Source organism: Centrocercus urophasianus, unplaced genomic scaffold (assembly GCF_019232065.1).
Source record: "Centrocercus urophasianus isolate 14NV4802_14NV808 unplaced genomic scaffold, USGS_Curo_1.0 seq_29, whole genome shotgun sequence".
NCBI lineage: Eukaryota > Metazoa > Chordata > Aves > Galliformes > Phasianidae > Centrocercus > Centrocercus urophasianus.
Window position 1 is genome coordinate 7,428,671 of NW_024884855.1, and position 66,573 is coordinate 7,495,243.

Here is a 66,573-nt window from a genome sequence, read left to right on the forward strand (position 1 = left end):
ACAGATAGCAGTAAAATTTGTAACTATTCCTTAGCCAAGAGCAAACAATAAAGGATTGTCTTACTTCAGACAGCTTGAAATACTTTTTATTGAAAACATGATATTTAGGCCAAAACATTTGTGTTAAAAATCTGCTTGTTATTCCTCCCATGAATAGTTTTAAATGATTTGTTTAGATCTTTTTTAAAATCTAAATTAATTTTCTCAAATTACAGATAAAGAATGGCTTATTCCAGTTCAACACGGGACTTTGTTGCCCTTTCAGATCTGCATCCAAACCTTGCTCGTCCTGTAAGTCTCAGTGACACAGTACTTTTGTTCTCAAGTGAAATTGTATATGACTGTATTATATTACTGCAAAATTATGTAATTGACGTGTATTTAGATACTAATAGCATTAGTATAATTGTTAGATATAAAGTACCTTACTTTCTTTGTGTATAAACCAGGAAAATGAAAATTGATGCTGTTGTTGTCCATAGTATGTGGATACCCCAACTATAGATATTGACTGGACAACTGAGTGTCTGAAAGAGTCTGAGGCTTCTTTGTAATGTTTTAAATGGATGCAGAATTAGTAAAGCATGTACAGAGTCAGTATTATGCAGTCACAATACATCTGTAACCTACAATAGTCTTTCACCACAAGCTATGAACACAAGGCCCAGGCCTGAAGTTCTTACTTGTGTGCTCAATCCCTCTGAGCTAACTAATGTAGTCCTTAATTACTCACACAAAACTCTTGTTGAATGGTATGGTGTTTTAACGGGATAAAAATCTCACAATTACATCTCAGATAGGACTGTTTCTGTTTGTTTAGGACAAAAAGCAGGTTTTGCAGTTGTCAGGCTATTAAAGGAGCTAAAAACTTTGCTTGTGGGAGTACAGAAGTGTAGGATGAACCATAAAGTAAACTTGGCAAACAGCAGAGGTTGGTACTTGGTAGTTTCATGCAGATGTTTGAATGTCTGTATGATTTTCTTTTGTTTGTTTGCTCCTGACACAAATGAGAACAATCTTCCTAGGAGCAAGAGCTGAACAAAGGAGTGTGCTGTGTAACTCATTCGTTTTCTCTTTTGGATTACAGATGGTTGAATTATAACTAGAAAGTCTGGGGATCCATTTTTTAAAATTCTTTTCTATCCACAATCACGTTTTAAAACAGGAGGGAGAAGGCTACAGTGCTCCCTCTGCAATGTCTCCCACCCTTTGCTCTGTCTAGCCCACTAGTTATAATGTCTGTTGAGCATTTGATGCTGCAGGAAGCTGATGCCTGGAGAATAAAACAGAGAAGCTGCACTTCCACGTGGATACCAGATACAGCTGCATCTCTCCATGCAGCAAGAAGTAGACGTGCGCTTACAGAACCGTACGTCCAACAGGAGATCTGATGTGTTGTGAAAAGCTGAAAATAAGCTTTCCTATTCCCACAGCTTTTTATTTGGAGGGGGACAATTTAGCCCTTTGTTCCTTTTGAGAAGAGCAATAGTGTTCATTAGACAAATGGAACAGAAATCAGAGAAGAGAGATGAACAAGGGAAGAGAGTTGTGGATGCTCTCGCAGTGGCACTGTGTGCTCTTTTCAACTTATTAGAAACTCCTGTTCTCCAACAAAATTAATTTAGTCTGTCACTCACCAGTACTACCAAATACAGGGATTCACTGACTTGGTTAAAAGCTTTTATCTGTACAAATAAGAACCAATATTGAGTATTGCAATTAGCAAATGTGCAGGAAATAGAGTATTTTTAGTAAGGTAGCTTATCAGTATCTTAAGATAGACTGATCAGTATGTATCTAAATCCTATGATTTTTTACTTTGCAGCTTGTTTTTTAAAAGTAAAATAGATGGAGCTGTAAGAAACTTGCAGTGTTGTAATGCTGTGGTGTCACGATTTGGTCGAGCAGCCTCAAGCACTGCCCTGCCAAAAAAGGCAGCATGCCCTACTCCTTAGTGCCAGGCATGTTCCACTCCTCCTCTTTTGGCAAAAGCAATGCTTGTACAGTTGCACAATAAATTGATCAGGGAAATGATCTCTGAAAGTTTTTATGCCCTCTTGCACCCTCCTTTCCCTCAATAGTTTTCAGCCAGATCACTTCCTTTTGTTAGCTTGCTTGGCAGGCTTTGTACTAGCAAGAGAACGATGAATGTATTTATACACAGTGGAGACCTCTTTTGGAAACTGCAGATTTACATGAGCATAGTTTGTGTGAAAAGTCATCCTAAATATCAGTTCTTCACTCCAGCAGTGTGATGGAGTGTGCACTGTAGTCAGATTTAACTGATTTTTTTATTTTTATTTTTTTAAGAAGCAAAGACAAAAATAGAAAAGTAAAATTCTAATCTAAATCACTGTGTCTTGTAGATAGATAGAAAATATTCATTACAGAAAGGCTGGATGAATTAGGATGTTACACAGTTAATGGCTGCATCCTTCTAATGAGTTTGTGTCCATCAGGATGGGATAACACAGTGACCTTGCTCCATCTAGTGATTCAAAGTACAGAGGGATCACGAGACTAGATTTTTGAGTGCACATGGGTGTTGTATGTTTGTAGTCAGTCAGATTGCAGTGTTTTATGAATAGATGCAAAATTCAGTGCCTTGTTGCTTATTAAATTGCTGAACTGCCCCATGCCAATTGACTGCTGTGGTTCCACTGCTGGGATGAGGAAGTTGTGGAGTACAGCAGGTAAGTTCACGTGCGTGCTGTGAAAGAGATGTGGTGCACTTAATGGTTTCATTCCTTTCATTCAATTCATCCCTTTTGGAGTTTATGGCAATTAGGGTAATCTGCTGAGAAATAAATGTAGTGCTAGTTTATGAAATTTAGAAGTGGAAGATAGCTCTGTAGCCTCAGGGCCTTTTGTCTTTCCACCTCTCTCTTTTTGCTGTATTATGATGACATTCTCCTCTTCTGGTCTTCGCTACCAGACAAAGTTCCCAGAAGCACTTCTGTGCTCTTTTCTCACAGATAGTATATATTATTGTATATTATTCCACAATATTCTACATCAACATACTATAAAATGTGGTATTTCTTAATCATTACTAAAAAAAGTCTGAAACTACAGCTTGTCATGCTTTTCTGGGCCACTCACTGTGTTTTTACCTGCGTTCAACACAGTAAGTTGTTCACAGCACAGAACATCTTGCTGTGTGAGTGTTCCTAGCAGTTTTGTTCTGCAGTTGAGACTGGGCTGCTTTATCATAATAAACAAAAGTTTAGCAAAGCAGACTAAGATGAGTTTTGTTTTCATAATCAAAAAACGTTTATTGCCTAAGGTCTCACTGTGGTCATTTGAAAGGCACAAAGCACTGTAGAAATGTATGTTGTTAAGATGAGGATGGCATAAATGGCCATCCCTGTGGGTGTGCAAGTGTGCATCTCTGTGGTGACAGCAGGGAGAACAGTGGGTGCTTAACTGTGAAATAAACTCTGTCCAGCCTTTTCGTAGTGGATTTAAGGAGATATGAGGCCTCTGCACAAAACAACAATATTACTGCCTACCTGAGGAGATGATACCACAAACAGGCAGAATTATGAATGTTTTCGGGTGAACTTTTGTCCACTCGTTGATTTACAAACAGAAACAGATGTAGTTCTTTTAATATCTTTAATCACGTTTTTTAAAGTAACATTGTATGTTTATGTTTTAGTCCTTTGTTCATGGGGTACTGTGGAATAAATAGATTAAAGTGATTACCAGTCAGAAATATGCTTGTTATCATCAGCAGAGTACAAGTCCATGAAATCTAATTCATCATATACATCTGTGTTTAATACTCTTATTCTATAATCTTTTTATTTTTTAGAATGTAATCGGTGTGGTTATTGGAAAAACAGATGTCAGAAGCTTTCCAGACAGAAAAAGTAGAGTCTTTTAAAACCTTTTTTACTTCATTTTGTTATGTGGTATACTTGGCATGTCTGACTGAAATCGATATTTAAATGATAAACAGACCTCTGAGTCTAAAGTGTATAGAATAGAAATGCCCTCCCAAAATTGTGGGGGTGGGAAGCAAGAGGAAAGAGAGCAGTATTAGTTTGGCTAAACGGTATCAATTAGAATCCATACTGAAAAACTCCAGCGTGGAAGTATTTCAGGGTCTGAAGAAGACAGCATCAAACTGAACACACTGCTACCACACATACTGCTGGTGCTGATTATGGTTTGTTCCTCTCCATTCTCTCAGAGAAATGCTGAGGGCCTTTCTTAAGGAGTGAAACAAGTAATTTACGGTCTGAGCAATGCCAAATCAATATTATTGTATATTCATAAAGAAAAAAAATGGGAATAATACACCGATAATACACAGTTAATTGGATAATGAAACAATGTACCTACAGCTTGGGGACAGACTCTGCTAGGAAGCATCTGGCTGCAGCTATTCCAGCTCTGTGCCACTGTGCTGAGCCAGCCTGCTGTCTGTCGCTTGGCTCTCACACGTGGGCACAGCCCTCTGCAGGCTGCCTGCCCACCAGAACAAGTTTGTTAGTACATACACTTACAGTCTTGCCCGATAATGTGTGTCAACACCTAGGATGACTGCTTTGGATCTAGCGACCTACAGTTCTTTGGTTGCTCTTGCATTAGATTGTTAAGCTTCTGTGGTGCTGTTAAGTGATACTCGGATGTGGGCACTCAGGTACCACTGTAGGGACGGCAGCCTATTGCAATCCTCCATGTGTTTACCGACAAGTCTGCTGACCTCTAGTGGTATTCCCCACATTGCTGATAGTGGTTCTCCGACAGAATCTAGCAAAACCCTGTAGCAATAGTTCTTATACATATATTCTAGAATCGAGTCTAGTTGAAACCAAGGTGTGCCAGTGAATGCTAACAGTAGTGTTTGTTTTCGCAGACATTGGGTCTGAAAGATACACATTCAGTTTCACTATTCGTGATTCACCATCTCATTTTGTTAATGTCAATTCTTGGGGCAGAGAAGAATATATCCGATCGCTTTCAGAAAGCTTCAGAGTTGGTGACTGTGGTAAGTTGGAGTTTATTCTCAACATGTTTCTGTTTGAATGTGTTTTTGTTTTTTTCCCCAGTAAACCAGTGTTATGTATTTGTGGTTTTACTATATTTTCCTCAGAGGAGATGGAAAGCAGTTTAATTGGAAACAAATTGTTCAGTTACATTCAGTATGAAGAGGAGTGAAATAAGATCTCCAAGTTTTAAATTCAAAACCCGTAAATGTGTCAACAAAAAGACCAAATACAAACCCACTGAATGCAGCCACCCACATCTCACCTATGGTTAAATGGATCTAAATTCTTACATTACATGATTATAAATTATGAAAAATAATCTCTGCAAAGTAGTTCAGTGTTTTTCTTTGCCTTCATTACTCATAGGTATTAATAGGATTGTTCATTAAAAAAAAAAACAACAAACAAACACAAGAAAAACCTTCAATTTATTTACAGTCTGTGCTTTTATATCATTAATAAAACGACTGCTGGCCACAATGCAGTGTTTGGATAAAAGCTATGACTATGAAGACTGTGCACACAGCAAGTTTTAGTCATTTTGTTTCCATTAAATGCCTTGAGGACTCCTGTGGGACTCTGGCTATAATGCAAGCTGTATGGCCAGATAACGTTTTCAGAATGGAAGCATTTAACAGAAGCTGCTGCACACGCATGTTCTTTTCCATATCCTACCTGGGAAACAATTCTATTCTTAAAGTTCCTTCTCTTCTCATGCATTCGCATTCAGTGTTTTAACTTAACTCACTGCTGTTTGATTGCAGTTACAATTGAAAATCCTTTAGTCCAGTCAAAGGAAGGAGAAAAGGAAGAAAAATTCAACCCCGTAACTCCGAGGTAAATGTACAGTGCAGACTGGTAGCTCTTTCCAGAAGGACCAGTTCCTTTCAGTGCCAGCTCACTGCAGCAGCTGGCTATTGGTAGAAGCAGCAGTCAAATAATCTCAAATTAAAACATATTTTTCATTACATTTTAATTTTTATTACAGCTTTGCTGTGAAATAATAAAAATAGTAAAGATATTACTAAAGTCATAGGTGAATTTCTTTTGAAAACCTGCTACCAAATCCAGTCTGACTGCAGTAGTCTCACTGTGTCACAATGCCAATTACCTGCATTACAGCCATTTCAGAACTTATTTCATTTTTCTTTATTGATAAGAACTGAAAGATTTAAAAATACATATTTTACACTGCTCTCTGGATTTCCAGTTCTATAAGCATTCAGTACACAATCATAAATCTTATATCATAAACTCTTCTGCAGGAGGAAAGGTCTACATTTATAGTTAAAAATTACTGAAATGTTGAAATATGTATCCACCTTTAAGGCAAATGATTTTTCCCCATGAATTGAATCAACATTCTAGACTGTTAATGAATTGGTCAAGTGAAATGTTAATTGATGTTTGTTTTGTGTGCATGTGTGTTGCCTACTATGTAGTTGCTACAAATTACTGATCAGTGAAAATCATTCAGTTGTCAAAACCTCTTCATGCTACGAAATGGACACCAAGCTACTTTCTCTGCTGCACCTGCCTGTCAAGGACCCCCAGGATTATTATTCACTGGGTGATATCACTGCAAATGGACAGAGCCTTGATGGAAGAATTCTTAATGTGCTTGCAGCTGTAATGTCAGTAAGTCAAGGCGCCATCAGACTGGTGCTTTTCTTCTTAGCAGGGGTAACTGCACTGCCTTCATGTGAGTACTGATTTTTGGACTCAGGCAGTGGGATCACTGCTGTTTAGGTTGGCAGTGATTTCAACTGATCTGAGCTACTTGAAGTTTCCATCTGCAACACAAGGGAGGAAATGAAGGGAATGGAAATGTTCTAAATAGTCTTTTTGAAATCATGCATGTGAAAGCAGTAGATAACTTGCAAATATATAAACTGCTGATTTTTATGAAGTAAAATGTGTCTCTTTATCTTGAAATTAGTTTTAAATTAAAATTACTACTGTTAGTATACATAATTTTATAACAACCTATACCTATAGGTGGATAGGTTTTATTTAGTTGTGTATAGTTCCTCCCTCCCCCCACTTTTAAAGTCATCTGTTAAGTTTTAAGTTATCACCTTATACTCCTAAACAGAGAGTGCTACTTCTTACATATTGCTCCTCTGTCTTTTTAAAGGTTGGTGAGCCAAAGTATTTTATAACTTCAGACAAAAGGAAAGGTCAGAGGTGTGAAGTAAAGCTCTACGATGAAACAGAGATGTCCTTTCCAATAATATGGTAAAATATGTTTTAATTTACTAAAATACATTCATGCAGGAGCAGGAAAAGAATTAAATGCATGCTGCTAATGATACTGTCTTAAATGCTTTGTTATTTGTGTGGTAATGAGGCAGCAATAGACACTAAATAGAGACTTTAAAAAGTCTCCATAGAGTAACCCTACATGTCTAGTTGTATGACTTACAGACTGCTAGCTAACAGATGGCAAAATGAAGCTTAGTTCCAAATTGCTGTATTTTTTTTAATTCAGAATTTTGCACTTGTCCAGGACGTGGCATTTAAAGGTTCATTCACTGCTACCACAAACTAGTGAGGGGAAAAAAAAAAAAAAAAAGGAATATCCTTCATTTCTAAAGCCAAACAGAATTTAGAAGTGCAGAGGAGATAGGTGTGGTTTTTAGGAGTCCTTGAGCAGTGAATGACATGATAGTGAAGAGATTTCAGAGGACATTGGTGAAGAGTCGGCTGAGCAATGCCAGGTGAAAAGTAAAGAGCTGAAATCTTTCTGTAATTAATTAAAAACAGAACAAAGCTGTGCTTTGCCAGTACTCTTGCCATCCAAACTTAAGAGGAACTGCATGACATTTTATCAAGGGACCTAAACATTAAATCATCATTGTTGAGGGCTACTACTGACCTCATTCTAGTCTTATTCACAATTTACAAGGATTCCAGTGTTGGAAAGCTGGCTGAACATCTGCCCTAGTGATGTCAGCAAACAACTTGTTCCCAGAGCAGAAGCTCAGATGACAGGCAGCTACTTTCTCTCAGATTTGCTTTAGTTAGAAATTACTTGATGCTCAGCTTTGAAATAATGCAGTATTTTTCCAGGTGTGATGTTTATTTTGAACAGTCTAACAGCCCTTTATTTTATCTTATTTGGCATGGGATTAAACAGGGACTGTATTGGGCCATACTTAAAGCATCCTGGCTGGCTGTGAACTGAATGCATGTGGATAAACAGTATTTCATTTTGTTTGCATGTGCATGTAATGAGGGAATTGTTCTCTTTGAGCAATTTAGTTATAACTGTATTATTTAGTAGTTTTGTACTTAAAAGCTGGTGCTTTTTCAGAAACGTTCTGACACATTAACTTCTTTTGGTTTAGTTGGGATAATGAATCTATCCAGCTTGCACAGAGTTGGATCCCACGAGAAACAGGTATAATTTTCTGTTTTTCCCTGGTGTTTTTTTTTCTTCTGTAATTCCTAATGCAATCTGTATTCAAAAGTAACAGACTTTTTATTTTATGCCCAGTAATATTTGCATCAGATGTGAGAGTAAATTTTGACAAATTCAGGAACTGTATGACTGCAACTGTGATATCAAAGACCATTATTACAACTAATCCAGGTGAGAGCTGCTGACATATCATTTTAATATTAGTAATCACTACAGATAAGAAAGCATGAGTGAATTTGTTGGAGGTCTGATTTCTACCAGTTTGCCTCAGAAAGTTTCCTGCTTCTTGTCTGTCATGTAGTGACCAAGCTTTTGGCTTCCACAATACTATTATGTGTCTGTCTGTCTGTCTATCTAATCTAAGCAGCCTTCATACATTCCACTGTATGAATGAAGCACACATTCTACTGCTAAATAGTTAAAAGAAAACAAGAGAAATGCATTTCTTGGCCAATTCCAAGAGGCATGCTGTTGGTTCTGCCTGAACTAAAAAAGATGTACAATTTTTGATCTATCTGTATATTACATATATTTATTACTTAAAAATGAATGTTTTTTTTTTCTTTTTTTTCTTTCTTTTTTTTTTTCCCCAAGAAACTGCAGAAGCAAATATTCTCTTCAGCTTCATGAGAGAGAGTGCACAATCAGGAGCTTTGCATGATAAAATGGAGGAGCAGTCGAAAGAGTCCATTAACTGTAAGTGTGGATCCAAACACTGATTTTATGAAACTAGATGAAGTCGTTTCATGGTGCAGCTCAAATTTCAAGTTCATACTCTTTTTAGAAAGTAAGCCATAGCCTGGCTGCATACTTCAAGTCTGGACTGTTAACAGGGCTGTTCCTTAGGTTATCACTTACGTATCTCCATGCTTAGTGACTATGCGAGTGTGAGGCCTGACATGCTCTTTTCTGGCTTAAGTGAGAAAAACTGCAAATTTTGGTCAAAAACTCATTTTGAGGAGATACAAATATTAACTATGAGATTTTCTTGATTTTACTCTTTTTTTTTTTTTCTTTTTTTTTTCCCTCCCACAATGATGGGCCTTCTCCAAAAGGAAGATGTGCACTGCTTTTCTGATGCTTTTGATCATCTCTTCTTAAGGTCCTTTTCATGTTGCTGCTCTTCTGTGTTGTTTCTTCTTAGACTCACATGTCTTTTAAATTTGTAGTGGAGACTATAGTTGATGTTTATACTGTGAAGCAGCTGAAAGAAAAAGCTTTACAGAGTGATGGAAAACCTGAACCAGTGTTTGGCATTATTTATGGTTACATTTCCATGCTGGACATTGATGATAATGTATCTAAAGTTATTCGCAGCAGATGGTAAGCAACTGTTTCTTCTAAATTTGTGTTTTAGAATGTTTTTTTCTTCTTCCCCTGACCCAAATTAGATAGAACGGTATTTAGTCTAGTTCTGGACAAAAAATAAAGCAGCTCTAGCAGTTGGCATCTGAATTTCTGTTGCATAGAATTTACAGCATCAGCAAGGAAGAGGAGCTGGCTTTATGAAGGACTTTCTGGTCCTGGAGGAAGGAAAGAGAAAGAGGTTGTTTTTTTTTTCTCACATGGACTTGAAAGTGTAGATGATGATTTGATCTATTTATTTTTTAAGAGTCTCTTGGGCAATCTCAGCCTAAAGAACAGGCTCAAGCAAGAAGGACTTGCATGCACTAATTACCTTTCTGTGTTTCAGCTCAGTGTGCCGTTTTGTGGTGAATGAAACGTCAAACACGTGCAACTTCTGTGGTGACATCTCTCCAGATTCAAAGTCCACCTTTGTGAGCTTTGACATCCTTGTTGATCTGACAGATCATACAGGCACTCTTTATTCTTGTTACCTCTCTGACTGCATAGCTGAGGAAACCTTAGGCTGCACTGTAAGTAGAAATAAATGAGGTTGTTCTTATCTTGCTCCACAGCTCAGATGAAATGAATCTTACAAATACCTCTAACTGTTCTTTATATGTGCATGTTCTTCATATACATGTCAGTAAAAATGTAGAAGTCATTGGCTGCTGATAAGAAACTTGTTACATGTAAGAGTGATGAATACCCTACTCAGAATATTACTTTAATTGATCAACACTTCCCAGAGAAGATGGTTGCAATCCCCTGCAACTCACTGTGATTTATCTGTTCTGTACATGTATCAAAGACTGTGTTAAAATTGAAAAGTACAGCTTAAAAATGCATTAAATCCTCTTTTCATCATCATTTTATTGCGGAGATGTTACAGCTATGTGCTCAAGTGTGCTGTGATGTCATGTTATTAACAGGTCCAGGAGTTCCTCACTCTACCAGAAGACAAGAGGACTGCATTGAAATGGCAACTTCTTCTAGAACGGAGCAAGATTTATTTTAAAGTTAGTATCTAATGGAAAACAGCTACTGTTGTAAATTATTTTAGGTAGTATGTTTAATACTGAAAAATTCCATGTCAATTCTGCTGAATTTTTCAAAATAAGCAGCAGTTTTTGTACATATTTGGAATATTCCAATATGCCTTACCCTATATTGGATTCCTTTTTTTCATAGAACTGCCTATTTTAGGATAACCCTAAGCTGATTCCCTGTTTTAAAACTTCCTCTTCTTAGCAAAACTGTTCTTACTCTTGAATCCACTTCACCCTCTGCTTCTGCTTTCAGGAAAGCATTTTGCTTTGGTACTAAGAGATACTTAACATAATATCTGTTCATTGATATACCAGTAAAAACAAAGTCCTTTATTCATTTTTGCAGATTACCTTGTCACCCAATTGGAGAACTGGTCTGAAAGCAAATATACTCTCGTGCAAACTAGCGAATCCTATAGAAGCAAGTCAGAGCCTGCTGGGAAAGAAGCTGCAGCACGTGGCTTGGTAACAGCTGGGAAAAGGCCATCTATTCACTATGTTTTTAGAGGTAGAAGGTTGTTGTCGCCGTATTTTGCTAAGGAATATGCATTACTACTTGTTGTAATTGGGCTTCTGTGGTGTTTTTAAGATGATTGCACTTGGAAAAGTGTAGTGGGTCCACAGCCTAAAAGTTAGTTCTACTGAATTCAACCCTTTAGAAGGGAGGTGGAAGCCTTGTTCACTGTTTGGGAACTATGGGAAAGTTTTGAAAAATCAGAAATAACAATTGGTACCAGACAGATCTCTTGAACTTTATTTTTTGACTGCTGTGCTACTTCTGTGTTATTGAAGTAAATAAAGGCCCACTTTCAAATACTGATGCGTTTGTGGTATATGTTGGTGAGTCCAAACACAAAGCTTTTGGTAACTGCAGAGGCATGCAAGGGAAATAGCAAAGACTTTTGCAAGTCTCTTTTCTCCAGGGCAGACCAAGTTTTCTTAGAACAAAGTAATCAGCAGGGACGTCTGACAATCAGATACTCAGGCTAAGACTGTAGGTGGCAGGCATGACAAGATTCGTCTCCAGCATAGATGTTCTTGGCTGAACATAAAGAACCCAGGTGTGTACATTTTCCCATTCTCCAGGGGCTGGTTTGTTTGTTAATCTATTTCTATATTAGTCGATTTCCAACAGTTCTCACTTTCAAAGCATACAAGGGGCACTTTGACTTCTAAAAGCCAGGGGCTTGCTCTATTTAGATGTCATGGCTAAACGTTGTGTTTCAGCTGGCCTCAGTTCCTTAGGCCATAGTATTTATAATTATCAAACAGAGACCTTTTACACGTGCTTTTAAGCCACTCACTGAAGCTAAAAGGCAGCAATCTGCAGTGTATATGTTGGCAGGATTAGTGCCTGGTGGAGGTGGTGTTGTGGGGGCATGCACAACTGTTGTGCCTTAGGATATCTTCCAAAGAAATGTGAAAAGCAGCTACATCCTTCTTTAAGCACACTGCCTCGAAGCTCATATACTTGCAAAATATAACCCTAAATCTTGGAAATAAAGCCACTGAAATGAGCCCCTCCCAACATGTGAATCTGTTGTACAACTTTCATAATGGTGGCCTACTGTAAAAATTACAGTTAAAACCACCAAATATCTACAGTTTTAGTCTGTAATGATACAAACATGCAGCATTTTCCAGATTCCTTTCTCACAGGCTTTCTTGTGTCTCATTACAGTTCTTTCCTACTGCAGCTCCCAGTGACGACAAGGAGCCAGTGCTGGCTGCCGCAGCCAGGAGTGAGCACCTCTCACTGCTGCCTGATCACCCATGAGAGCCCCTGCAGCACCCCAAGTTGGAAAGACCCCACGCCGACAGTCACCAGAGCACGTAGCTGCATGCCCTGAGTGGATTCCAGTCCTCAGGTTAAACTTTTATTTTTCCACTTTATAAACTGCATTCTTGCCACTTTATTGCACCTGTGCAAGGAATCCAAGTGTGGGTGGGACACAGAAGCTGGACAGCTGCAGGCCTTATCAAGACCACAGATGACTTTCTGTACATCACCATTTTAATACTTCAGTTCTTATGTTTATTTTGAGACAGGACATTGGCAAAGCTCAAAGCATGAACAGAACAGAAGAGCACACAGCAATAGTCCTGCTGCTGTACTTCCTACTGTTCTTATTTCCCCAGCACAGCTGAATACAAAGTTCCAAGGTACAGTTTAGGTATCAACCAGCTGCCTTAGGCTGGGTTGGACTCTTGGACTAACCTCAGCTTTACAGCCTCTCTGGAGGCCAAAGTGGAAATGGGGTTGTTTTAGCCACAGGTCTTCATGAGCTACAGCACAGCTTTGATAACCAGGAGTCCAGGAGATGCTCAGGCCATGTAAATTTAACACACAGGACAGTGGGTGCAGTGCATCTCTTTGTTCACGCAGTGCTCCCCAAAAGGCTCTTCCTCTGCAGACAGAGGTCCCAGCCCAGCTGCTGCTTAGGACCGACGTGTTTGCTGGGCCACCTTGAACCGCATGGACAGGATGTCACCTATCCCTGCCTCTATCTCATCATCTTCTTCTACAGACCCGACTCCACTGGGAGATCCTGTCAGAATCAAATCTCCTTCCTCCAGGGTGATGATTTCACTGATGTAGCTGATCAGGTGCGGGATAGAGAAGATCATAGAGGAGGTCTCTCCCTCCTGCCTCAACTGTCCATTCACCTTGAGCCAGATCTTCAGCTTGTGAGGGTCTGGGATCTTCTCCTTGGGCACAAATTCACTGACCGGGCACGATGTGCTGAAGGCCTTGGCCAAGGTCCAGGGCAAACCCTTCTTTTTGCACTCTTTCTGTGTGTCCCTAGCGGTCATGTCCAGGCACAGGGCATAGCCTGCCACGTGCTCCATAGCAGCCTCCTGGGACACGGCCCGGGTTCTCTTCCCGATCACCACCCCCAGCTCCACTTCGTGGTGCAGGTCGGTGCAGTAGTAGGGCCGCAGGATGGGCGAGCCTTCCCGCAGGTAAGCCGAAGAGGGCTTGAGGAAGAAGAGGGGCTCGGCGGGCAGCGCGTTCCCCAACTCCTTGGCGTGCTCGGCGTAGTTGCGCCCCACGCAGACGATATTCTTGCCCCATTCCCAGAAGCGTGCCAGGGGCCTGGAGGAAGCCATCAGCCCCGCCGCTCTCCTTCTCCGGGTGCCCTTGGGCCGCCCTTGCCGTACCGGAGGCACAAACCCCGCCGAGCTCCGCGCTCCTCCTCCGGACCCGCACTCCTTCCTTCCGTCCTTCCTTCCTTCCTGCTGCCTTTCGCTCCCTCCCCCAGCACAGGCGTGAGCCTCCTTACCCAGCCCCTTTGAGCCGGGTTAGCGAATCGCCTGGGCGGACAGGGGGCGGGCGGCAGCTCAGCACCGCCCCCGCTGCACTCCGGGCCGGGGCCGAGCGGGGCTGCCCGCCTCCCCCCTCCCCGGACCCGGCCGCTGGGCGGGGAGCGAAGGTAACCGGGGCCGGGCGGGGCGCGCCGCTGCCGAGCGCACCATGGTTGGCGGGGGCTGGCGGAGCCTCGGCACCGCCCTGGCTGCGCTGGGAGCCGGGGCCCTGCTCCGAGCCGGTACGTGGGGCGGGCGGAGCGCCTCGCCCGGCGCCCACCTGCTCCTACGGGGACGCGGAGGGGCTGCGGGGATTCGGTGTGGGCGGCCGGGGGGCTGGCGGCGCTCCTCCTAGCAAAGCTGCGCAGTTTGCTGATGGTTTCTCTTCTTTCGCTGCTCAGGGGTGCGCCGTTTTAAGCTGACTCACAGCCCCAAGTAGGTCAGTGTCTGTTTAGCTGCAGCCTCGCGCTGTTGGTGGTGGTGGTGGGGTTGGTTTTTTTGCGCTAGTAAGTGACGTGGGAGGATCCTGGAGGGTTGCTGGGCCGCCCGAGTGCTGCTGGTTGCTCTGGAGGATTGGGGGTTGAGGGATAAGGTGTCGAATTTTAACTGGGTTAGATGGGAAACTGAATTGGTAATGTAAGGGAAAAAAAAAGTGGAAAAAAAAATTCTAGGCTGTGCATTTGCATCTGGGCCTGAATTCTGAAAGTGTCTCTTTGAATCAGAGCTCAGCCTAGCAGTGCCTCTGTATGTAAAACGTGGCCTTAATGAGCCAGAATTCACTGCAGCTGCTGTCAGCCTTGAAGCCCCTCTGCTACCTTGTCCCTGAGTGTGCTGACACGAGGAGCAGGCAGCTCAGAGTTGCTGTAGGCGGATGCACACCCTGCATGAGTTGCACTGAACCTGGCTGGGTGCTGCAGACTGCCTGAGGGGCAGCAAGCAGGAGTTCCATAGGGTGCAGCTCACCTGGTGTCCAAACACATCTACGTGCAGGGTGTATAGAAAGCAAACGTGGTGTTTCTACTTGTGGGGCAGTGCAGAGATATACACCTAGGAATGGGTGTGCAGTCAGTGTGCGTGACTGCCTCATTTGGAACAGGAATTTTCCATTCCTTTTTTTGTAGTAAAACAGTAAAACAAAATACTATGAACAAAATGCACAAGGCAACCATTTTTCTGGAGGAACCTATTGCTTAGCTACCTGCTGCCTCCCTGCCTTCAGCCTCCTGCGTGCGTGCGTTGCTGTGATAGCATTAACATTGCCCATCTGCAATCTCTGCCCCTCCAAGAGTCAGGCTGTGCTGGCAACCCATCCTGAACACAGCTATGCGATCCAAAGGGCACTGCTGGGGACATGGAACAAAACTGACTGGAAATGGAGCCAGTGGACCTTATAGTTTTGGACGGGCATGTGATCTTGACTTGCTGTCTGTGTTAGGTGCAGGGGTTGTGCACTGCTGGGGAGCTGCCATGAGCAGAACTGGGTGTGAGCTGCTCATAAGAGCAGCGCTGGGTGTGCGTGAGAGCTTTGGATCAGACTGAAGGGTGCAGCTCAGCTGCAGATGGGACTTGAGAATAGGTTTCATGTTGCACGGATGCTTTCTCATTCTTCTCTTGAAATCGCATTTTAGAAAACCATTTCCTTCTGTGGTGTAGTTTGTTTGTTTGTTATGCCAGAATTGTGAGTTAAACATGCTGAGAGACTTCAGGATTGTGGCCAAGGTTAGAAATGGTTCATAGGAAGAAGGCATTTGAAGTATGTGAGTAATTCCTTCAACTCGAAGTTAAGTTTCTGCTTTCTTGTGTTTTGATTTTCCTTTTCCAGTTTGCATCTGGTACAGAAACAGGCAACTTGTCCAAAGCAAAAGTGCTTTCAGTTAGGGAGAAGCTGAGGAGCAATTGTTTGGGTTCTTTTCCTACCAAGCAATAGTAAGGGTTTGTTTTTTTTGTCTTTTTTTTTTAATTATTATTTTTAGAAGTACACTTCTCCTCTAAAGGAACGTTTGGCAGGTATGGATGCTTCCTTCAGCACTACGTGCCCACTGTGTCAAACCCCCAGTGCATGCTTATGCTGTTGTGCTTAAGGATTCCTTTCAGCGCTGCATTTCATTTTACCTTCCCACAAAACAAGTGATCTGGTGGATGCAGGAGGGGAGGATGTCCTGGGCAGGATCAGAGGGGCATTGATGCATCTGCTGCACGTGTGGCTCCAAGCTGTGCTCTCAGCTTTGCAGCACTGTGGTTGTGTCCCTGCAGAGCTCTGGGCTCACTGTGTTGGCTGGGTCACCCTGCCAGGCCCCTTTTCTCTTATCAGAGGTGAGCAGAGACTGCTTGGAGAGTGGGACAGGCTGATTAGCAGTGTGGTGACCTCTCCCTGAGCACCAAGTGTTGGAGCCTTAGGGTCAGCAGTGCAAAATGAGACAGGAGCTGAGCCAAACCAGTGCAGGCACCTTCAGTGCTGTGCTGTGGGTGTAAACTGACTTCTGTCATGGACTGCTGCCTCTTCTTCTGTATGGGCATGGACCCAGGGCTGTGTGGTCCCCAGCCATCAAAGGCATCATCCTCTTTGTTCCCTTCTTTCCTTTATGGCAGAGCTTCTTGTGACTGCGTTGTTTCTTTAAGAACTTTGTATCTATGAGGAAAAGTGGGGGGAAAAGGGGAGTCCAAGTTATTTGCATCTGAAATCAGATTTGCTCCTTGGATTCTATTAAACATTTAACCAAAAGCAAATAGGGAAGCACTGCTGTTGCATCAAGGCAGCCCATCATAAGGAAGCTCCCTGCAGTGCACGCCTGCTATCTGGCTGCTGTGCAGAGAGCCCATCTTCTCTCCACAGCACTGTGTAAGCTGTGATTTCCCCAGTTAATGAACCAGATACTTCTGTCCTAGCAATGTTTGTATTTCTCCTCTTAATTCCTTTTGGTTGTGACATTTTGTGCGGTTTTTTTTTTTTGTTTGTTTGTTTGTTTTGTTTTTTGCAAAGTCACTGTCCCAGGCTGACCTTTGTCCAACTGCTCTCTCTCTGTTCTGTTTTCCTGCCCCTTGAAATCTTCTCCCTGATCAAAGTACAGCACTTTGCCTGCATGTCCACACACCTGCTGGCAGTGTCCCATTCCTCTCTGTGAAGCTGCAGAGCACCACGATCCTCCCACGACCCGAATTTTGCTTTTGGTCTCCAGGTCCAGCGCAGGTACGAGCTGTCTTCCTGCACACAGAGCACGAGCAGAGGAAGTCAAAGACGGTCACACAAGCCAACATGAAGGTGGAGATACTTCCAGCGCTCACTGACAACTACATGTACCTCCTCATTGACGAGGAAACGAAGGAGGCTGCAATAGTGGACCCTGTGCAGCCCCAGAAGGTAACGCTGCCTGCTGTCCTGGGAGTGGGTGCACTGCTAGAATACTTCCATGCTGCCACGTACACAAGAGAATTAGTCACAGGGTGACTCAGGCTTGGAGGAAAGTCAGGAAATATTAGCATCTCCTGTGTACTGACAAGGCTTCACAGGTGCCGAACTTCTGAGCTCAAACACCTTCTCCCTGCCTTCAGGAGTTACTGACCTGATTTTGTTTTCCCTTTTAGTTTGTTTGTGTGCAGAAAAGAGGAAATAGGGCTGAGAGTTTAGTCACAGCCCAGCTGGATCAGAGAGCTTGTGTCCTGAGGTGTAATGACTGCAAGATGAGGGATGAGTTCTCTGCATAGTCAGCAGGATGTTTGCATGGAGGTGTGGCTCTTAAACCTCGTAGCAGTTGCATACAGAGCAGCTACCAGGTTGTTTAAGTGTTGTTTAAGGGAGTCCATGTGAGTTGTCATGTTCTTAATGTGCTCTGCGTCTGCAGGTTTTGGATGCAGTCAAAAAGCATGGCGTGAAGCTGACCAGTGTCCTGACCACACACCATCACTGGTAACTATCTGCTGTATTGGCATATCTGTGCAGTGTGTATGGGTCCATGAGTGAACACACAGGGCTGCTTTGAAGTTGCTCATATCAAGGTCTTAGAGCATATCCATGTGCTTGACTGGGCATGCTTAAGCTATGCCAACTGCTGTTTGTCTGCAGCCACTGAATAGCTCTGAGAAAGCATGGTCTGCTCCTTTTTTGTGCCGAAGCTCACCAGAGAGTGAAGTGCAGAGAAATCAGCATGAAGTAGCTGAGTGCACAGCAAAGATGGGAAAGCTTGGGATCAAGCCAGACTTTCTTAAGAGCAATTTTTCCTGTGACCAGGTACATTCTGTAGGCTGCAAGTTCTCTGTGTTAATGCATTTAGGCTTTAAAATGATGACTTATTCCAGCTGGTCAGTGAAATAAGTGTATGTGTGGAGTGCAGAAGGCAGCACACTTGCAGTGAGCTGCTAGGACATGCCTCTAAAGCATAGTCAACAGTTGCGGGAGCATTAGCAGGTTTGCAGATTAACTCTGACAGAGACATAAAGCTTTAGCAGTTTTGCAGTGTTGAACCTGAGTACCTGAACTGCATCTATCCCAATTAGCCTGCTCTCTCAGTGTTGTGGTTAATGGGCAGTCGGCTGTGATACTCTAAATTTGATATTTCCCAACTGGGTGTGAAATTGAGGGGAGCTGCAGAAGAGATGGTGACCAAGGTCCTATGCTGAAATCTCTTGTGAGCTTGCTGCTCTGCAGCCACCAGTACTTACTAACTGGCACTTAAAGAAACTATCTCTACTAGTGCTGATGTAGCATGCCCTCTGAGTACAGTGCTAGATGTCTGCATACTGGGAGACTGATGATCATCTGGACATTACCACTGCAGTTGCAATCAGTTTGTCTTCATCCTTTCCAAAATCCATTTTTCTGACCTTCCAGGGATCATGCTGGAGGAAATGAGAAGCTTGTAAAGCTGGAGACAGGATTGCGTGTGTATGGGGGAGACAGCAGAGTTGGAGCATTGACACAGAAAGTGTCTCACCTTACGTCACTCAAGGTAAAGGGAGTGAGCTTCTGGATTTGGCTGGGGACATCTTCCATTTGTGTCACAGCTTTTTTCTTTTTTCTTTTCAATGTCTCTCAAGGGTGGTTGGTGATTTAACTATATCTTTCCCCCTTTTGTAGCTCTATGTACCATAACCCCTCTGTCTCCTTCTAGCTGGTGGTAGTTTGTTGATGGTAGCATTGGTATTGCTCAGACACCTGTACTGCCAGGGACATGCTGGGTGTCTGTCTCTCCTTGGATAGCTACCTTAAGCAGGGTAGTGAGAGCCACAGCATGAAAGCACAGGGCTTGTGTTCTGCTTACAGCCTGGTTAGCACTGAAGAATTGCAAGCGGTCCTCTCTGAATGAAGGCTGAAATACAGGCTGAAGAGAAAGTGGGCCAGCAGGGCGAGCTGCCTGCATTGCTTTTCCAGAGCTACAGTGGCAGAGCTTGCTGAAATGTCGCTGTTTGTTTGTAGATGAGCTGGCAGGTTGCATAAACTGCTGTGACATGTGCAGGCTGGTGTGAGTGGCACTGCTGGTCCTGCGGTGCATCAGCCTCTCTAGGGCTGGTCAGCAGCAAAGAAGGGAGTGCAGAAAAACATGGGAAGATTTGCAAATTAAGGTTGTCAGGGAATGATCCTTGTGAATGTGTGTAATTCCTCCATTTTTCCTGAGCTTCTTCCACTTCTGCCCCTCAGCTTCATTTTTGTTTGGAGCTTTTTACGCCTGATTAACTTTGTTTAGGATTTTGTGTTGCTGTGGATCTATTTGCTGTTGCTGCCGACCAGACGCTGAGTCACTCTGCATGCAAATGAAGGAATCTGGCAGTTCTCTTTATAACAACACCTGTTAGAGGAAACAGCACCCTTCCAAGTCCCTACCATAAAATTCTTGTGCTGGACTCTCCCAAGGAAAGAGCTGATGTTTACTGGCCAGCTGCGTGAGAATTTGCCTGTAGGACTGCCAGGCCATTGTAATAAGTTGCAATTCTTTTCTAATGGTACAAATGCTACCAGACAATAGCCTAAGCTCTAGTCTTCTGCCTTCTTCTCAGGTGGGATCTCTTAATGTGAAATGCCTCTGTACGCCGTGTCACACTTCTGGACACATCTGTTATTATGTGACTAAGCCAAATAGCTCCGAGCCACCTGCAGTTTTTACAGGTGAGGAGTTGGGAGGTTACATCACTGACAGTCTGTGTTGCAGAGAAATAAGCTCCCCCTCTGCCTGTGTGCTCGTGGCTCTGGATGGGCATTCATTCCTTATTACCAGTGCAGCTAGCCTAACTTCCACAGTGTGGCTGTGAACTGTGTGTGGCCCTGATGCCATGTCACACCTTGCTTGCAGGTGACACGCTGTTCGTGGCTGGCTGTGGGAAATTCTTCGAGGGAACCCCTGAGGAAATGTACAGAGCACTGATTGAGATCTTGGGCAGCTTAGATCCTGAAACGGTACGAAACTTTTGTGCTAGTAAGTTAACCTGTCAGAAGTTACTGCAGGCCTCAAGAAAAATGCCTTCCCAATAATGCTGTTGTTCGATGAGAACATCTCTCATGCGCTGAAGGAACGCATGCTTACTGCCTTTGATGCTGAGTAGCTGGATTCCTTTGAGAATGAAATATGTACTCCAAATACATTTGTGTTTTATGAGGGAAGAGCAGAGAGTGCTTATTGAAACGAAGGCTGGGACAGAGATGGGACACCTGGGTTCTTTCATGAGGCTTACCTATAAGATGGCACATAGCTCCTGGCATTTTGCCTGCATCTGGTGTGTTCTGGCAGGATCGTTCTGTTCCTGCTGTGTATGATAACATTGATGGAACCCAGCAGTCTACCTTCATACCTTGCGGGACTTTTTCTTCCTAGAGAGTTTACTGTGGTCATGAATACACTATCAACAACCTCAAATTTGCTCGACACGTTGAACCCAACAATGTCAGCATCCAGGAAAAGCTTGCTTGGGCCAAGGTGAGTATGTTCATCCTTTCCCTCAACCTGCTGGGTGCTGCTGGAGCCTCTCTGAGGAGGTAGAAAAAAGGGGGCAATGTGGAGAGAAAAGAGAAGCTGAGGAGAGGGAGTTGAGATGAGAGGTGACAGTACAGTTATGTGATCGGGGGAACAATGTGCTGGAGAACAGGGTGGTGTGAGCAACATAGCAAGCACAGTTTGCTTTTTATGGAGATGTGACCCTTCTTGGGAATGTCTGAGGCTGAATTTCTCCCCCTCTAAGAGGATCAGCTTTGTCCCAGGAAAGACTCGGGACCTGTGACCCAGGTTTCTCAGTGCCTTGATCATGCCTGTCCAATGGTGTGGCTGAGGAGCAGATCAGGCAGTTAGATGGAGCACTTTACCCTTTGTAGCTCATACATAGGACACTTCTTGTTCTCCAAAACATTCCTCATCAAGCAGAACTGTTTTCCTTGTTCTAGGCCAAATATGACAGTGGAGAGCCAACCATACCCTCCACCATTGCAGAAGAGTTTACGTACAACCCCTTCATGCGAGTGAGGTATGGACGTGTGGGAATGGCCCTTCTGAGTCTTGTTTGGAGGGGGGGATGTGGGGAAGGTGAGGAGAAAGAGCCATAAGTATGAGTTACTCTCCTGATTCACACATTCTGATGCTCTCAAGACCCTCCTTAAAACTCTTGCATTCTAAAGGAAGTTGGGTAAAACACTTGTCATGGCAGAGGCTTGGTGCTGTGAAACGTGGGGAGTTGTGGTGAGCATCTCTGACCCAGGAGTTAGAACAAACCTTGCTGTGTGATAATATTCCTTCATCACACAGGACTTGGTAGATGGGTGTGGTATGATGCCACTCAAGGTGCAGGAGCTGATAAGCTCACGCCAAAGTCCTGAGTCTTTGGTCTTAAATGAAGCTTATCCCCATGATGCAGGCAAAATGTGGTAGCAGTGACTTCATGGCCAAGATTTTATCTTGCAGGCTTTGCATTTACCATTCTGGGTGTTCTCTCCTGGCAGGGAGAAGACAGTTCAGGAGCACGCTGGGGAGACCGACCCCATCCGCACCATGGGGGCCATCAGGAAAGAGAAGGACAACTTCCGTGTCCCAAAGGACTGAGCACTCTGCCTGTGTCACTTTATGGCCATCTAATAGTAACTTAGACTGTTCAGATGTTTCAGAAATCTGTCGTGGTTCAGACAGTCCTATTTAGGTTTCTAGTTTGTTTTAATTAAGAAAAAAAAAAAAAAAAAGCACTTTGCCCTTGTTGAGATATTCTACAGCATATTTATATTATGATGAAGAATATTTATCCCTCTGCTGGCTCTCAAGCTGTCACACGTGTCACATGCAGCTCATTTTACAGGTGTTGGTACTCGGCTCAGGGCTGGAGTGGGGGTGGCACGGACCTTGAGACCTAGGAACAAATCCCTGCTGTTGCTGTGGGCACCTGATGGGAATGCAGAGTGTGGCACTGGGGCTGTTTGAAGCGACCATTTAAAACAGGAATAAAATGCAGTAACTGCCGACTGAAATTAAAACTTTCCTTCCATGCTGCTGCTTATTCAAAGTGCTGCTTCTGGCTGCGTTAAACCTCTTCCCAGTGGCGTAAAGCTGCGGTAACTTTTCCATGCAGAGATTGCACTGTTGCTTCTGCCCTTTCTCTGTTAGCTGAAGCCTGCTTGCGTGCTCCTGAGGGTGAGCTGCACTTGTAGCTGTACGCAGAAAGGAAGGAGGGATTTGTCTGCTGGGAGGTTCCTGTGGGAGCAGCTGCAGTGTGCTGCTGTGGTTAATGCTTAACCTGCAGTGCTGTACTGAGCTCATTACCACCTGCATTCCACGCTGTGACCCTGGTCTAAAGTGGCAGTGTGTGAGCAGGGTTTGGTGGAGCACCACTTCTTTATTTGTTTAAAAAAAAATAATGATTTTTAAATGTTTTTCAGGAAGAAAAAAAAAAAAAAGGTACCTAAAATGTTACTGACTTCTTAAATTCTGTGCTGCTACAACTAAGCATGACTGTACTGGTGGCTGAGGAAATAAACACAGCTGTGAACAGTGTGGCAGTCTGGAAAAGGTTCATCTCCAGCTTCTGCTCTTATTTCTTTGTACCAGCGATTCAAGTCAGCCAACTTAAAGCAGCTTTCTTCTAAATCCCAGTGTGGCACATTTGGGAACACGTGAGGCTTTCTTCAATTACTGCCTCAGCCCTGGGGGTCCACGGGGAGGAACCGCACCTACTGCACTGCAACCCCTGCGCTGGGGGAGCGGAGAGAAGAAGGGGAGGGAATGGGAGGAAGAAGGAAAAGGAGGGGAGGGAAGAAGGAAAGGAGAAGGAGGAAATAGCCGGCCTGAAGAGGGAAGGATGAAGCGATGGAAGGAGGGAACAAAAGGAAGTAAAGAGGGAATGACAGTGGGAAGAAGGGAGGGAGCGAAAGAACCAGCCCGGGGGGGGGGGGGCCGGAGGAAGCTCCGAGCTCCGCCCCACTGCCCGCACTGCGCCGGGCGGCGCTGCCCGCAGGTGGGGGCGGCGTTCCGCGTGGGTGCGCGGCGGTGGAGCCGCGGGCTGTGCGGAACATGAAGGTGAAGGTGATCTCGGTGCTGGAGGACAACTACATGTACCTGGTGATCGAGGAGAGCACCCGGGATGCGGTCGCGGTGGATGCAGCCGTCCCCAAACGGGTGAGAGGCGCCGGAGCTGCGCGCTATGCCGGCCGGCGGTATCGCTTCTGTTCGCGCGTTCCTCGCTCTCGCTTGGCCGTTTCCTTCCTCTCGGGGCTTTGAGGGCTGGAGGCGGCGGGCTGCGGGAACGGCGGCCGTAAAGTGCCATCGGCCATAAAGTGCCATCGGCCATAAAGAGCCATCGGTCATAAAGTGCCCCCGCCCCGCGGAGCGGCCCCTCCTGCCCCGCCCCGAGCGCTCGGGCGCAGCGCCTTCCTTCGTCCCGGCCGCGCTGAGGTTTTTCTCTCCCTGACCCCGCTGCCCTCTGCGTGCCGTGCGGCGGACCCGGCGCTGCGCTGTCGCCTCCTCCCTTCACGCCCCGCTTTTGTCCCTTTCAGCTGTTGGAGATCGTCCGGAAGGAGGATGTTGTTCTCCGCGCCGTCCTCAGCACGCATCACCACTGGTAAGCGCAGACGCTGGGAGGGCGCGGGCAGTGCCCCGTTGTGGGGGGTACCCGGTGCCCATTGCCCCTCTGCCACCATAGGGACCACGCTCGGGGCAACGAGGAGCTGGTCAGGCTGTGCCCGGGGCTGCGGGTGTACGGTGCGGATGAGCGCATCGGGGCCCTAACGCACCGCGTGGCCCCCGACGAGGAGCTGACGGTGTGTGGAGCACTGGGGAGGGAGGGGCGGGGGGCGGTTCTGAGCCCATCTCGTGTCCAGCACTTATCTCCATCCCTGCAGTTCGGGGCCATCCGTGTGCGGTGCCTCTTCACTCCCTGCCACACTTCGGGCCACATGTGCTACTTCATGTGGGAGGATGGGTCCCCGGATGCACCGGCGCTGTTCTCAGGTAACTCTTGATGGGCACCCACTGATCCCGTGGGGTGAACCCTTTGTACCCCCCGGCTTTGGGACAATGCCTCACCCTATCCCTGCAGGTGACACGCTGTTTGTGGGGGGCTGCGGGCGGTTCCTGGAGGGGACAGCGGAGCAGATGTATGCCAACTTCACCCAGGTGCTGGGGAATCTGCCCAAGGAGACGGTGAGTGCCCTTCCTCCCCCGCCTCCCCCCCTCCTCAAAGCTCAGCCTCAGCTTAGAGAGGCCCCAGAATAATGATGGAGACACGTGGGGCACGGCGGGTTTGGGAGCACTTATAACACTGGGTGCTCTATGCTGCCCTTGCAGAAGGTGTTCTGTGGCCACGAATGCACTGTCCGGAACCTGAAGTTTGCCCTGAAAGTGGAACCAGAGAATGAAGCAGTGAAGAAGAAGCTCGCGTGGGCCAGAGTAAGCAGCTGTGCCCTGTGGGATGGTGAGGGGCTGCCTGATGCCGGCAGGGTTTGAACATCTCTGGTTCCTCACAGCAGCGGGATGATGAGGATCTGCCCACGGTGCCCTCCACGCTGCAGGAGGAGTTCCTCTACAACCCCTTCCTCAGGGTCACGTAAGTAGCATCGGTGCAGGGGGCATGCTTGTGGGTTGGTCCTGAACTGGGTGGGATGGGATGGAGCAGCTCTGTCCCCACGCTGTTGCTTTTGCTCCCAGTCCGCTCCCCATCCTTGCATCCCCCCCCTTCTCCCAGTGGCTTTTCCAATGGGAAACCAAACCCAGATGGAAGGGAGGGTAACCCAGTGTCCTTCCAGTGTCTCTCACTCCTGGGGCTGAGCCCTGTCCCCATCTGTCTCTGTCGCACCCTGGTCCCAGTGCAGCCATTGCCCCTGCAGGGAGGAGGCTGTCCAGAAGTTCACAGGCAGGAAGGAGCCTGTGGAAGTGCTGCGGGCTCTACGGACTGAGAAGGACAACTTCAAGAAGCCCAAGGAGCGGCCCCATCCCCAGGCCATGCTTGCCTTCGACTGGGGGCTCTTCGCCCCTTTCCTGGAGAAGAAGTGAGGCTACACCAGCCCACCACACAGGGGCCCATGGAGCACAGGCACCATCTGGGCTCTGCTGTCCAAAACCCACAGTGCAGCACGGAGCTCTGCACACAGATGGCCCCGCTCAGGTGTCGGCTGGGACAGGGCAGGGACCCAGGAACTGCACCACTCTGTGTCCATTACATTTCTTTTTCCCAAGGTAGAACACAGGAAAACTATTGTATGAAGCATTGACATTGCTGTGCCTCTGGGATGGCAGCATGGGACTCCCACTCCCTGCAGCTTGCAGCCTGCAGCACGTGCAAAATCAGTGCTGTTGTGCAAAACCAATATCATATTTTTTTATTTTTCATTTTTTAATTCTTTTCATTTAAAATCTGAGAACAGCGTGGAGTTTTTTGCTGGGGCGTTGCATCACAAAACGTAGCGATGCCTTTTTCTTTTTAGAGGGCAGACAGGGCGTGCTGGTGGCTCTGTGCTTGGCTGCATTAACCCCATGTGGTGGTGTGGGCAGGATGCTGCTGGGCAGCCCATCCTTCTGCCTTTACCTCAGCTGTGCACAGTGCTGTGATGCACGGAGTGATGTTGCTGAGCTTCGGCCCGGCTTGTGCAGCTGAAATGCAAACAGTGGAGAAAATAGAGGAGATGGGCCCTGAATAATACACTGTATGATGTCTTTTTGACTGTGCTGATACGAAGCCGCTGACACTGGATTAGAAACAACTTCAGAACCTCTCATGCATGGACTGTGAATAGCATCCGTAGCACCGAACCTGGTTTGTGGCATTCCTTCCCTTGCTAGAAACTTGATTGAGGTTTTCTTTTTTGCTTTCTTTTTTTTTTAATGTTACGTTGTTAAAATTTACACTTCCCTCCAGGAGGGGGAGAATCAGCCCTGCTGCACGAGTTGCCTCAGTGCTGTTGTTTCAGAGATGCCCTAAGGGTGCAGCTGCAGGCGATGCCGAGTGTCATTGGGCACCGCCTGGGTGCTTTGCTGTGAGCAGCACTGGGATGCCTGGAGGGATCCTGGCCCAGCACTGGACTTGCTCATGTTGGCAGCAGCTGTGTGCAGCTCAGAGGTGAAATCTAAGCTATTCTTGATGCCATGGTGACAACGAATACCTGGGAGAGCTGCATGGGGTGCTCTGGGTGGAGAGTCCTCTGGCAGCTTCAGTACTGTGCTATTCAGTAACCTGGTCACTGGAGAAGGCAAAATGTGGATCCTTGGTTGTTTAACCTGCAGCTCATTCAGCTGTACTTAATTGTGCACTTCTGTCTACATGTGCATGTTCTCAGTAGAAACAGAACGTGTTTCTTTTGCACTGATGTATAAAGTTTATGGATTCGGCACTTAGTTTGGCATCTCTCTCTTGCTGTAGAGAACAATGTTATGGTTTAGCATAACAGCCTTACAGAACTACGCATGGAAAAGGGCATTGAGCACAACCACTGCTTGCAAAATGAGTGGGGAAAGGATGGGGGAGCAGAGGGAGATTTCTGCCTTATGAACACTGTGAATCTACTGCTTGATCAGCAACACCTGAAGTATGTAAAGCCTTTAATTAAAACCATTACAATTATCTTTTACATTGTTGGCTCATTTTTAATGAAGATTGAAGGAGGATGCAGGGAAGGGCTGCCAGAGAAGCTGTTAAATGAGGCAGGTTAAGGTCTGACAGTTTTGCTTCTTGACAGCCCTAAGCACAAGGTCTGCAGGAACAGTGAGGGTTATCTCTGAAGAGGGCCTGGCCAAGGTTTGAGTCTGGGCTACGTGCAGTAACCAGCTCCATGTCTGTTCTGAAAGAGCAAAGCAAAGTGGCTGCTTTGCATTCAGTTTTCATCCATTTTACTTCCTGCAGTCGTTCTTCCCCACATAGCAGTAACTGGGAAAAGGAGAAATATTAAGTGAGAATGGGATTTTTAAGCTAGTACTCACTTGCAGCTGCAGCGGGCACAAGGTGGTTCCACATCTGCCAGCATCCCTTCACCCTGAATTAAGGTACAGCTGCAAATCTCCCACTGCCACCTTCCTATGCACTCTGCCACTTTGTGAAACCTGACAGTCAGATTCAGCAGACAAAAGCAGTTACACAGAACTCATAAATAGTTCAGGAAATATCCATATGTAGAAATACAGACAGTGAGACAAGCACACATAATCTCACAGTGAATTATTTGCATCCAGGTCACCTGGCAAGGCATTACAGCACACAGCTTTAAACCAGGTGTACTTTTGCTAACCACTTGCATTGTTCTGGTGATCACCTGCAGTAATGCTTACATCCTTCAGTCTTCTGTTAACCTTTACAAATTGACACCTTCCAGAGACACCAAAGACTGGTCAAAAAGAAAACTGGCCAGCCATTCTCATTTGATAGGATGTAAAAATGGTTTTCTCTGATTCCAAGGATATTATTAATCAGTAACTGACTTAGAGCCAGGGTAGATGTAGATGGCTTTTTGTTTTTTTTTAAGCATTCTTTCAATTCACATTTCAGCAGCCCTGGAGCTAATGTTGCTCTCACAACTGCAGGCTGCTGGGGCTCACCACTCTGACAGTGCAAAGATGCTGCAGCTGTGCTTCAAGGGCATCCAGTCAGGGGCAGTGACACAGAAACACAGAGCCCAAGGTCTAATTAGATCATTTGTAACTAAAGGAAAATGTCCAAACTAAGTCCTTCAGTACCTTAAATCCATCAGTTCTGGTAGCAATAGGATTGCAAAGGGAGTGCAGATTTATCCTAAATTACATTAGTGCTTCTTTTAACAAATTTTAATCACTGTTTAGTTTTTATTCGTATCACTTCAGTTGTCATAAAGCTTGAGGAATTAACACTGCCTGTCTGTATGCACATTACCTTCTCCCTGACTGAGAGTGAGAAACTGCAATTCCCCAGTGATGGCACAGAAACGATGGCACAGAGCTGTGGCTGTCTCTTGAGAATCGTAAATAGAATCAACTTAAAAGGCACTAAGAATATGCAGGCTTCACAGTCTGCTTCCAGCATCAGCCTTCACCACTTGATGTTAAATCCAGTGCTTGCTTTTTCCACGGCATGGTATTCTGTATGCAGAGCTTTCCCTGCCTTTTCAGACTCAGTGCCACCCAGCCACTGCTCATACAGGGCAGTTACAGTCCGGTTCTCCTCTGGAATTTCAGTCTTAAGGGACTCATACAGCTTCTCAACTTGCTGAAGCCAGTCCTTGCTAGGTTCACCTTCCACTTTGATCTGGCCGCCTCCATTTAAACAACCTAAGTACAACAAAGTGGGGAAATATCAGAGTTTTACAAATTAGTTATCAGGAAAAACTAAAAAAAAAAAAAAAATTAAATTACCAACTGACTTTCCACCTGTGAATAGAAATGAAAACACCACTGTAATTGTGGTTTATTCCCCAGCAATCTAACACCAGCAGGACAGGTAGCAGCCCCAGAGGGGAGATCATTGGCCTGGTGTGACCAATGCTAATTCAGCCCAGCTGTGACAGAGGGCTCAGGGCATCCTGGGAAATGCCAGTGAAAGAAAGATAAGATGGAGGGAGGGCTGGTTCTTTCTCTTTCCATAAAAAAAGAGCCCAGAATGGCAGCTAGGTGAGAACAGCCCTGCAGCCTCAACTGAAGGTAAGATAAACATCCTTAGGATGTGTTCTGAATTTGTTCTTGTGCTGTAGGTGTGATGTAAGTGTTGGACTGCACAGTGCGTGGAAGCCTTAAACAATGCTTAACTTTTTGGTGCTGAGCAGCCTTCTAGGTTGGAAGTAGCATGGGCCCTCTGGAATAGAGCAGATGTTTGCAGATAGCCAAGAGTGGCAGCTCAGCATTGCTTCAGGCTAGGTTAGAACTCTGCATACACTGTACTCATAGATTCAGAAAGAACCTGAAGGGGAAAAATGGAGATCTTGCAAGAAGCAGATTAGGGATGGCAAGAAAGACCTCCCCCAACTACAAGCAGCATTCTCTGGAAGTGTAACACTTGTGCAGTTTTGGAGGATGAATGTCTTGATGTACTGTAGAGCTTAAAGTCAGGAAGGCTTCTTTAAAAGAACTACCTGTGAAATTTCAACATGGAACTTAACTGTAATTACTTAAATCCTGAAGAATTGCTGGCTTCCAGTTAGGAAAACACGCATGCTGCTTTGAACTCTGATGCTGTGACTATCACGTGCCAAGGTGTTTGAAGGCCTTGCCACAGTAACAAGAACAAGAGAAGCTGTCACTGTTTCTTATATTTTAGTTATAATTTTGTGTGATTCCTACGGGCTGTAACAGGGAAGTCTCTACGCAGTCTCACCTGATGGGCAGGCCATGACTTCCACGTAGTGATAGGGTGACTTCCCCCGCTTCAACTTCTGCACTAAGTTTTGTATGTTTCGAAACCCGTATGCCAGAGCAAACTGGAGCAGAACTGCTCCATCCTTCTCCAGTGTCACCTCTTGGAAGTCCTTGTTTCTGAGGAAGAAGAGAGAAAATGTCTTATCCGAATTAGCTTCTATATAAACTTCAAAGAACCCTGTGTTGAAACAAAGTTCTTTGTGAATCCTTACTCAGGAAAGCTGTCCTCGTTCTTTGCCACCCAAACAAAACAGATGAAGGAACCAGCTTACAAATCCTTTTCAGGCTTTTCCTGTTTGAGCACCCACTGAACTGAGTTTGTTGAACACTTGTGTTGAATAAATCCTTAAAACCTAAGCAAATTAGACTGAACTAAGGTTTCATTGTGACAGGCCACCTCAGCTGGCTTCAGTCAACTCATATGTCAGTGAGTGCACTGAAGGAAGCTCTTAAATTGCAGTGGATCATGAAACTAGGGAGCAAATGACCACTGAAGACTTCCAGACTCCTAACATTAATGGGGATGCCTGTTCTTGATAAAAGTAATTTGACTTTTACTATTTTGTATTGAGACTGTGAGGGACTGTTTTGTACACCAAAGAATTTCAACCATTAATAATGCTTATCAAGGATACAACTCACTACAAATGGTACGTTAAGATCTGGGAAGCTAGCAGGAATTGCAGCTTTTTGGCCTCTGTACCCAAACTTAAGTGATTTTCTATCTTAACCACAACAGTTACAGCACGGCTCCAAAGTCCTGACACGAGATTTTTGTTCTGTGATATCTAGATTAGTAACAAAGCTCTTTTATCAGCCTGATTGCAGGTGAGACAACTGAGATCCCTATGTGCTCTGTCTTCTAAATTGCTCTGAAAGTTGTCTGCAACTTGATACTGGGAAAATCTATCAGGCCAAAAGTGTGTGGGTGGTGAAGGGGCTCAGAGTCTCCAAAGGCCAGGCTGCACGGAGTGCTGGCTGATTTATGGCTCAGCAACTGTGGGAGTGGGAAGCTGATTCCCATGCCTCAAAGGAAAACGTGTAACTAAGCAAAGAAAGTGAAGCCCATCTGAAAGATAGCAGCATAAAAGGAATTGCAATAAGAAAAAAAAACAGTACTTGTTGTAAAAGCTTTAAACTTCATACTTTAAAGGCTTGTACTGAATTGTATCCACTTCAATGCCAAAGAGTTCCTTGGCTGCATACTTGTATATGTGCTCCAAATAGCCACCAGAGCCACCTCCCGAGTGGCCAGTGAGTTCCTCCTCTCTGGCACTATTAAACCTGGGGAAAGGGAGGAAAGAAGTGGTTTTAGTGATTCAATGGAACAGACAGCACGAAGCCCACTGCTCCTTCACACAAAGAGAAGCTTCATTAGCTCAGTGCCAAAATATCTTCAGTACTACTAATAGAAACACGATGTTGCGAGTCTTGTGGGACTTTTGATAGTGGAATTATTCATCCAGGGAATTCAAAAGCAGAACAAGCCAGGCACCAGCTCTCTCTGAGCTTCAGCCCTTTCCCTTTCTCCTGGGAACGGATTATTTATGGTCTCGGGCTCTGCAGGTTTAACCCTATGCTGTCTAATGTTCTTTGGGTCAAACTCTGTGGAAACACCCTCACTGGATCTGACCCTGCTGCCAACTTCATCTTCACACGCCAAAAATATTTGGGAACATTTCAGTTAGAGGGCAATTGCTTGAGAAGTCTCAAATCAACATTTTTTGTTAGTTTACTGTTCAGTGGCTCTACGAACAGCTTAGATTACACTTGGAAATGGAAGGAGGGAAATGATGATGGTATGGACCTGTGTGGCCTATGCCTCCCTTGGAAAACACAATCAGAGAGAAGTCATCAGGAGACATTTCAGCAGTCCTGAAGTCTTTTTTGCAGCACCACCAAAAGCTGAGCTCATTACTGAACCAGGTACTTTTATGTGGTTGCCAGGACAGGAGAGAACACTTCTGGAAGGTTCTGGTGCTGCGATTCCAAGCACAGAGATGAAACCTTATTTGCTGTGGTTTCATGTGGTTAAAGTTAGACAGTGTACAGATGAACAAACCTCGCAATGCCAGGGCATTTGCCCTGTACATGGTTGTCCTCAGCAGGACCCTGCTTCAAGTTCAGCACACTGCTGGTGTTGTACAGCCACGCTCGTGTAATAACAGAACCTACATGTTCAAGTTCTGCACAAATAATTCCATCCCACTGATTTGCCAAAACACAACCAAGTATTCAGAGGTCGAGATAGTGTTTCTTGAAAACAGCTTACCAGATGGAAGCTACAACAATAGCTTTTGTTATGAGAGAATAATAAGATGAGGGATATGCTTCTAAGTGCTCATCAGGCAGTGACACTTGCATTTTTCTACTAACAGCTGCAGAAGGGAAAACACTTGAATGCAGGCCAAATAGCTTCAAGCCAAATGGAAGATGCTGCCTCTTGCAGATAAAATCTCAGCTTTAGAAAAACTGCAGAAGGCAACACGTTAGCCTGTGAGGGCATTCAGAAACTATTTTTAATTTGATCTTGTTTACAGGAACTGAGCTTCATTAATGAAATGTTTCAGTGTGTCTGGCCTCACGTACTGCAACTCTCTTGAAAAGAGGCTGCCAGTAAGCATCAGTGCTGGCCTGAAGCAAGCAGTTATAACAGCAAAAGTCCTGGGATTTCTGGCACTTCATCTCATGCTCGCTGCCAAATGTAATAACCTCTCAATGGGCTTTTCCACGTGCTGGAGGATAAAGCAGAACAACAGCCATTGGGCTGCTTATGTTAGTGCTCCAAGTCCTGAGGAATACGTGCTGTTTATAGGTAGTCAATTTACTGCTTATAAACTGAGTAAGTTAAAGCTAGCAAAAGGTTACAGAGGCGCTTTATCACCACAAGCATGAGGTACTGCCCTCACAATGTACTCCTAAGAAGTCAGCCAGAGATTTTTATCAAGTAATTAGACATTTTGTTCTATCTTATAACTGACACTTCCATAATGTTATTTTCTGAGTCCAAACACTTGAGAATGTTTTTATAATCTCCCTGATTTTCTGCTCGCAGTATAACAATAAAGCAGGTAGAATAAAATGCTTATTTATGTGGGCAACTGCTGAAGTTGACTTTTTGGGACACAGCCATGCAGACCTTTATTACAGTGGAGGATAATTTTTAGATGTGAAAGGAATTTGTGCACAAACCATTTTAGAAAAAGACAATACTGGAGGAATTCATAACCTCAGAATGCATAAATCTGTGCCAGTAGAACACCTTACAGGCATACACCAAGAAGTGTGACCAATGCTGAAAACAATGAAAGCAGAACTATGAAACAGGCCTCGTGTAAGGACACTTCTGCTATGGTTCTGGGAACATACACGTGCTAATCAGGCATCTCCTCAGCAAAGGCTGCCAGCTGCACTCAGGACTGGGAAAAAAATTAAGCCCTATTTAGAAATAAACCACAGTGTCACATCTGCAAAGGGAGACAGCTGTCAGACCACTGTCACGTCCTGTGTGTGTGCTATCTGCTGCATATCTGGGCTACCAAAATCCCTTCTGAAAACTCTGAGCAGTAGACTTGTTGTCAGTAACTGTTAATACTCTATAAAGGTTGCTACGTATGTAGCCTTTCTCTTTTTTATGGTAATAAAGTGCTACAAAGACATTTCCTAGAAAGAGAATGCTTTGGTTTAGTGATCAGTGTGGAGCCACTACTGAATGTCAATTCAGAGGGCTAAAATCTGATTTCAATATTTCTCCAGGCTCTCAGATCTTTGCAGTCATCACTCAACCAGATGTTAGCTTTCAGTTAATGCAACTGAAGTCTCATCTGGTTTGCACATGTTTAAGTTCTCATGTTTTCACAGACTCCTTCAGATGAGTTGTGACCTGAATATTTTGCTTCAATCTTTACAGTAGCTCAGATAATGAAGGAATATAAGCAAACTGAGTACAGCCCTGTAACAGGCTTTGTTACAGCACACTTGTATCACTGATCTACACTCCTCCATGTTTCTAAGTTTGCAGTTAGAATTTATGGGGGTTCCACCTGCTATACTGTAACAGTAAATGGTTGTGGTACAGTTTGTACTTCTCTACATAATCATTTTGCAATCATACTCTTACAGAGCAGTTTTACAGTTCTGATTATTTAGAGTAAGAACTGCTAATCCCTGGACTGCTAGGATCCAGCAAATAGTTACAGGTTCATTGTGTGCTGTAGCTAATGTACTTAATGCACAGCTGTAGTGATTTGAAATTACTGACAAAAAAAAAAGACCATAAAATGCCAACACATGCAGCCTTATGTGTAGTAAAATAGTAGTAGGAAGTGAATTCTGCTGAACTTGATATGGATACTGGATGGAAATGAACATGCTTGAAGGTGCAAATGAGATTTCTTACATGGAATCCAAAGGAGCAGGTTCTACATCTGAGAGAGACACTTTTTCTTGTTCCAACAACTTCAGCACTTCTCCTAAAACAGAACCACAGGTACAAAAAGCTTATTTTGGAGATTAAAAAAATGAAATCCACGGATCAGTATCAAAGCCTGCATATAAACTCTGTACCACGACGTGAGTGGCATTTCTGGAGATAAATTATAGAGCACTATCCATGCATTACATCCATCACTGACAAAGGATCATTAAAACCAGTCTAGAAATGATCTAGGCTGCCTCTGGCTCTGCCTACCTGTGGTGATCACACAATCCACATCGCGGGTCTGGAACTCTTGGTTGAAGAAGTCTGGCCTTGAAGCCTCCAGCTTCTTGTCATAGCAGGGCATCACTGTTACGTGGTATATCTTATTAGGTGTTAAGTGCTGGAAAAAGACAAAGCAGTTGCATTGGTCAATATCAAAACTGTCTTGTGGGAGGTGTTTTCCAAGTATAAATGAGAATGATGAAACTAACAGTGCCATGCTTCTGGAAATACTGTCCTTTATTACTGAACATGAAAAAATACATTTTTTCTCTCATAGAACCCAATTCTAGTCTGTAGAAAATGACAACAGTAAGGTCTCCCATGGTCTTTCCACCCCACTTTTCCTAGTGCAAATGATCCAAAGTCAATCAGTGAAGAAATCCTAACTGTTCAGTTAGATGACACGTTTCTTCCATGCTAACTAAGATGCAGCCCCTGCATCAGCAACTAAGAAACGATCACAAGTTGGACAAAATCCTCATGGCCATCCAGCAAAATAAGCACAAACTGAGGAAATATGTCATTGACTCAAGGCTATTGTTTCACTATCTTGTGCCAAATATTCTTAACAGCTGCCAATTTTTGTAATAAGCATGCATGTGTCAGCATTTGTTTAATGCAACTGTTAAGCCAGTGCTCATTAATGGACAATAAATCATACAAGCATACATGGTGCTTAAGTTTGCTGCTGGACAACTCTGGGCTATAGCACTAGACTTTAAGCACCAAATTTGCACTTGGAAAGATTCCAAAGGTTAAAGAGTGAGAACAGAACTAAGTAAAACTGAAAGAACACAAAGCTGGGAAAGAGCAAGCAGTTTTTAGACAAAGACATGATCTGCACGTACGCGCTGACCCAAGTTTCATTTTGGGATAATTTATTTTAACTTGTTCACAGCCTTGGACAGCAGGAAAAAAACCCACACAGAAACAAGTGAGATATAAGCACAAGAATCATGAAAAATCAGATTCCTTAGACTTTCAGAATAAGATACAGAGATTTCAAGTAATCCATGAAGCGTGAACTTAGTGCTGCTGTCCCAGTTGCAAGTTTCTCCATAGGAATCACAGAAGTGGGAGTGATGGTGCCTTTGCTGGCAATTTGCAAGATAAAACCAAATTATCTTCAATCTTTAATGTAAACAGTACAGGAAAATGTATCAGCTTGCGTTCAATACACCTTACCTGCTGCTCTGCAAAATGGCCCTTTATCAAGGAGCCCATGATCTGCTGTGGAGACTTAGTGGTGCTGATGTAAGGAATGATGAAACTGCCATGGGTTTTCTCTGCATAGCAGATCCAACCTGAAAAGAGAACAGTTAGCAAATAGTTGCAATCAATAAATATAAATATACATAAAAAGGTGTATATATAAATAACAAGCACCCCTTCACTCTGCCCAAAGCCAACCCCAGCCTCGCCACCCATTCATAACCATTTTCAGACTCAGTACAAAAGGCAAAGAGGTGTAACAATTCCATTTATAGAGATCAGTAGGTATTTCTATAGACCATTACCACTATTAACACCAAGATCTCTTTGTAAAGAGTAACATTTTAAGCAAATTAACCCATATGAACTTTTCTGAGTAGCTTTCTGAGTTCTTGTATGGGTGTATTACTAGAATGACATCTTATTAGTCCTGTAACTAATTTTGTACTACTTTTTCCTATTGTATGTATATACAATGTTATATTATATATATCTATATCTATCTATATATATATATTATGTACTACTATTTCGTACCTGGACAGGCAGAAGCTAGCATTGGCAAAGCCTTTTTGTCTTCAGATTGCTTTCGAAAGCGTTTTACAAACTCTTTTTGGCTCTCCAGCAGGCTGAAGTTTCTTGAGAAAGTTGTGTCAAATACGTAGTGCACACCTAAGTGGTACAGCATGCATATTAAAGTTCACAAAGAAGATGCAAGCAGCAAGCTACACGTCCTATTCACAGCTATCAACCTGTGCTTGAGAGTGAACCATTTTCCCCAGCACATCAGCACAGTAAGACAAGAGCAGAAGTCATAGGAGGCATGAGAATAACTTAAAGCTCCTTTCCTCCATTACTCCAAGTTTATGTTGTGACTGAAGTTGCACAAAGTTTGTGTTTAATTCATATCCCCTTGGTGAGCTCATAAAAGCTGTGCCTGATGTACAGCCAGCAGTCCCCTCTGTGATGCTAGGGCACAATGCAGCACTTGCCTTGACTCTTTAAGAACGCAGTCAACTTCTTTGCTGTTTCCAGAACACTCATTTTACATTTTGCAGCTAATGAAGCCCTGGACTGTGGTGAAACAGAAACCACCACCAACTTCTGTTCACTGGGAGCTGCAGTCTTAAAAAAAATAAAAATAATAATAGAAAAGAGCTGTTCAGACAGTATTAATACAGCACATGCAGCAGTGCAGCATGCTAGAACTTCAGCAAATATCTCCCAGTATTACTCCCAAGTTCCTAATGCAGTAACTTACTATGTTAAAAAGCTATTTCCAAACCTATGACAACTTTTTAGAAATTAGAAAAAAATCTACTCTGTACTGAGAATGTATTCAGATTTTATGTGCACAGCTGCAATGCGTGCTTCTGCAGATGCATCACACCTACATTAACATCTATTAATTCTGCAGCCTACCTACCCCTGTCTCATCACCTACCTTGTTAAAAGATAGAGTTTTGTAGAACTCTTCATGGCTCTGTTGAGTGATTAAGACACTTTCTGCTGATGTAATGCAGCCACTGCAAGCTAAACAGTCGTTCAGAGTAATTTTAGCCTTCTCCAGTTTCTGTGCTCCTCCATCCTGGGAAGAAACAGATGAGACACAGTTTTGGTCACAGTACGGAATTGAGCAGGGTAGCAGTTTCTCACCTTTACTGTGTTTAGTAACAAAGATACTGTCCTCTTTGCCCTCCTGGCTTATCAAGAGCAGAAGTATTTTTTTTTAGTAAGACAAGGAGGAAGACAGGCATCTTTCAAAGATTTCTTCAAAGAAAGAAGATTCTACAAAGAAAGAAGAATTCCATTCTTCACGGAATTTCTTGGCGTGCCTAAGCAAATATGCTGAGAAACTTTAGGAAAACTTTAGCAAGAGCAAGAGCAATAACTTGCTTTTTTTCTATTAAGAATAGAACAGTTGCTCTGGCCACAATCATTTCTGCTATCAGGCGGGCTGATGCTGCTTCAGAATACTGGCATTATTCTTTCCCAGGTGCAAATATGGCCCTTCTTGCTACAGACTGCAGCTGCAGTTTTAACCACACAACCATAAACCACAGTTCCTAAGCCTTGAAGCACCAACCTCCAGCATGCACTGAACTCTGCACAGCACAGAGCACGCCAGCTTTGCCACCCCTCCCAGATGCTGCTTATACTATTCAATACTGCAACCATTTCTCCAAAGGAATCTTGAATTTCTCTCCTTCTAAAGAGATTGTGCAACTGGATTACAAATGTGTTACTATTCTCAATTGATGCTGAATGCAATTTTGGTGTGTGCGAAACTTGCAGAGGGAAAACTGTATGGCAAAGTATCAGTGTGTGTGATGCTTTCTAATCTGTGATTCTGTGATCTTTTCTGGGTAAACAGGAAAATCCTAGCTTACAAATTCTGCATGGTGTTTAACAAATTTTAAAGTATAACATAAAAAAAATGAGAGAAAAATTTAAGAGTATTTAATTTAATCTCTTTTTCTGAGTAAGGACTTCACTGTATGAAATCATGCAGTAGGAAAGGACATTGTCTCAAATAATGTAGGATAGCAAAACAAGAATTCTCAGCTTATCTGCTCTTAGAATAAAACCCACTAGTAATCAATGCCAGTGACTCAGAGCATGTAACAAAACTGACTTACAAAACCTAATAATTTAAAAGGTAGACTTTGGAAAAAAAAAGGTTTGTAACAAGTTTTGCTGTTGTCATCAGCATTCTCACATCTTGGTCCTTAAATAGCTGTGTCCTGTTTAAATACATAACAATCCATTAGCAGTGTCCAGATGTTTTACACTAGTAAAGAAAAGTCAGGCATACCTGAGTGATCTGAAAATAGCTCCCATCGGCTTCGATTTTGATCTTAGCTGCTGCTTTCCCAGGCTTTTTTTCCACCTTTACAGGTTTGACACATTCCTAAAAGAGAAATAAAAGGCAGAAGTTGAAGAGATGAGCGGTGAAATGGGGAAGGCAGGTTTAAAATAAACCAGAATTATCAAACCCAAGCAATCATTCTCGAGTGAACGTCCATCACTCCGCTTTAAATTATGCTGGATCTACTGACTGTGCCTATGGCCACCAAGGGAAAACAGAAAGGCAGAATCTTACCCCTTTTTTACAGAATGAACACTTCGTCAGCATCACACCAAAGCCAGAGGTGACTGCGCCCCTTCTGAACAACAGAGCTGTGTTCTAAGGAGCCCTGACAGGAACACAGGCTCTCCTGCAGTGCCATCCCCCCCCCCCCATCTGACAGCTGAGCTCCCGTTCCTCACTGCACATTGCAACGGATGGAGGCGTGGCCATGCAGCATTGCTAATGAAGTTCCGTGTCGTGTCGGAACGACCCTGACAGCCTCGGAAGGGCTGCCTGCAGATTTTTGTACTGTTCTATGACCGACTCCCAAGGGCGCTGCAGCATTTTGTGCCATTTTTATTGTTTGTGCGCCTTACGGCTCCTCATCCTATTTCCACAGCTGCGACTCGCTTTGTCTCCCAGCAGCTCCCTTGCCCTGTCAGTATCTTTGAGCAGATTAAGGCTGGCCACGCGGTTCTCCAGGCGTTGGTTTGCCCCCCGAGCACCCACCTGCGAGGGCCCGATGTAGTCATCCAGGTCCGTCAGCTGCAGCACCCCGCTGAACGGAGACGCCATCGTCGCCGCGCCGCCGTGAGGCGCGGCAGCCGGCGGGTGGGTAGAGAGCTGCGACGCTGTCGTAAAAGCGCGATGCCACACTGCCGTCAAGCGAAGCGCGCTATCGTGAAACGTGCTAAGGAGCGCGCGTGCGTGGAGTCGTGCAGGTTCTGTGGCTCAGGGTTCAGTGTGGGAGCTCAGCTCGGTGCTTCGAAGGACGCAGTTTCGTTTCCATGAGTAGATTCAGTAGTGTAATGATTGCTGAAGGCTGCTGATCCGGCTGTGGTGTTGCTTGAGGAAATCTGGTGGGGTATCCTGAGCCCACAAAGCTCTTGAGTTGGCCGTGCAAATCCTGGCATGTTGCTTCATAGCCTGTATTTCTCCCGTCCTGGAAATCAACGATGCAAGCGAAACGCCTGCAGGTGGCTCCGTGTGCTGCTTTGAACATGACGTCCAGCCAGGCTTATTGATAGTCTCGCTTGGGATAGCCTTTTCATCAGACACACGTGTGACACAAAGGGGTTAAAGCTTCCCTAGCCTGGTTTAGAAAGCACTGCCTGCTAGGGGTGTGACATTACTATGAACTGAAACAAATTCCTTGCTGGTGATAGCAAGGTGCTGTTGTGGGGAGAAAGTGCTTCAAAAGGGTGTTTAAAGCTGGGGCTTAGGGTCAGTCACATAACAAACTGAGGTAGGCTTTCAGTTTGTGAGCGGGATCTCTGACTCTCCTCAGGCAGGCTCTCTCTTTATTCCTCCTCTCTTAGGAGTGCATGTAACATCACCATCTGTAGGTGGCTGTGTATGCACCCGTGCATGTCTACCTATATACAAAGCAGAGAGGGAGGTCAGACTGCGGTGTTACATCACAAGGCGTCAGCCTCACTGTAAGGGGAAGCAACTGAAATCACATAAAGATTTTTAGCAGGTAGCTGACTCATACAGGAGACAATTTTCTTGAAGCTATAGAGTACAGAGCTGCTTTGTACTTGGGAGTAAGGAGTGCCTGACAATTATAGCTATTTTTTGCAGCACTTGAGTGCATAATAGAGATGTCCAAGTGCTGACGGTACTTCAGGGCAGGATGGAGCAGAAGCATTGCTGGATACCCACAGCACCTCATCCTTTCATACCTGGTGCTATAGAAGGCGTGTGCTTTGGGAGGACCTGTTCACAGAAAGAATTGAGAACGTGGCACAGCAGCTGACACAAGTAGCACTGTTCTTGGAGTGCTGGATGCCAAATGCTTTCAATGGTGTGAGTTTCATGGTACAGCCAGAACTAATGGCTGAAGACCCAACGTTGTAACAGCCTGGTTCTTTCTAAGCAGTCTTTCAAGGCTGGGCTGGGCTCCCAGGACCATGTGTGAGCTCTGCTTTTCTGAAGTCAGTTACCTTAAAGCTGGTCATGTTTCTTAAACCTGGCTGCTGATCTGTCAGGAGGACTTCTGTACCCAGCTAAACAGGGCTAGGGCACTGCTAAACACTTCTGCTCCAGTGCTGCCAGTCACGATACCAACATGAACAGAAACCTTGCCAAGAAAGAGGAAGAACAGATTTCACAGTACTTCTTTTTCAGTTTTATTAAGCTCATTATTCAGGAGGTTTGACTGTTAGATGTATGTGGTTTTTGTCTTTGTGCAACTCAAAAATGATTATAGAGAAGGAGGTAGAAAACAAGCAGAATCTCATGTGAAGTTCTGGCAAGGGGTGATGTGATGGTGGAGTTTTACTTCTAGCTGCTAGTAATATTTGGTGCTCTTTGGCCTCTTTATCCCCACTCTTAATCAGCTCCTCTGCCTTTTTGTTTGTCTCTGTGATACTTCTTTTAATAGTGTGCAGTGGGAGTGCTGAGTGTCCAGAGCAGGGTTTACTGTGAAGTTACTGGAGGAGGAGACAAATCAGGACTGGGTTTTTTTCCTGGGGTGGCCAAGGAATGGGCTGTCTGAAGGTAGGCAGGTCTCTGAGACCTCTGGCTTTCTTGTCTTCTCCTTTGCAGTTCAGAAGTAGCCTTGAGTGAAGACCTGTTAGTGCATGGAGGTGAGCATTGATGCTCTTGCATGAACTGTCAGAAACAAGCCTTCAGTGTCAGGTTCTTGTTGACCCCTCTGGAATTTGTAGGTGTGGGCACAGTACCATCTCAAAGCCAGTAATGTTTATTTTCACATGTTCCCTGCTTGTAACCGAATGCTTAAGCAAGCAGAAGTGAGACAAGTTGCGTGTTGAACCAAGTACTGCCTTATTTATAAAAAAACTTTCTCCAGGTGACATTTAACAAGTAGGTACGCAAATCTGCAGTCACAGAGCTGGATGTGACCTGCTTACGCATTCTTTGGAAGATCTGCACCAAGATAAGGGTCAGCCCTGTCGATTTGAAACTACACTTGCACTGTTAGGAGGTCTGAGAGTATTGTTCACTTGCTTTCTGAACCAGTGGCCACTTTTACTGCTACAAGAAATCCACAGAGACCATAAACCGTGTGATGACTAACCTAGGAACAATCTCTCATGTTTTTGGGAACTGAAAATGAAGTCTTAAGGAACCAACATAAATGTCTCTGTTTTTTCCACAGACATGTCCTTTTCATACCCCCCGCCTATATCTCAGCTTGTAACCGTTCAACCTCCTTGGTCTTCGTGGCAAACCACATGTAAAAAGGATGTGAGATGAGGATGCTGGAGGACAGCTTTCAGATCTCCTCTCTGCTGCCCTGATGAGACTCCCCAGTGTGCAAACCTCTCCCTGAACTCCGACCTCATCCAGTGATGGACATATCAACAAGACAGATGATATAGCTTTTCCTGCCCCAATTTACCTTCCCTGAAATGTGTATAACTTTACCTAACCTAATTTACCTTTCTTTTCTGCATGTAGGAAGCAGCAGTTTTAATCAAGAGCAGCTGGAGCGAACGCAGGACTGTTCTGCAATGGAAGCACTAAGCCATAGAGCAGTGATTGGTTTGATGCCAATGAAATCACAGTTCTCAAGTGTGGATATTTATTTAGCAGTGTTTCCTTGTTTGCATTTTTAGTGAGATAAGTAAAGGAGAATTTTCGCAGAGGCTTAATTCAGTTGTGGGGGAGTCTTCCTTTGTGTGCCAAGTCCCAGTAAGTCTGAGATCTGTACAGGGAGGGTAAAATAAGAGCTGGGTGCAAGCAATGACTGTATCATAGCACTGCCTTTATGGTCTTGAAGCTGCTTATATCTTAGATTTCTATTAGTATCTATGTGTGATGGACATGGATAAAAAGAATTTAGTTTTGCTGTTAGAGTTGCATGCCTCCATATCCTCTCTTTGTACCTGGATCGTGTTGTCCCTGCTGGGTCCTGACAGTTTTCTTTTTCATGAGGCAACTAACGTAGGAACAGAAAACGTCAATTATTTGAAAGATACCTCCTCACTTCCAGTTGCCTCTTTGCCCTTCTGTACTATCACAGCAGTTTGATTTTCTTCCCTGGCAGCATGTGTTTGCTTTCAGCCTTCAGTATTTCTTTTTACAACTTTTATGCCATCTGCAACATTTTTATTTTTTTTTTTAACTGCCCCTTTTGGTTTCTCTTCAGCAAACTTTATTTTGTGCTCTATTGTTCCCATTCTTAAACCTCTCTTTGTGGTTCTGGGGCGCACAATAGGGCTGTGTGACCCCTGTGAGTTGTGGTAGCCCATGCAGGCTTGCAGATGAGCTCAGCGCTGGTCTGAGATTAGTGAAAGCCTGACCACATCTTGTACAAACTCATGGTCAAATGTTCTTCTTAGCCCCCCTAGGGTAGTGGTCTCCCATGCAGTTTGCTTGCTCTTGGGCCCATGTTTGGATGGGAAGTTTGTCTGCGATGTGAGCATGTATCTGCTGGCCTGGCTCTGCTTCCCCAGCTCTGTCTACCTAATGGGAGATCTGACTTTTCTGAGACAGCCTGAAGCCCCTGTAGTTCTGCATGAAAGCTACAGGGAAATGCAGCGACTGGGCTGAGCAGGGCGTGTGGCAGAGATGGGATTGGGAGAGATTTACTACCTGCTGCCACACCTGGCTTAACATGGCAGGAACGCATCGACGACCAATTGTACTTCAGCAATTTAGGGTTGCTGAATAACACTTGAGCTGCCCTCGATGTCTCTGTCAGGCTGGGAGAGTAGAGGGTTGTGAATGCACTGACTCATTTTCCCATGGCACAAACGATGTTTTAGGCCTGGCCCATTTCTACCCACCCTCTGCAGGTTTCATTGACTGCCCTCCTTCCATGACCCTTCAGTGTGAGTGTTAAGAAATCATGATGCAAAACTAGGATTCATTCCCCACTTGCTATTGTGGGGAAATTTATGCGTTTGAGGAGGAGGTGACATAAAGACATTGGATTATTTGCAGATTCAGGAGAGGGATGATTGCAGGGAGGGAGGAATGCAAGAAGGAAGAGAGGCGGAGAGAGGTCTCAGTAATGGCACTGAACTAGAAGTGACTGTATAGGTGAGCTCTAAAATCCCTCTCACATGCCAATGCAGGCATCTGTCGGCAGGGCTGTATCCACTGGTACCACGGGGCAAAGGCTGACTGAAATCTCTTTCAGTTTTGTGCTTCTCACATGAGATGGGACCTCAAGCTGTTTCGCACCAACAGGAGTTTTATCAGCATTTGTGTTACATGCTCTGTGTTTCCATTGGTTTGTGACTGAGGGGCTGCAAAGGGAGAGAAGTTCATCAAAGGTGGGGAGAGCAGGGCTTACGAAGGGCAAGTTGTGGAAATGAAGTTAATGACAGGAACAGCTTTGCTTTTGGAGAGATGGTAGCTGAGGGCGTGCTGGACTCCATCCCCTGAAAGACTTGTCTACCAGGTGTGGGCTGCAAATATCTCATTCTGGCTTAGTCACAGCTGCTGCCTGAATTGCTTCATGTTGCTAAGATAATAGGAATGAAGCACCTGCACCACGTCTTTTCTGGGTAGCACGAGGGTTATTACCAAATTATAAAATCTACTTTTCTAGATTGATGCCACTTTGTGAGAGGCTGTGATGTTCTCCTGTCTGACCACCCATCTGCAAATCTTATCCTCATCTCGAAGCTGTGCTGCCACGCATGGTTAATGCTGCTGTGATGATGTGGCTGGGTAAAGCTGGGATGTAGAAAGTGCAGGAAAACCTGCAGGAGGCCAAACTGATGTTTCCAGCATCCAGTGCTATGAACTCAGTCTGAATATGGCATCACATCCAAAAATCCTCTAGCCAGAAGCCTATTTCAGGAAGCTGTAGCTCTTACTTATGCTTACCTGAGCAGATACAAAGCCATAAATCAGCTCCAGCCTTATTCGTTGCAATAATCAGAATTTTGCCAAATACTCGATGCTTCTGCTCAGCCACTTTGTGAACAGAGCTAAGAAAAATAACAGTTTGTTTATAGATGAAAGTTCCTCCTTGCCTTCATGAACTCTGGCGTCTCTCCCCATTGGGGGGGGTTGCTTGGCACACTCTTTAGGTACACAGATTACCTGATCAACACAAGCAGAAAATCCTGACACTCTGCATTGCCCCCTCCCCTGGTTTCCTCATCAGTTGATGAGGCTCAGTGTTGATTTTTCTCCTTTTCAGATCCATCCTGTTCTTCCGTTTCACCTTCGGATACCCCCGTGAGAAGCAGTGGATCTGGCTGCAGATGCAGAGCCATGCTGTGCCATGTTGCTGCTTTCTTCATTGACTCTTTTCTGGACCTGTAGTTCTTCCAGCAGAATGATCAGGACTCAGCAGCAACACGGGCTTACCTGACCTTCCTCTGTGAGCTGCCTGCTTGCAATGTGGACTTTTTGAAAGGCATAAGACACCAAAAGCTATGATATTTGAAACCCGATTGAAGGATCTTCCATCTGTCTCAGGGAGACTTCTTTTGGATTTCCTGGAGAAGCAGCTTCTTGCTTTGAACTTTGATTATTTGCAAAATGATGCATTTCAAGTTTACACAGAAATGGATAGCTTAGATGGAAGCTGATAAGAGTTGGTTTCATGTGTGGCATCCTGTGGACTCCTAGGTCAGAGAAACAATAAGTATGAATCAGTAATCTTGTACAAGTTTCAAAATAGCTGATAAACATATTAAGCGTGCTAAGAAAACTGGGAGTGGGGAGGGAGCCGGTTTTGGGTACGTGGTGGTGCTGTGAGTCAACGCCAGCTTTTCTCTGCATTGCCACAAACACAGGAGTTGTAGGTGGGTGTGATGGGACAAGCCTGAGCCTGGGACTTAAATGGCTTATGGGAACCTTGAAAAAACATCAATAAAGTGACCAAAGACAGATTTTCAAATTTGAGTATGCAGAATTACTCGTTTGCACCCAAAGAAGTTGAGAGAGTTATTGTGGACAATTTCTTATTGGCTTGAGGACTCAGATCTGAGGGTGAGGGAAACAAAGTCTGAACCAGACAGAAGGCAGTTTAATATCCCTCTCTTGTTGATATCTGCAGCTGGTCTCACTTTCAGTCTTGCAGATTGTGCTTGCTAAGTTCTCCTTGCTGAAGTTCTTGTAGGCTTACAGTTAGTTGGAGAACACTGCTGATGCACAGTTCTGGGGAGATTGTGAGGACCCATTCCATGTGTTTTTCAGCCTAAGGAGCAGGACAAGTCCATCAAGTCATTCTTTGTCTCCTACAGCATGCAGTTACTGCACACAGACCCCTTGTAACCAAATGCAAGCTCTTAATTGCAAAAAGTAAACAATGTTTTAATTAGAGCAGCTTGGCAGGACTGGAAATTCCATGAAGTTATGTTCTAGGAATTGTGCAGATTTATTGAGAGAAAGGCTGTTTCTGGTGATAGGGAGATAAAGATCTCAGGGTTTACAGTTCTGAAGCTGTATAACTGTTGCATCCCATGAATGGCAAACGAGTCAAGTTTGGAGCATGGGGGGAATGCACTTATTCACTGCTCTCATCCTGCTCACTCCACGCAGACACTCTGAGATCAATGTTTCCAATGGTATCCAAGGGAATGCCGAGCACTAACAAAAAACCACACTTTTGTTTGCACTGTTAAACGTTTGCATCTTTAAGGACTTACAGGTGTGTCTGGTGCTCCAAATCCATCCTGTAATTTCAGATGTAATTTTGAGAAGCCAGAGACACACCCTGGTTTGCTCAGTGAAAAGCAGCCCTCTATGATCAGGGAGCTGCACAGTGAGGACCCAGTGACTGGTGGCTGGGAGGCGATTGCCACATTTAACCATCTGGGCAGGTTGTGCAAGCTGCTGTCTTCCTCTGCAGAGCAGAGCCCACCACCAGCTTCAAGGCGTTGATAGCAGTGAGTCTAGCTTCACTAACTCTGAATTCTCCTTACTCGATCAGGCTGAGCATACCCTCAAGTAGCTTCACGTGCTTTGGATCCAGTTTCAGGTAGGCTTTGTCAAGGTTGTTGATGTGTGTAAATTAGCTCAGCAAGCAGTTATTTGAATGAACGCTTTTTAACTTTCCTACCCAGGTTTGGTTTTTTTGCAACTAAGTATTATTCGTTTCTGCTTTTTTCTCGGCTGAAATAAGGTGATTCCTTGTGGGCACAGGCACTCCGAAGACCACTGCAGAAATGCCACCTTTGCAACTTGGCTTCCTCCTTGTGCTCAGTGAGTATTGCTGCGTGGGGAAGGGTGTCCTGGAAGCTGTGGTTGGGGTAACCCTCAAAAGGGAAGATTGTGTTGAAATACCACCAGATGCTACTGTGGTGGTTGTTTGCAGTCCTCAGCCTTTGGTTCGTTACTGAGTGAACTGGCTTATTACTGAATCCTTGAGCCAAAATATATTAATTTCTGTAATGAACAAAGTGGAAGGACAGCAGTGGAATTAATTTTTGTCCCGTCGTTGTGGAGCTGTCTGCTGATGGCTCCTTCTGTTGGGATATGCAGAAGGCACTGATTTACAAAATAGCCTTAGCTGGTTCTGTTTGTATTCCCCTTCTTCCCCTCCTCCTGATTTTTGGTGCTGAGGGATTCCAAAGCAGTCTTTGTTACTTTCCCGAAGTGTCAGCGCTTTGTTCTCTCTTCCTTGTCAGATTTGGGATCACCTTTGTAATGAGTTCAGTGATGATAAAACATGGACTTGTAACATTACAAACAAGCTAATGAGATGCCAGCTGGGGAGCAGCTACATAAAGAGTCTGTCATTTTCTCTGTGGTGGGTTTGGTTATCAGTATTAAGGAAGGAAAACAAATAAACAGATTGCTTTTTTTTCTTTATTTCATTAATGACACGCTTGTTGCTGTTCAAAACTGATCAGTATTGTGGAAACTGATGAAAATTCTGATTTTCCAATTTTATGTTGATATCCTGTACAAGGAGTGAAGTTTATTCAGCAGAATTGTATAGGTTTCTTGGAAGAATTAATGTCTCTTAATGCAATGGTGAGATGAGGAATCTTTTATCACAGAGCAAGGATGGTTGTGATAGTGAGTTGAGTTTCTCCTGTAGGATCAGAGAGGCCCCCCACCTTCCTCCTTTTTCCACATGGGTCTCTGAACTCTTCCAGTTCAATGGGATTATTTCCATGCTTAAAGATAAATGTGTACAAGGACTTACCAAGATTGGGGCAAAGGGCTTGGCTGTGTATTTCCAAGGTCCAAACCGGAGAGGAGGAGGAAGTGATTATTATGGATAGAAATAGTCTTGGCTTTGTCTATAAGCAGGGAAGCAATGGCCTTTGGCTCTCAACTCGTGGTTGTGGTCCTGGTAACTCTTTCAGGACTTTGTCTAAGAGTAAAGCTAATGTGTGGTAGGGTTAGAGGAAAGCACTCCGTTTGGCCAGCTATGGGTATCGTTTGTTTGCCTGTTGGTTAGTGACAGTTCTCCATTAATTAAATGATTTTAAAAGGTGTAGCAGCTAGTAATCCAAAGAGCTGTTACACTGATTAGGGACTCCTCTCATCCATCCCTACAAGCTATTTTACATCTGGACACACCATGAGAAAACACACCAACAAAACCAACTCTGCTTCAGTTGTGCCTGTCAGCCTGCCAGCGTCACCTCAGGTGCCTCAAATCATTGAATCATTGTCTTCTTCTCCCTGCCTCTCATTTCATGTAGCATTTCTTGCATTTATTCATTCTGCCTTGTCACGTGGGATTTCCCCATCTTCCCCCCCTTTTTTTTTTCTGTGTTGTTAAGATGCTGAGCTTGGCAGGTTTCTTGTTCTTTACAATAGTAATGCCAGTGAGAATTGAGTCTGTGTATGCTGTTTTGGTTTCCTAAGCTTGCATTTCACCATATTTCCAACTTCCTGGTATCAGCTGGAGAAAAGCAAGTTGACATTAAGAAGAGTGCGAAAGTTGAGAAAAACAAAGTGTAGAGCAGTGGAGAACTTGCACGGACCTGCCAAGAGCCAACGGTGACAGGCTGTTGTAATTTAGCAAATCCCTGCCAAGCTCTCAGACAAGGCTGAAGTGATGACTGTCATACAGTGGCACGGCCTGCATTGTGTGCAGTTCTGCAGCATAGCATGGTTTTAATCCACTCAAGGATTTAGCTGGAGATGTGTGAAATACAATGCAGGCTTGGCTACAATTGATGTTTCAATGTGGATGCTGTAAGAAGCAGGAAGAAGCTGCGAAGCTGGGACCATCATGGATGCGTATGCATGCTGGGTCAAGCCTCCTGGGCTGATCTTTTACCTTGATCTTGTCCTGGCACACGAGAGATATTGGAGAGAAGGAGCGTTCCAGGAGTGTTTTCTGCCCCTTTCCCTCCCCTTTCTTCTTTGGGAGGAAAAAGACTTTGAGTAGATCAAGGAGCACCTCATGCCTGCCTGCCAGACAGCTGTCACAAAGTCAGAACAAGGGGAAGGTCTGACAGTTGGTTCTGTGAAATGCTGTGTCAGAATGATGTAGAGAGATGAGTGATGTTTGGGATCTGCTAAGCCAGATGGGAATTGTGAGAATGAACCTCTGTCCTGAGTGTGCTGCTAAAATCACATCACATTGTCTTCCAGGTTGGCTGGGAGCTGACGCAGCTCCTGCTGGGACATATCTGGTAAGACAAACACTGAGTTTGAAATATGTCTTTGCTTGCAAAGTGTGTCTGGGTTAGTGGTCAGCATGATTCCTCCTGGTAGCAATGATTCCTCCTGGTGCAAGGATGAAAATCAGTTGCCACAAACCAATGCCTGTGCGTTATGATGTGGGCCTACTGGCTAACTGTCCCTGTGATGGGTGTACTGGGTGGGGATGGCTTCTCCAGGTCTTTGCAGTGCAGACATGTCACCAGGCAGTGCAAGGAGGGTGACACCCACTGGTCACACTCAGATCCTTGGAGTAGCCCATCCCATTGCTTCTAATGCCTGAGTGACTTTCTGGCTCTTTAGAGTACAGAGCCAATACTGATCTCAATTTTGCAGATGGCAGTTCCCAACCATAGCAGGGGAGGAGGCCTGAGTGTAGATATTTGTGTATTTCAAGCCAGATTCCAGTATAAATTTTTTGTATGTACATGCTTTTCTGTATGAAATGATCACAAATAAGACCATACTACCATTGTAACTGCAGAATATGGTTCTCTCTTTTCTCTCATTCTCCTTACTCAGTGCTCCAGCCCCGCTCTCAATGGTGAGTTTCTGACCAAGTAATTTCCCTAGGATTCAAATGTGGTTCTGTATACATATTCCTGTCACAGTTCCTTTTTCTCTCTTTTTTTTGGGAAAACAGAAACTGCTGTGTGTGCTTCAGTGAGAAGGTATGTAGGCCGTCAGTAAATGACTTTGGTGACGTTTCCCTTGGAAGTGCACTTCTGTTCTTTTGGGGATGTTGCTTTGGGTGGCAGGCAGCCTCTGAAACCAGAGGTAGCACCTCTCTCCCTGCAGAGGTCCAGGGATGCTTTTGGGCAAGGGAGGGTTTTGCTCTGGTTTTGCTCTGTTGAATAGTGAAGAGAAAATGGGACTCTGTGTCTGTGCAGGACAAAGAAGAGCAGGGTAAATCCCTGGTGTGTCAGACAGCCAGTCTGTCATGGGCAGGATTTACTGCTCCAAGGATCCTTGTGTTGATGCTGAGCTGGTACTGGGGGCCTGGGATGAAAATGATGCTTCAAGCCTTGCTTTCATTTGATTTCCACCTAAGGGTAATCAGTTTGCAAGTACCTTCTTCCTGTGCCAGCAAATAATTCTTATCATTTGAGTTGTTTGTTTGCCCTTCTGCATTTGTTACTTGGGCTGTGCGAGCATCCTTTGGAAAAAGAAGATCAGAATCACTGCCTATCAGATTGTAAACCTCTCTTCCTGGTGTCCCACCCGCAGTCTCCCAGACAGATTTGTTTGCTACCTGAGCCCCTCTGCAGTGAGCAACCTGAGCAGGGATGATTCTTTGAGCTTGGCCCAGAGGATCAGTAACAGCTGCACCTTGAACACAACGCTCGGAAGGATAAAGGGAAATGGTGCTCCCTCATCCCTGACAACAGAGGAACTGCAGGTAATCTGCCCAGCCCTGTGACTCAGTTCTTCATTCAACTAGGCAATGTTTCTGATGATTGAAGGTTCAACTCTCATGCCTCCTCCCGTGTGCAATCCTAGAACCCATCTTGCTGTTTTTTTGTGTTGTCTGGCTCATGCTTTATGATAGGCAAAGTCTTAATGGTAGAAGTCCATGAACAGGCTTAATCACACAAATTTGGGGCAGAAAATCTAGCCATGTAAGACATCCAAAGGCTGTAGAATCCAATAGGCACACATCATTACTCTTCTGACTTTCTTTTCTGAATCTGTGGAATTTTTACAGGTTGTATCTTCTTTGGTGAGGAATGTTGAGCGTTTCACTCCTGCTGTGCTGCGGGTGTTGGGCCAGATTGCTGTTGGGCTGTCTGTATCTGACATAGAAAATAAGATCAGTGGGGAAGACCTGGAAGCATCGATTCCTACCCTGAGTAAAGTTCGTGGCTGGAATGCTGACCAGTCCAGTGCTATTATCAACAAACTGCTCAACTCTGGCTATCAGGTATAAAAGATGAAATCCACCAATGCACCTTAGACCTAGCATAGCTAGTTGTAAGCAAGTGCTATTTAGTCTTTCATGTACTCATGCCTGCATGTATTATCTTTCAGATTTCTTCTGGACAGAGCCTGGCAAAGCTAGGGAGCTTGGTGGCTGGACTCAACAGCAGCACGCTTCGAAGCCTGCCTCCAGAAGTGATCTTGGAAGCCATTAAGCTGCCTGAGTTTGTTCAGCAAATAGCAGCCCTGCCCTCTCCTCTGAAAAGGATATTTGTGGAAAAGGTGAAATTGCTTTTCTCTCTATGGATGTCATAAATTAGCGAAGCTCCAGTGACTCACAACCAAGAACACTGGTTACCTGGGGCCAGGCACTGACACATACCTGAGCACACAGACAAGATTCCCTCTGGGCTGTTTGTCATTGCTAACCAGAGCATGCAACAGGACAGGCATTCCCAATCCCCATCATGGTGCCAGCGTGGATGTCCTTGGCTGCCAGCCAGCATGCTCTGATGAGCCTCTTAGGGCTTGGGGCAGAAGAGACAGTTTTCTGGGGGACGCACAGAGAAACTACTCGCCACTGATGTGATAAGAAAATGCCAAGAAAATGTTATTGTCATTGTTTGAAATTAGAATGTGTGAGAAGTGAGGGCTCATCTTAGAAAAGGCCCCTTTTAGGGTAAATTAATCCCCTAGCAAGGCATTGTGTCATTTCCCCTATGTGACTATAGGACGTGAACATCTTTCCTCTCTTTTCCTGGCCATTATTTTAACCTTGCAGCATCTGAGTTTGTTATTATTCATCTTACCTTCTACAAGAAAACTGCTGGCATGTTCAGCGCCACAGGCCCTGCACACAGCATATGTTGGGGCAGCGGGATGGTCAGGGCTCTGGGTGATGCGTGAGGGAAATAACACCTCCTTCACCACAGGACTGCTCTGCAGCTTACCTTCGAGAGTTGAGGTACTGCTTGGGTTGGCAGGGAGGAGTGTTCCTCCTTTCTGGCCTGTTAAGGATTTTTAGAGCATCAAGCCAAGAGCTGGGAAACTGATGGAAACAGAACCATTCCCTCTCACTGGGGCCTTGGGTATTAGTCTCATGCTAGTCTGATGTATATGTTGAATGGGAAATAATTTGTAACGTTAGATTTTTACAAGCATTATTTAGTTTTGTTGTTGTTTCAGATTTCCTCCAGTGTAAGCAACCCGACTGACCTAGTCAAACTTATCCCTGGTGCTCTGGCCAGTTACATTCCAAAATCATTGCTTATTTTTGAGGATGAGAAGCTCAGCATTGAGGATCTCAACAGTAAAATGTGGACTCGAGACCAGGTAACATTCTAGCAGCTTGTATTGCCCTCACTGTCACTCTTGGACACTGCAGAGCTACGAGTCCACTCTTAAAGTCTGCCTGAAAATACAAGTAGTGATGTGGAATAGCATGGTTAACTATTGACCATCTGGCTTTGCTCCACAGGCTGCCATGTTTTTCAGAGATGTGATAAGGACAGAGCCTGACTTCAGCAGGTAGCGTTTTTCTGCTCTTCTTGTGTTTTCCATGTTTGCTTGGCTCGTGTTATCCCTGTTTCTTTTATCATGCATGACTGATCTTTTTAAATCTATAACAAGAGACAGGAAAATACCATGCAGACAACAAGCATGCAGTGCCAAGGTGTACCATGGTGTCAGCTGCAAGATACACCTGTGAGCCAGACTTTCTTTCTGAAACAATACTGCTGGCTCAGACTGCAGTTGGGAACCTTGCTTCTTGGCAAAGCATTTCTAATTAGACAACCTGTCAGTCTTATGTGGTGCTATTCCAAGAATTACATTTAGTGAGACTGACGTGTCTTTTGTCAGTTCTTGTATCTGAGATGAAAAATGATGAAAGCCTTCACACGTACCTGGAAGAACAATAGATCTGACATGTCATGCTGCTTTCACAGTGTCAGTTTTTCCATATAGAAAGACTTCTTCCTGAGCTCTCCCAGGTCGTGAGACTGCTGTGATGAGGATCTGTGTGAGACTGTTTCAGTTTTGATATGTGTCATACACAGAAAGCACATCTGATCTTGTGCTTCAGTACAGCAGTATTGCTTGGGGTGGAGAATTTGTCTCTGCAGTTCTACTTCCAGCAAAATCTCTAGACTATATTTGTGTAAGCAGCGATGGCTTCTTGATCTCCCACAAAAGTCAAGAGTAGCGATGTTGTGTTGATGAAGTTTTGAGAATGTTAAGCTTTGAGGTGTGGGAAGGTTTGTGCTTATACTCAGGGGGTCATCATTGGCTTTTCTCCTGAAATCCTTGCCCCTCTGATTTGCTTTCTGTAAACATTCAGGCTTTCCCAGTCAGTCCTTCATGGCTACACGTGTGCAGTTGCCAATGAAATGGAACCAGAGAGAGTTCAGGAGCTGGCCAAAGTCATGAAGAGGAAGAATGTCAAGCTAGGAGCAGACCAGGTCAGTTCCTGTATTCCCAAATGGTGTTTGGTATTGCAGTGGAGATACTAATTAGGATTGTTTAGCAAGAACAAAAGATCTTCAGCTTAAAGGACTGGAATGAATGTAAGTGGTCCTGGGTCTCAAGTGCCCAGTTTTGAATTTTTCCAAAGGCTTCTCAGGGCTGATTTATCCCTTTTTCTTTCTCCCTTTGGGGCAAAGTAAAATCTTTTTTTCTTTCTTTTTTTTTTCCCCTATCGTTTTATACTGTTTTCCTTTTCTGCTACAAACTCTGGTGTGCTTTCAGCTGAGTTGCTTAGCGAAGATGGTGATGCTGCGTGGGATTCCCAAGGACTTGGATAGCTATCCTAAAGACCTGTTGCTATTTTTAAGGTATATGTGCTATCATTTTTCATGTTGTTGCTTTAGTCCTGAATGAGAGGAAGAGGCATGACTTTATAAGCCAGCTAGTAGGGACTAATGAGCCCCTACTACTGGGGCTCATGTTTGACGTATATTTCTGATTTGTTCAGGCATTCTTACAGAAAAAAAGATTGCAGAAAGCTTTTGAAAGAGCTTTGATGCCTTTCAGATTTAACTATCCATTGTATTACAGTAAATATACAATTGTATAATTGTATAATACATTGTATTATGGTAAAACAGTATGAAGCTCTTTTTAGTTATTTCTGTCTTGATGTGAAACTACTGTGGGCTTTTGGTACTTTTTAGCCTTTTTGAGGGTGATTTTCTCTTATAATGTCAGGTGAAACAGACAGTAGAGTAGATTTCTTTGTTCTGGTAGCTTATCCACTGTGGTTCTGTATCCAAATCCTGAATCATTTTAAGCTGAGTCTTACGAAGGAGCCCTTAAAGTGAAACTGAGTTTTTGAAAAATGTGGATTGTGGTCTTTAGGAAGAAGAACTGCATAGAATTTAGACTGTGGGTATGGACCGTCTGTATCATTCAGCAGAACTCACAGAGTGTTTGTCTTCCTAGCCCTTCAGACTATGCAGCAACAGGAAGCTGTAAGCAGTACTTTGCTAATGTTGGGAAAGCAAGTCTTGATCTTCTGCAAAGAGAGTCGCCAGAGCGCAAACAGCTGCTGCTGGAAGCTTTAGCGTGCTTGGTATGTGGGCAGGGGACAACTCTGCTCAAGGCTGGGGAGAGTTTGGGGATGTCAGCTGTCAGAAGGAGCAAAAATGCTCTTGTACAGTGGGATCCAGTTCTACTTAATCTCTCTGTCTTGTGTTACTTCAGAAAATTCCAGGCACACGAGTAAACAAGGAAAATGCAAAGATTCTGGGTCATCTGGTCTGTGACCTGGGTGAAGAATACATTAGAAGTTCTGCTGGGACTTTGCTGAAGGAATTAAGCCAGTGTGAATCTTTGCTGCCTGATCAAGAGGAGGCTATTAGGAGTGTGATCAGCAGTGGCAACACTACGTTTGGGTATGGATTTTTGCTGATGCTCAGAAGAAAAAAAAAACCTCTTGTCATGTTGAGACCTAAGTGAACTGCAGCTGACCAACTTGATCATACACTTGAATAATTCATTGCTTTTGAATTTCACATTGTTTCATTTGAATGTCTTTCAATGCATAAGTTTGGCTGGAATTCTACTGAAAAAGATATAGTCGTTTCTGTCTCACCTGCTGTAGTTACAGAAGCCTTTTCTTGGTCTATTTTTCATTATCCAAACTTCTCTGAGGTGGTGCTGATGAACACAGAAGAGCTCTAGATGTTCATCAGATTCTGACTTCCAGAAAACATTCTGCTTCTATCTCTCAAACTGCCAGATGCTTGATAAATCCCTGACTATACCTAAGAGATGTTGTCCAGAAAGGCAAATCACTTTTCCTTCCTGTATCAAATGCTCAAAGGTCTTGGCACTGAATTGGCAATTGGTTTTCACACTTAAAAAAAGTGTTTGTTAAATGCTATTTTCCCATACAGCTGCCCCAGTGTTACTAACAGTTGCTTCTGATCCACTGGAATAAAGTTTTCTGTGATAGAAAGTGATTGAGAAGTTTTCTTAACTTACTATGTTACGTGGACATAATAGACACAATGCTGGCATCTTTCGTGTTGTTTTCCTTTCTTTTTGGAAACTGATCCCATCGATTTCTGTCTGCAGGCCTCCTCAAGTGTGGTCAGCATCTACCTTGAATGAGCTCACAGGGTTGATTCCTGTATTGGATCACAGCATCTGGCAGAAGGTCCCCAAGGTGGGTTACTCGAGTTCAGGCATTTAGAAATCTGCCTTTGGCTGACCAAAGAAAGGTCTCCAGGCTTATAGCAGAAGTCTTCTGTCCACAGTTTCAGCAATTAAGTTTCTGTGTGAGTAGCAACCTAATGCATTGATGATATGCTTAATGCTGCAGAATCTCCCTGATGGATTATTTTCTTTGCAGAATGTTCTAACTTTTTGGCTGAAGAACTCTGCACGTGATTCACGTCTGTCAAGAGCACAGCTGGCCACCATTGTTGAAGAACTCTTGCCTTCTAGGCAGAAGCGTGATGTTGGTATGGGAGCTTTCTCTGATCCATAATGGCAGCATTCCTCTTGTATCAGGATTGATCTCAGTGCTTGTGGGCCTCCTTGAATATGTCTGAGTTAAGCTGTGAAACACTTGGTGGTGGATTGCCCAGGAGGAGGGTGGAATGATGGCATACTTGTCTGTCTCCAGAGTTGGAGCACTCAGAGCTTGAAGAAAAATGATTTAATGCTGGGCAGTAGTGTTTGTGTATTTAATACTTCCTTCAACAGGTTGCCCAGATAACCTGAGGATAACAGAGATGGCTCTTAATGAGCTGATGCCTATTTACTATACACCTGAGGAGCTGCGTGCTTGCCTAAAGAATGTCTCTGTAAAGAATTACTTTGCTCAGATGCTGGACTACCCCTTCACTCAGGAGCAATTGGCTGTGCTGAAGGAGAAGCTGGATGAGGTAACGTCAGGCTGACGAATGCCAAATTATCTACTGATGAGATTGCTCAGGGACTTGTTCAGTTGAGTTTCAGTGTCTCCGAGGACTGAAACTCCACCATCTCTCTGTGTTCCTCTTCCAATATCTGACCACTTGTACTGTGAAAATATATTTTAATACCTAATCAGGATTTTAATTGCATCTTGGCCCTTATCCTTTCGCTGTGCATCTCTGAGAAGAGTGTGCTTCCATCCTCCCTATAGTCTCCCAGAAGGTAAAGACAGTAATAAAATCCTCTTCTAGCCTTCTCTTGTTCGGATTGAAAAATCCAATTCCCTCAGCCCCACTACCCCACTTCCTATGTTGTGCCTCCAGCCCTTCAGGGAACCCAACACTGTAGTACTTAGATGAGGTCTCACGGGAGCCAAATAGAGGGGGATAATCACTTGGCTTGACCTGCAGACTGTGCTGCTGCTTGGGTAGCCCAGTGTTTGGTTAGCCTTCACCACTGTAAGGCATTCTGCTGCTCCAGGTCCTCACTGAATCAATTCACATTGCTGCAGGTTTTCTTTCCTCACTGAAGCCTGCTTCCCTCAGCTTTCATGTAGAAAAATGACAGATGCACACATTATATCTCGCTGGCTTTTGTTTTCATTCCTTGCAGAGACCTTTATGGCTTTTCCATATTAATCTTGCAGAGAACACAGGCACGACAACAAGTGTTCATAGCAATTCCAACTGTCTTTCCACAGACATATCCTGATGGATATCCTGACAGCCTGCTCCCCAAACTGGACCGCCTTGCTTCTTTACTCACCGTGAAGGATTTTAGCAAATGGAAGATAACTTCAGCTGACACGCTGGCTGCCTTGCTAGAGCTTGACCTCCAAAATGAACAGGTGGGGATTTCCTGGTTTGGGAGCTGCTGGTTTGGGACCAGCTTAGTGGCTTCTTAAGATAATTGGCCCATCCTCGAGGTCCAAACAAGTAGATTTAAAATGATTTGGTTTAATTTTGTAATTATCACATTTGTTTTTCTTTTAAAGATGAAACCATGAATGAAGCTAACTTTTGAAAAAAATGTGTTTCTAGGCTGCTGCTGTGATCAGTCGATACGTTGCCTTGGGAAATCCCTTGAATGCCACTGCACTGAATGCAATTAATACAAAATACTTGTGCACTCTGAATGCGACCTTGCTGAATATGATAGACCCCAACAGCCTGAAGTGAGTCAACATTGCAATGCTCTCAGCTTCTTGTAGAAGCACATTCCCATCAGCAAGGGCAGTTTACTTTCTCTCCATGCAGTAAAAGGAATTCTAAGGAGCAACTCAGTGCATGTTCTCTGCCCAGGCTTAAAAGCCTGTTGTTCTCCACTCTGCTAGATCTGCAATCAAATTCTTTTTACTGCACCTCGGGTGACAACCAGTATGGTCTGCATGCATGCCTGTTTTTGTCTGGAGGCAAAACAGTTGATTCTGAAGGACTGCTAAATAAAATTAATTACATAACTACATCTTTGCAAACACATTGTTAGCATTCCACCATCACAGCCATCATAACTGAGAAAACACATCATTTTCAGCAGGCAACTGAGACGTTATTTTCTTCATTGAGCTTCTATCCGTACGTCATCTGTCTAATGGGAAGAATTTGGGATTTATTCAAGTTGAAACTAATAAGAACTTTTATTTTCCTAAATCATCATCATTATCTTTTTTTTTCTTTTTTTTTTTTCTTTTTTTCAGACTGGCATCCCTGAATCCTTCAGCCTGTTCACAGCTTACAAAAGACATCCTGTATGCTAAAGCAAAACGTGCTTTCTCAGACCGGCACTACTTACGTGACTACTATATGCTTATTGAGCCTTACCTAGGTATGTAAAATAACAGTCTGTACAGGGAAAGAGGAACAAACACTGTCTTAGGATCTGGGAATCTTCAAAGCTGAGCTGTTAGAAGTTCTGGAAGGTTAGCATCTTTTTCCAGCTTGTAGATGACATAAAATATTCTTGGAAGAATCTGTACCTGACTTAAAATTCCCTTCACTGATTTTCTAACTATCACAGGAATATTCAGACTCGTGGTTTCTGGGTTGGGTAAGATCTGCTAAGTGCCTTGGAAATCCAGCTGCCAATGCCTAGTACTTATCTCATAGGCATTTCCCATGTCACAAAACATGGATTTTCCCTGTTAACCCAAGAATTCATTCACAGCCTCAGTGAACCTCTTCTTGCTCATTCCATCTGGCCGTTGATGCACATTGGTTTGATGGCCAACATCATAAAACCCTGCAGCTAAAGGAACTATTTTTTTTTTTTTTGCATTTGAAATTCACTCTGTTAGCAGTCCAGGCCTAATAAGTTTATGCTCCAACCTATACAGATACACAACACTGCTCATTTGTGTGAAGGCATTGAGTAAAACTTTCTCTTTTTGGTCACAGGAGGTGCTCCTGGTGAGGATATCAGAGCTCTGAGCAAGGACAACGTGAACATGAATGTTAGTACATTGGTGAATTTGAGAAGAGATGCTTTGATGGTAAGCTGAATGCTGACGTTGTTCAGCTCCTCGTGTTTCTGCCCTACGAGGTGGTTGTTTCTGGTCATGTTGTCCATTGTTGTAAATCAAGAGTTGCTCCATCAAATTCACAGTGATGGCTGACTAATGGAAAGCAGCAAACCAACCTGAAACTTCCCTAGAAGTTTAATTTGGAGTTATCCATGGGTGCCTACCCAGTCTTACTGGGGAATTTCTTTAGAACAAGCACTCATAGTGGTAGTAGGAGGTTTCCACTAGGCTACAGTGCAAACCTTCTAACAGGAATGTTAGCAGTAATATTACTGGTTTGGGAAGAAAGCTTTGTGACCAGGGCAGGGACTGGGGACCCTGCATGAGTCAAGGAGATGTCATGGTAAGACAACAGAAATTGGTTTTGAGGAATCACTGTGTTTATTCCCCAAACCTAAGGTAAGATTTGTTCCAACTGGAGCCGCTCACCGCAAGTTTGTTGTTCTGAATGCTTCTGCTAACAGAAACCTCATCAGATCCTTGACTAGAGGGGGTATGGTCATTCCTGCATTTACATCAGTAAGTCGTGTTTGATTTCTCCTAGACCCTGACACCTGCTGAGGTTAAGGACTTGCTGGGGATAAATCTGCCTGATCTGTCAAGTTGGAGGAACATGTCTCCCATCAAGGAATGGGCCCAAAGACAGAAGCAAACAGAACTGGATAAACTGGGTGTTGGGCTCACCGGGGGAACACAAGAAGGCTATATAAACATCGTCACACCCAAGTTTCAGCGTATGTAGTGTGTTAGGGCTTCTGATTTTTGTGCTTTAAATACTTATTTTTTGGGTTACAGTAAGGAGAATAATTGCCTTGTGGAAGTGAGGTAATTTTGGTGGCCTGTAAAGAGAACTGAGCACACCAAGTTCTCAGCCATGCTTGTGCCAAGGCCTTAGAAAGTCCTGCTAGCTGCTCATGTGTCTGAGAGGAGAGACTGTTGGTCTGGGCTATTGCAGATCTCTTTCACTGGCGTTTGCTGCTGCCTATCCACACAGCCCCCTTAAAATGCATTGGGTAGTGCTCACCTGCACCCTTCACTTCCCAGCATGGAGAGGCAGCAAATCCAGTTCTGCAGAGGAACCTTAAGCCTTGCAGCAATTTCTAAGTCCAAGATGAGGAGCAGTCCTGTAATCTCACTGAAAGCATCCATGTGAGCTGAGCATCTCAACTGAATGAGCACTTCTACAGCACCCTGAAGTACTGTGTGTCGGATATGGGCTTTGACTTGATGATTTGATTAGGGATAGCTGGGTACTGATTAGAGAGCCCTTGCCAAAAATCCAGAGATCTTCCCTGCATGTGGCACAACAGGATCTTTTCCCCATGGAAGAATGGTACAATTGTTGATTTCTTTGTACTGATGCCCCTTTTTTCTTCTAGCACCATCCTCAGCCCCTCTTGGTACCGAGGCCATGATGCTCCACCTCCTGCCTGCTCTGCTTCTCAGTTTCCTGATGATGTCAATCTTGTGTTGAAAATCTTCCCTTGGATACAGCACGATGAGGTGGACCGGTGTGTTACCTGCTCAGAGCCTGCTGGGGACTGCCAGGCCAGGGGTGAAGGGTGCTCACTGCAAGCAGGCAGCTGCTGCGTGGCTCTGTGCTCGTTGCTAGGTACTTTTCTTTTTCAAATCAATAGAAAAAAATTAGTGTTCTATTGGAACTGCAGCTTTCGGACAATTCAGAGCAGGATCTCTTTTTGCCTTTTGTACAAACCAAGCCAAGGTAATATACATCCCTTTTACTGCAATGCAACTGCAACACAACAGCTTTCAGTATTTTACTGTGTAACCGTGGTGGGTTTAGAGGTGAGCAGATCTGCTGTTCTGCATGTTACTGATTGCATTTCTCAGAACCTGATCTCTTGGTGCTGCCAGGTCCTCTGAGTGGGAGTAAAGCCTTCCAGCTGGTTCTAAAGAAATTGTGGAGCTAAGTAAAAATGCCAGAAGCAAAATGGGAACTGCTGTTGTCTTCATTCACTGCCTGCACTGCAGTGGCTGTGGGTACTAGATCAAATTAAATGGCTAGGAACCTCAGACATGCCTGCTATTTTTTTTGGTGTTGACTACTCCAACCTAAGGGCTGAAGCTGTTCTCAGCTTCCTTATGAGAACAATATAAAAGCTTTGTCTAGGACTTTCAACATATTTTTTTGCTTCTTTACGGGATACGGGACTATAGGGATTTCTGTCCAAGGAAAGCCTTAATGTGAGAAGAGGATAGAAGGAAGTCAGGGCAAAGGAAGGGGAATCTATCAAGATTTGTTAGCCAGAAAAACTCCAAAGCACTAAATGTATCCAAGAACATGCTTGATTAAGAAAAAAATAGTTGATTGTTTTATTATATATAATTGCAACAGTAATCAAGATAAACTACCTTCAATTTGTCTTCCTAACTAGACTTAGTGTAGTTTGAACAAATGTTGATGACAAGTTCATGAAGCAAATTAAATGCACTTTAGTGGATTTCTGGCTGAGTTTTCAGGCTGAGTTTCTGGGCTGTGTTCCACCTCTCTTGCAGGGGCCAGCAGTTCGAGTCCCTGAGTTTTCCCACTGTTGTTTTTGACTGTGGGACTGCTTGGAAGCAAAACAGCACCCAGTGTGAATAAAGCTGGTAGAACTGTGCCCACTGTCAGCATTAAAATAGTGCTGGATCAGCCAATATTAACTGATAATTGTATAGAGCAGCTAGCTAGTGAAGTACCTGCTGGGCTGCTTTGGGATGGAAAATCATCTGTCCTCATTTCACTTTCCAGATTCAAAACAAAATGAGCTTTCCTTGCTGGAATCAAAAGGACAAACTCTTCTCCTTCCCTGGGTTTCTACTTTTCAGGCAGAAATTTGCCAGCATCGTTTTGCAGGATGATGAATGTGGGAGGAGGGATTCGGGAGCGCAGTGCTGGAGGTGCAGTGTCAGAGAAGCCCTTGCAGCAGGGATATTGCCATGGCTGTGGTCAGTATGTGGAGTAAGCATGAGGACACCCTGGATCCTGAGCCTAGAGAACAGAGATGAGAAAGGATTGAGTTATCCACACAAACAGCACATGTGTGCACTTGGGGCAGGAGAGTTGCTTTGGGGTTTGGATGCCCTGGGGGTCTGTGTGTGTGTGACATTGGCCAGACCCTGCACCTTCAGGCACTGCTCTGCATCCTGTCTACAAAAATCACCTTGTATCACAGTCAGGAGAACTGAGTCTGCTCTTATTTTTTCTAGTGCAGAAGTAAACCTGAGTCAGTAAAGGTATGAGAGCCTGGGATACAGGACTATAGACTTTAGGGCTTTCACTATTCAAAAGCAGTATGTGCAGTTAAAATATGGAACTCTTAAGTCCTTTGTGAAAAACAGTGCAGCACATTGACGTTGATGGGTTTACTCCAGCTTTTTTGCAGAGTGGATGAGAGCTGCTGTGCACTCAAAGTGTGATGAGGCACCGTAAGCTATAGCTTGCAACACTTGCAGGATCTGAAGGCAGCATGCTGCAGAACAGCTGTTGTCAGGTCCTGTGCAGGTACAGTGCTACCTGACACGCTGTAACTACCTGGGGTTTCTTGTGCATAGCATGCCACTATTGAATGTAGCCAGGAAAAAAGCAGATCAGCTGCTGCTTGTTGGTGAGACTTTTGCCCCCATGTTGGCCCCTCAGCCTTTCCCAGTTCCCAACCTTACCAGATTCAGGTTGCAGATTAATGTATCCACCAGGAGGAGGTCTGGGTGTCTCTGGCACATCTACTGGTGCTTTCTTGGTGATCTCTCTGCTGGAGGTGGTGGAAGAGGGGTCGAGAGGTGCTGGAGGAGCACCAGTCTTGCAAATGATTGCTGTAGGCTTGCTGGTTGAAGAGCTGATACTTTGGGTGGAGGCAGTGATGTTGTTAAGTGGGGTGGTGGGCTTGTGGGAGAGGGGATTCATTTCTGTGGCTGTGGTGGCAGCAGGCACAGAGGTGGGCTTTGGGACAAGGGCACAGGGGGAGCTTGGGGTGGTGGTGTTACAGGGGGCAGGAGCTGGACCGGTGGTACCTCCCAGTGCTGGGGACACCGGTGGGGTCCCAGTGCTGCGGATGGTGCCTGTGGGATTGGGAACATCAGTGCTGGTGGTGGCACTGTGTGTGACAGCTGGGGGTGGGATAGAGCTGGGAGAGGTGGCCCTGGGGCTGACAGCAGTGAGGATGGTGGTGAGGAGGGTGGAAGCAGGGGATTTGGAGGTGGTGGGTTGGTGGATGAAGCATGGGGTGATGGCGCTGGGGGCTGGGGTGGAGGTGATGGTGGTGACAGCAGTGCTGGGCTGGGCGGTGTATGGGAAGGTTGGGCTTGCAGTATTTGGGGTGGGGGCCTCGGGGCTGGTGTTTGGATTAGTGGGGTGGCTGCTGGTGGCTATAGGGGTGGGGGCAGCAGTGAGGGGGGAAGGGGTGGTTGTGGGGGGAGGCTCCCACATCCCCCCTTGCAGGCCGATTCCCAGGATTTGGTCCAGTTCCTGTTGGGACTGTTTCTTGACCCAGCACATCACAGCAGTCTGATTTTCAGCTCCCTTCAGTTGTTGGATGTTTGCCCCCAGCAAATTTTTGACATCCAGAACGCTGAGTTTCTGCAATGCACGTATGACAGCTTTGGTCAGGCTCATAGCTGACACTGCCTGAAAATGCTTTTTTAAAGGGTATGCAGAATGAGTAATAACTTATGAAAGAAAATTTTAGAAGGTTAAAAGTAGAGATTTGGTGATCTGATGACACTGAAGTCTTGAACCCACAGCTCAGCTCTCAACTTAGAATGATAGAATGGCATGGGTTGCAAGGGACCACAAAGATCACCTAGTTCCAACCCCCCTGCCATGGGAATAACAGCAGTACACAGCACAGCAGGAACATACCTGCAGTTCATTGGGATTTAGGGCAAGAAAGGTGTCAATGTCCATGTTGACGCCATTTTCAGCCAAGTCCTTCAGGTCTTCTGCTGGAGCTCCACCTTGAAGAAAGCACCCAGGGCACCTGAAGTCATGTGAACACTTCCAACACTGAGGGAAGGGCTTTGCTGGCTGTTGGATGGTTCTTGACTATGGCCAGCCTTCCAGCCAAGGAAGACATCTCTACAGAAAGTGAAGGCTGAAGCACCTACCCAGATATGGCCGCATCTGGAGGTAATACACCTTGGTGCCAGCCTGGCTGGCAAAAGCCTGCTGGGCTTTGCTGTAGAATTGGTCCTTTTTGTTTTGAGAGCAGGAAGAAATGTCCAGTACTCCAGCGCTCCTGAGGGACGGGAGGTTTGGAGGTCAGAGCAGGGGGTGCCACCCAAAGCCCTTCCAATGGCCAAGGGGATGTGTGATTTATCCCCCACCCATGTCACTGGCGGCCCAGAGTGGGACACGACCATTGCAGAGCCAGGTAGACCTGCTATCCCCTGCTCTCTTCCCATGACCCAGGCATCCTGCAGGATGGATGAGCATCCCTATAGAGTGATTTACCCAATTGCTTCTGGAGGTATTTTCTCAATCTGCTCCTCGTTCAGGTCACACAGGAAAATCCCACCAATTTGCTGAAGCAAGGGCCCTGTTAGGTTGCCCCCCAACTCCAGGAACCTTGTGATCAGCTGCTGCTTCTGGAAAACACAGTTCATGCACCGCATGCTTCGAGAAGAGGAAAATGTATTTGGCAGAAACGCACTACAAAACCCCTGTGCCTTGGGCTCCAGGAGATGGGGGGGTGAGCTCCTGTGGGCACAGACACGAGCTCAGAGCAGCCCTCGTTTGGGCTCTCCTGCATCTGTCCCTGTGCCCCTCGGTACCTGGGCACTGCTCCATTTGCCATCTGAGGGGTTGAGCAGGGCGCACAGTGTGTCTGCTGAGGTCACCTGCCACTGGCTGAGCTCCTGCACTGTGTAGAGGCGGGACAGCGGCCCCAGCCTCCGGAGCTGGGCATCTGGCATCCCGGTGGGGTACACCTGCACTCAGCAAAGAGGGGTGGGGAAGGCAGGGATGCTTGTGGTGTCTATATTAAAGTAAGAATTGACTTCCCCATCCCAAATAGTTGCACCACTGCTCGTGCCCTGGTTCACCCCTTACCTCCTGTAGCCTTTTTTTCAGCACCCAGAGATACTCGGTGGTGAGTGGCTGCTCCAGCACATGTTCTAGGTCTGTTTGCAGAACGTTGTCGCTCAGGCAGAGGTAGAACTGCTCGGGACTTTCATAGTCGAGGAGCAGGATGCTCTCAGAGAGCACACGGGTGGTGATGGGCTCCTGCATGCAGCCTGCAGGCGGGGAGGGTGCATTTGGGGCTGGCATCTCTTGGTCTGCGCTCCGCTTTGGTCGGGGGTGTGATGCTGCTGCCATGGCTGTCAGCAGGGTCAGGGACTGCTGCCGCTGCTCCCATCCCTGGGTGCTGTAGGTGGCTGCGATGCTCCTGGCAAATGCCTCCCGTGCTGCCTGCCAGGGAGGGCAGAGGAATCTGAGTTCCTCAGGATGCTGGGCCCCATGCCTGTGGGCTGGCCCGACATATGGGCCATTTAGGGTTGACTCACCTTATCCACCAAGCTCAGCGTGGTCTGGTTCAAAGCCAGTGCAAGTGGCCCCAAATGTTGCAAAGTCTCCAAATCCCAGCCTGAAGGATGTCTGCAAAAAGCACAGCTCAGCATTCTGAAGGGAACACCTCCCCTCCTGCCCACCGCTGGGCTCCTTACCCATATACTGTACTGCCCCTGAGGAGCACAGCATTGACAGCATCCTGCTGGGCACCCGTCAGCATGGGGCAGAGTTTCAGGTGCTCCAGGATACTGGGGTGCAAAGCAATGATGGTGCCTGGTTCCATGGTGCACACCAGCACCCCGAGGCTGTGACAAAGGAGGTGGATGACAAAGAGATGGGTGACAAATGAAGCATGGCAGAACGCAGGCATGAATGTGCCCTAGGGCAGTGGCAATGCCCTGGGCTTAGAGTAAGACAGAAGCCAGTGGAGCCCAGATTTGGAGTCCAGAATCTCCCATTGTATCTGTGCCAGCCCCATAAAAAGAGAATTTTTGTTTTGTTTGTGCTACAACAGAAGAGGATAAGGCTGAAACCCAACCTGCCACCAGAACTGGCTGCGCCAGGCTTTAAATCTTCCCCAGCCCAGTGCCAGTCACAGAGCCCATGATGCACATGGGAAGAAACACAACGCCCAAAGCAAACAACACTTCTGCACTCTGTGCTGGGGTCGGCACTCACTCAGCATATGGCTCCGTGGCAGCGAGGATGGCACCGAGGAGGAGAGTGGCCTGGGGGGAATTATGGAATCATAGAATCATTCAGACCTCTTGCATCCCAA

At 44.9% G+C, this 66,573-nt stretch overlaps 7 protein-coding genes across 15 annotated transcripts in view; 4 read left to right on the plus strand and 3 right to left on the minus strand.

Annotated features, from left to right (window-relative positions):
- Nucleotides 1–222: 222 nt before the first annotated feature.
- Nucleotides 223–11,512, plus strand: MEIOB (meiosis specific with OB-fold). The gene is made up of 13 exons (XM_042827820.1): nucleotides 223–291; nucleotides 3,818–3,875; nucleotides 4,868–4,999; nucleotides 5,765–5,837; nucleotides 6,443–6,638; nucleotides 7,138–7,238; nucleotides 8,351–8,403; nucleotides 8,500–8,595; nucleotides 9,019–9,120; nucleotides 9,594–9,747; nucleotides 10,118–10,301; nucleotides 10,701–10,787; nucleotides 11,164–11,512. The coding sequence occupies exons 1-13, from the start codon at nucleotides 223–225 to the stop codon at nucleotides 11,284–11,286; spliced, it is 1,428 nt and encodes a 475-aa protein (XP_042683754.1). The 3' UTR covers nucleotides 11,287–11,512.
- Nucleotides 11,513–12,829: 1,317 nt separating this feature from the next.
- Nucleotides 12,830–14,109, minus strand: FAHD1 (fumarylacetoacetate hydrolase domain containing 1). Its single transcript, XM_042827828.1, has one exon. It carries the CDS (start codon nucleotides 13,926–13,928, stop codon nucleotides 13,257–13,259), a length of 672 nt encoding a protein of 223 aa, XP_042683762.1. The 5' UTR covers nucleotides 13,929–14,109; the 3' UTR covers nucleotides 12,830–13,256.
- Nucleotides 14,110–14,234: 125 nt separating this feature from the next.
- Nucleotides 14,235–23,077, plus strand: HAGH (hydroxyacylglutathione hydrolase). 5 transcript variants are annotated; one of them, XM_042827825.1, is made up of 10 exons: nucleotides 14,350–14,365; nucleotides 14,525–14,562; nucleotides 17,300–17,481; nucleotides 17,963–18,027; nucleotides 18,949–19,066; nucleotides 20,112–20,220; nucleotides 20,405–20,508; nucleotides 20,924–21,025; nucleotides 21,487–21,566; nucleotides 22,039–23,077. In XM_042827825.1, the coding sequence occupies exons 3-10, from the start codon at nucleotides 17,377–17,379 to the stop codon at nucleotides 22,136–22,138; spliced, it is 783 nt and encodes a 260-aa protein (XP_042683759.1). In that variant the 5' UTR covers nucleotides 14,350–14,365; nucleotides 14,525–14,562; nucleotides 17,300–17,376; the 3' UTR covers nucleotides 22,139–23,077. The 5 variants fall into 5 exon arrangements, with proteins under 5 accessions (XP_042683761.1, XP_042683755.1, XP_042683759.1 ...); XM_042827827.1 differs by lacking the exons at nucleotides 14,350–14,365; nucleotides 14,525–14,562 and adding an exon at nucleotides 14,235–14,251; XM_042827821.1 differs by lacking the exon at nucleotides 14,525–14,562 and having other exon boundaries at nucleotides 14,282–14,365.
- A 456-nt stretch (nucleotides 23,078–23,533) lies between these two features.
- On the plus strand, nucleotides 23,534–27,141 carry LOC122165166 (hydroxyacylglutathione hydrolase-like protein). 3 transcript variants are annotated; one of them, XM_042827902.1, is made up of 8 exons: nucleotides 23,534–23,698; nucleotides 24,076–24,140; nucleotides 24,222–24,339; nucleotides 24,400–24,529; nucleotides 24,618–24,721; nucleotides 24,866–24,967; nucleotides 25,045–25,124; nucleotides 25,405–27,141. In XM_042827902.1, the coding sequence occupies exons 1-8, from the start codon at nucleotides 23,594–23,596 to the stop codon at nucleotides 25,568–25,570; spliced, it is 870 nt and encodes a 289-aa protein (XP_042683836.1). In that variant the 5' UTR covers nucleotides 23,534–23,593; the 3' UTR covers nucleotides 25,571–27,141. The 3 variants fall into 3 exon arrangements, with proteins under 3 accessions (XP_042683836.1, XP_042683837.1, XP_042683838.1); XM_042827903.1 differs by having other exon boundaries at nucleotides 25,048–25,124; XM_042827904.1 differs by having other exon boundaries at nucleotides 24,421–24,529.
- Nucleotides 27,096–39,470, minus strand: CIAO3 (cytosolic iron-sulfur assembly component 3). Of its 2 annotated transcripts, XR_006170416.1 has the most exons (12): nucleotides 39,382–39,470; nucleotides 38,617–38,712; nucleotides 37,246–37,389; nucleotides 36,794–36,926; nucleotides 36,339–36,473; nucleotides 35,775–35,893; nucleotides 34,578–34,707; nucleotides 34,287–34,359; nucleotides 31,034–31,171; nucleotides 29,847–30,004; nucleotides 28,413–28,807; nucleotides 27,096–27,437 (listed from the first exon to the last, which is right to left on the minus strand). XR_006170416.1 is itself a non-coding variant. In XM_042827901.1 (11 exons), exons 1-11 carry the CDS (start codon nucleotides 39,445–39,447, stop codon nucleotides 28,569–28,571), a joined length of 1,431 nt encoding a protein of 476 aa, XP_042683835.1. In that variant the 5' UTR covers nucleotides 39,448–39,470; the 3' UTR covers nucleotides 28,186–28,568. The 2 variants fall into 2 exon arrangements, 1 of the variants encoding a protein (XP_042683835.1); XM_042827901.1 differs by lacking the exon at nucleotides 27,096–27,437 and having other exon boundaries at nucleotides 28,186–28,807.
- A 7,109-nt stretch (nucleotides 39,471–46,579) lies between these two features.
- Nucleotides 46,580–61,324, plus strand: MSLN (mesothelin). Of its 2 annotated transcripts, XM_042827919.1 has the most exons (24): nucleotides 46,580–46,628; nucleotides 46,739–46,786; nucleotides 46,931–47,010; nucleotides 49,366–49,406; nucleotides 49,957–49,978; nucleotides 50,078–50,105; nucleotides 50,662–50,833; nucleotides 51,140–51,355; nucleotides 51,463–51,633; nucleotides 52,537–52,683; nucleotides 52,829–52,878; nucleotides 53,690–53,810; nucleotides 54,097–54,182; nucleotides 54,790–54,919; nucleotides 55,051–55,241; nucleotides 55,927–56,017; nucleotides 56,204–56,315; nucleotides 56,560–56,741; nucleotides 57,473–57,619; nucleotides 57,813–57,946; nucleotides 58,469–58,596; nucleotides 59,166–59,260; nucleotides 59,835–60,024; nucleotides 60,670–61,324. In XM_042827919.1, exons 3-24 carry the CDS (start codon nucleotides 46,974–46,976, stop codon nucleotides 60,762–60,764), a joined length of 2,586 nt encoding a protein of 861 aa, XP_042683853.1. In that variant the 5' UTR covers nucleotides 46,580–46,628; nucleotides 46,739–46,786; nucleotides 46,931–46,973; the 3' UTR covers nucleotides 60,765–61,324. The 2 variants fall into 2 exon arrangements, with proteins under 2 accessions (XP_042683853.1, XP_042683852.1); XM_042827918.1 differs by having other exon boundaries at nucleotides 46,580–46,786.
- An 875-nt stretch (nucleotides 61,325–62,199) lies between these two features.
- LOC122165008 (mesothelin-like protein) overlaps nucleotides 62,200–66,573 on the minus strand; it is a 4,975-nt gene continuing 601 nt past the window's right edge. The window contains exons 3-12 of the mRNA XM_042827548.1: nucleotides 66,474–66,523; nucleotides 65,951–66,100; nucleotides 65,788–65,882; nucleotides 65,337–65,692; nucleotides 65,060–65,215; nucleotides 64,740–64,873; nucleotides 64,394–64,524; nucleotides 64,149–64,243; nucleotides 62,954–63,866; nucleotides 62,200–62,282 (exon numbers count right to left, since the gene is read on the minus strand). Of these exons, the coding sequence (XP_042683482.1) occupies nucleotides 62,200–62,282; nucleotides 62,954–63,866; nucleotides 64,149–64,243; nucleotides 64,394–64,524; nucleotides 64,740–64,873; nucleotides 65,060–65,215; nucleotides 65,337–65,692; nucleotides 65,788–65,882; nucleotides 65,951–66,100; nucleotides 66,474–66,523 (2,163 nt within the window). The remainder of the gene's footprint in view (nucleotides 62,283–62,953; nucleotides 63,867–64,148; nucleotides 64,244–64,393; nucleotides 64,525–64,739; nucleotides 64,874–65,059; nucleotides 65,216–65,336; nucleotides 65,693–65,787; nucleotides 65,883–65,950; nucleotides 66,101–66,473; nucleotides 66,524–66,573) is intronic.

Coding starts and splice junctions, on each gene's coding strand:
- CIAO3 (XM_042827901.1), bottom strand. CDS start 39,447: ATGGCGTCTCCGTTCAGCGGGGTGCTGCAGCTGACGGACCTGGATGAC. Junction 37,390..38,616: donor GCTATTTTCAGATCACTCAG/GTATGCCTGACT, acceptor GTTTCTTCCCAG/GATGGAGGAGCACAGAAACT. Junction 31,172..34,286: donor CCTGCTCCTTTGGATTCCAT/GTAAGAAATCTC, acceptor CCCTTTCCCCAG/GTTTAATAGTGCCAGAGAGG.
- HAGH (XM_042827821.1), top strand. CDS start 14,293: ATGGTTGGCGGGGGCTGGCGGAGCCTCGGCACCGCCCTGGCTGCGCTG. Junction 21,026..21,486: donor AAAAGCTTGCTTGGGCCAAG/GTGAGTATGTTC, acceptor TCCTTGTTCTAG/GCCAAATATGACAGTGGAGA. Junction 21,567..22,038: donor AACCCCTTCATGCGAGTGAG/GTATGGACGTGT, acceptor CTCTCCTGGCAG/GGAGAAGACAGTTCAGGAGC.
- FAHD1 (XM_042827828.1), bottom strand. CDS start 13,928: ATGGCTTCCTCCAGGCCCCTGGCACGCTTCTGGGAATGGGGCAAGAAT.
- MEIOB (XM_042827820.1), top strand. CDS start 223: ATGGCTTATTCCAGTTCAACACGGGACTTTGTTGCCCTTTCAGATCTG. Junction 8,596..9,018: donor CATTATTACAACTAATCCAG/GTGAGAGCTGCT, acceptor TTTTTCCCCAAG/AAACTGCAGAAGCAAATATT. Junction 10,788..11,163: donor GGAGCAAGATTTATTTTAAA/GTTAGTATCTAA, acceptor TCATTTTTGCAG/ATTACCTTGTCACCCAATTG.
- MSLN (XM_042827918.1), top strand. CDS start 46,974: ATGCCACCTTTGCAACTTGGCTTCCTCCTTGTGCTCA. Junction 49,407..49,956: donor CTCCTGCTGGGACATATCTG/GTAAGACAAACA, acceptor CTCCTTACTCAG/TGCTCCAGCCCCGCTCTCAA. Junction 56,742..57,472: donor TGAAGGAGAAGCTGGATGAG/GTAACGTCAGGC, acceptor GTCTTTCCACAG/ACATATCCTGATGGATATCC.
- LOC122165166 (XM_042827902.1), top strand. CDS start 23,594: ATGAAGGTGAAGGTGATCTCGGTGCTGGAGGACAACTACATGTACCTG. Junction 23,699..24,075: donor ATGCAGCCGTCCCCAAACGG/GTGAGAGGCGCC, acceptor TGTCCCTTTCAG/CTGTTGGAGATCGTCCGGAA. Junction 24,968..25,044: donor AGAAGCTCGCGTGGGCCAGA/GTAAGCAGCTGT, acceptor GGTTCCTCACAG/CAGCGGGATGATGAGGATCT.